Genomic DNA, 72,089 nt, shown 5'->3' with positions numbered 1-72,089 from the left:
TGAACAACTTTTTTTGAAAAAATCCCTAAGCCGCGCGGTCACAATTTCAGCAAAAATCTGACGTTCTGCAATTTAGTCAAAAATGGTGCCAAACTGTTGCAAACGATCCCCTGAAAGCTTTTTCGGTGGAAACAGATGTGTTTTTATCATGGGAAACAGAATTTGCCCTCGAGGTCTGAACACCTTTTTTTGAAAAAATCCCTAAGGCGCGCGGTCACAATTTCAGCAAAAATCTGACGTTCTGCAATTCACTCAAAAATGCTGCCAAAATGTTGCAAACGATCCCCTGAAAGCTTTTACGGTGGAAACAGATGGGTTTTAATGCAGGGAAACAGAATCAGCCCTCGACGTCTGGACAACTTTTTTTGAAAAAATCCCTAAGCCGCGCGGTCACAATTTCAGCAAAAATCTGACGTTCTGCAATTCACTCAAAAATGGTGCCAAACTGTTGCAAACCATCCCCTGAAAGCTTTTTCGGTGGAAACAGATGGGTTTTAATCCTGGGAAAAAGAATTAGCCCTCGACGTCTGAACAACTTTTTTGGAAAAAATCCCTAAGCCGCGCGGTCACAATTTCAGCAAAAATCTGACGTTCTGCAATTCACTCAAAAATGGTGCCAAACTGTTGCAAACGATCCCCTGAAAGCTTTTTCGGTGGAAACAGATGTGTTTTTATCATGGGAAACAGAATTAGCCCTCGACGTCCGAACAACTTTTTTTGAAAAAATCCCTAAGCCGCGCGGTCACAATTTCAGCAAAAATCTGACGTTCTGCAATTCACTCAAAAATGGTGCCACACTGTTGCAAACCATCCCCTGAAAGCTTTTTCGGTGGAAACAGATGGGTTTTAATCCTGGGAAAAAGAATTAGCCCTCGACGTCTGAACAACTTTTTTTGAAAAAATCCCTAAGCCGCGCGGTCACAATTTCAGCAAAAATCTGACGTTCTGCAATTTAGTCAAAAATGGTGCCAAACTGTTGCAAACGATCCCCTGAAAGCTTTTTCGGTGGAAACAGATGTGTTTTTATCATGGGAAACAGAATTAGCCCTCGACGTCCGAACAACTTTTTTTGAAAAAATCCCTAAGCCGCGCGGTCACAATTTCAGCAAAAATCTGACGTTCTGCAATTTAGTCAAAAATGGTGCCAAACTGTTGCAAACGATCCCCTGAAAGCTTTTTCGGTGGAAACAGATCGGTTTTAATGCAGGGAAACAGAATCAGCCCTCGACGTCTGGAAAACTTTTTTTGAAAAAATCCCTAAGCCGCGCGGTCACAATTTCAGCAAAAATCTGACGTTCTGCAATTCACTCATAAATGCTGCCAAAATGTTGCAAACAATCCCCTGAAAGCTTTTTCGGTGGAAACAGATGGGTTTTAATCCTGGGAAAAAGAATTAGCCCTCGACGTCTGAACAACTTTTTTTGAAAAAATCCCTTAGCCGCGCGGTCACAATTTCAGCAAAAATCTGACGTTCTGCAATTCACTCAAAAATGGTGCCACACTGTTGCAAACGATCCCCTGAAAGCTTTTTCGGTGGAAACAGATGGGTTTTAATGCAGGGAAACAGAATCAGCCCTCGACGTCAGAACACCTTTTTTTGAAAAAATCCCTAAGCCGCGCGGTCACAATTTGAGCAAAAATCTGACGTTCTGCAATTTAGTCAAAAATGGTGCCAAACTGTTGCAAACGATCCCCTGAAAGCTTTTTCGGTGGAAACAGATGTGTTTTTATCATGGGAAACAGAATTTGCCCTCGAGGTCTGAACACCTTTTTTTGAAAAAATCCCTAAGGCGCGTGGTCACAATTTCAGCAAAAATCTGACGTTCTGCAATTCACTCAAAAATGCTGCCAAAATGTTGCAAACGATCCCCTGAAAGCTTTTACGGTGGAAACAGATGGGTTTTAATGCAGGGAAACAGAATCAGCCCTCGACGTCTGGACAACTTTTTTTGAAAAAATCCCTAAGCCGCGCGGTCACAATTTCAGCAAAAATCTGACGTTCTGCAATTCACTCAAAAATGGTTCCACACTGTTGCAAACCATCCCCTGAAAGCTTTTTCGGTGGAAACAGATGGGTTTTAATCCTGGGAAAAAGAATTAGCCCTCGACGTCTGAACAACTTTTTTTGAAAAAATCCCTAAGCCGCGCGGTCACAATTTCAGCAAAAATCTGACGTTCCGCAATTTAGTCAAAAATGGTGCCAAACTGTTGCAAACGATCCCCTGAAAGCTTTTTCGGTGGAAACTGATGTGTTTTTATCATGGGAAACAGAATTAGCCCTCGACGTCTGAACACCTTTTTTTGAAAAAATCCCTAAGCCGCGCGGTCACAATTTCAGCAAAAATCTGACGTTCTGCAATTTAGTCAAAAATGGTGCCAAACTGTTGAAAACGATCCCCTGAAAGCTTTTTCGGTGGAATCAGATGGGTTTTTATGATGGGAAACAGAATGAGCCCTCGACGTCCGAACAACTTTTTTTGAAAAAATCCCTAAGCCGCGCGGTCACAATTTCAAAAAAAATCTGACGTTCTGCAATTCACTCAAAAATGGTGCCACACTGTTGCAAACCATCCCCTGAAAGCTTTTTCGGTGGAAACAGATGGGTTTTAATCCTGGGAAAAAGAATTAGCCTTCGACGTCTGAACAACTTTTTTTGAAAAAATCCCTAAGCCGCGCGGTCACAATTTCAGCAAAAATCTGACGTTCTGCAATTTAGTCAAAAATGGTGCCAAACTGTTGCAAACGATCCCCTGAAAGCTTTTTCGGTGGAAACAGATGTGTTTTTATCATGGGAAACAGAATTAGCCCTCGACGTCTGAACACCTTTTTTTGAAAAAATCCCTAAGCCGCGCGGTCACAATTTCAGCAAAAATCTGACGTTCTGCAATTTAGTCAAAAATGGTGCCAAACTGTTGCAAACGATCCCCTGAAAGCTTTTTCGGTGGAAACAGATCGGTTTTAATGCAGGGAAACAGAATCAGCCCTCGACGTCTGGAAAACTTTTTTTGAAAAAATCACTAAGCCGCGCGGTCACAATTTCTGCAAAAATCTGACGTTCTGCAATTCACTCATAAATGCTGCCAAAATGTTGCAAACAATCCCCTGAAAGCTTTTTCGGTGGAAACAGATGGGTTTTAATCCTGGGAAAAAGAATTAGCCCTCGACGTCTGAACAACTTTTTTTGAAAAAATCCCTTAGCCGCGCGGTCACAATTTCAGCAAAAATCTGACGTTCTGCAATTCACTCAAAAATGGTGCCACACTGTTGCAAACGATCCCCTGAAAGCTTTTTCGGTGGAAACAGATGGGTTTTAATGCAGGGAAACAGAATCAGCCCTCGACGTCAGAACACCTTTTTTTGAAAAAATCCCTAAGCCGCGCGGTCACAATTTGAGCAAAAATCTGACGTTCTGCAATTTAGTCAAAAATGGTGCCAAAGTGTTGCAAACGATCCCCTGAAAGCTTTTTCGGTGGAAACAGATGGGTTTTTATCATGGGAAACAGAATTAGCCATCGACGTCTGAACACCTTTTTTTGAAAAAATCCCAAAGCCGCGCGGTCACAATTTCAGCAAAAATCTGACGTTCTGCAATTTAGTCAAAAATGGTGCCAAACTGTTGCAAACGATCCCCTGAAAGCTTTTTCGGTGGAAACAGATGGGTTTTAATGCAGGGAAACAGAATCAGCCCTCGACGTCAGAACACCTTTTTTTGAAAAAATCCCTAAGCCGCGCGGTCACAATTTCAGCAAAAATCTGACGTTCTGCAATTTAGTCAAAAATGGTGCCAAACTGTTGCAAACGATCCCCTGAAAGCTTTTTCGGTGTAATCAGATGGGTTTTTATCATGGGAAACAGAATTAGCCCTCGACGTCCGAACAACTTTTTTTGAAAAAATCCCTAAGCCGCGCGGTCACAATTTCAGCAAAAATCTGACGTTCTGCAATTTAGTCAAAAATGGTGCCAAACTCTTGCAAACGATCCCCTGAAAGCTTTTACGGTGGAAACAGATGGGTTTTAATGCTGGGAAACAGAATCAGCCCTCGACGTGTGGACAACTTTTTTTGAAAAAATCCCAAAGTCGCGTGGTCACAATTTCAGCAAAAATCTGACGTTCTGCAATTCACTCAAAAATGCTGCCAAAATGTTGCAAACGATCCCCTGAAAGGTTTTCGGTGGAAACAGATGTGTTTTTATCATGGGAAACAGAATTAGCCATCGACGTCTGAACAACTTTTTTTGAAAAAATCCCTAAGCCGCACGGTCACAATTTCAGCAAAAATCTGACGTTCTGCAATTTAGTCAAAAATGGTGCCAAACTGTTGCAAACGATCCCCTGAAAGCTTTTTCGGTGGAAACAGATGTGTTTTTATCATGGGAAACAGAATTTGCCCTCGAGGTCTGAACACCTTTTTTTGAAAAAATCCCTAAGGCGCGCGGTCACAATTTCAGCAAAAATCTGACGTTCTGCAATTCACTCAAAAATGCTGCCAAAATGTTGCAAACGATCCCCTGAAAGCTTTTACGGTGGAAACAGATGGGTTTTAATGCAGGGAAACAAAATCAGCCCTCGACGTCTGGACAACTTTTTTTGAAAAAATCCCTAAGCCGCGCGGTCACAATTTCAGCAAAAATCTGACGTTCTGCAATTCACTCAAAAATGCTGCCAAAATGTTGCAAACAATCCCCTGAAAGCTTTTTCGGTGGAAACAGATGGGTTTTAATCCTGGGAAAAAGAATTAGCCCTCGACGTCTGAACAACTTTTTTGGAAAAAATCCCTAAGCCGCGCAGTAACAATTTCAGCAAAAATCTGACGTTCTTCAATTCACTCAAAAATGGTGCCACACTGTTGCAAACGATCCCCTGAAAGCTTTTTCGGTGGAAACAGATGTGTTTTTATCATGGGAAACAGAATTTGCCCTCGAGGTCTGAACACCTTTTTTTGAAAAAATCCCTAAGGCGCGCGGTCACAATTTCAGCAAAAATCTGACGTTCTGCAATTCACTCAAAAATGCTGCCAAAATGTTGCAAACGATCCCCTGAAAGCTTTTACGGTGGAAACAGATGGGTTTTAATGCAGGGAAACAGAATCAGCCCTCGACGTCTGGACAACTTTTTTTGAAAAAATCCCTAAGCCGCGCGGTCACAATTTCAGCAAAAATCTGACGTTCTGCAATTCACTCAAAAATGCTGCCAAAATGTTGCAAACAATCCCCTGAAAGCTTTTTCGGTGGAAACAGATAGGTTTTAATCCTGGGAAAAAGAATTAGCCCTCGACGTCTGAACAACTTTTTTGGAAAAAATCCCTAAGCCGCGCAGTCACAATTTCAGCAAAAATCTGACGTTCTGCAATTCACTCAAAAATGGTGCCACACTGTTGCAAACCATCCCCTGAAAGCTTTTTCGGTGGAAACAGATGGGTTTTTATCATGGGAAACAGAATTAGCCCTCGACGTCTGAACACCTTTTTTTGAAAAAATCCCTAAGCCGCGCGGTCACAATTTCAGCAAAAATCTGACGTTCTGCAATTTAGTCAAAAATGGTGCCAAACTGTTCCAAACGATCCCCTGAAAGCTTTTACGGTGGAAACAGATGGGTTTTAATGCAGGGAAACAGAATCAGCCCTCGACGTCTGAACACCTTTTTTTGAAAAAATCCCTAAGCCGCGCGGTCACAATTTCAGCAAAAATCTGACGTTCTGCAATTTAGTCAAAAATGGTGCCAAACTGTTGCAAACGATCCCCTGAAAGCTTTTTCGGTGGAATCAGATGGGTTTTTATCATGGGAAACAGAATTAGCCCTCGACGTCCGAACAACTTTTTTTAAAAAAATCCCTAAGCCGCGCGGTCACAATTTCAGCAAAAATCTGACGTTCTGCAATTCACTCAAAAATGGTTCCACACTGTTGCAAACCATCCCCTGAAAGCTTTTTCGGTGGAAACAGATGGGTTTTAATCCTGGGAAACAGAATTAGCCCTTGACGTCTGGACAACTTTTTTTGAAAAAATCCCTAAGGCGCGCGGTCACAATTTCAGCAAAAATCTGACGTTCTGCAATTCACTCAAAAATGCTGCCAAAATGTTGCAAACGATCCCCTGAAAGCTTTTACGGTGGAAACAGATGGGTTTTAATGCAGGGAAACAGAATCAGCCCTCGACGTCTGAACAACTTTTTTAAAAAAAATCCCTAAGCCGCGCGGTCACAATTTCAGCAAAAATCTGACGTTCTGCAATTCACTCAAAAATGGTGCCACACTGTTGCAAACCATCCCCTGAAACTTTTTCGGTGGAAACAGATGTGTTTTAATCCTGGGAAACAGAATCAGCCCTCGACGTCTGGACAACTTTTTTTGAAAAAATCCCTAAGCCGCGCGGTCACAATTTCAGCAAAAATCTGACGTTCTGCAATTCACTCAAAAATGCTACCAAAGTGTTGTAAACCATCCCCTGAAAGCTTTTTCGGTGGAAACAGATGGGTTTTTATCATGGGAAACAGAATTAGCCATCGACGTCTGAACACCTTTTTTTGAAAAAATCCCAAAGCCGCGCGGTCACAATTTCAGCAAAAATCTGACGTTCTGCAATTTAGTCAAAAATGGTGCCAAACTGTTGCAAACGATCCCCTGAAAGCTTTTTCGGTGGAAACAGATGGGTTTTAATGCAGGGAAACAGAATCAGCCCTCGACGTCAGAACACCTTTTTTTGAAAAAATCCCTAAGCCGCGCGGTCACAATTTCAGCAAAAATCTGACGTTCTGCAATTTAGTCAAAAATGGTGCCAAACTGTTGCAAACGATCCCCTGAAAGCTTTTTTGGTGTAATCAGATGGGTTTTTATCATGGGAAACATAATTAGCCCTCGACGTCCGAACAACTTTTTTTGAAAAAATCCCTAAGCCGCGCGGTCACAATTTCAGCAAAAATCTGACGTTCTGCAATTTAGTCAAAAATGGTGCCAAACTCTTGCAAACGATCCCCTGAGAGCTTTTACGGTGGAAACAGATGGGTTTTAATGCTGGGAAACAGAATCAGCCCTCGACGTCTGGACAACTTTTTTTGAAAAAATCCCTAAGCCGCGCGGTCACAATTTCAGCAAAAATCTGACGTTCTGCAATTCACTCAAAAATGGTGCCACACTGTTGCAAACCATCCCCTGAAAGCTTTTTCGGTGGAAACAAATGGGTTTTAATCCTGGGAAAAAGAATTAGCCCTCGACGTCTGAACAACTTTTTTTGAAAAAATCCCTAAGCCGCGCGGTCACAATTTCAGCAAAAATCTGACGTTCTGCAATTTAGTCAAAAATGGTGCCAAACTGTTGCAAACGATCCCCTGAAAGCTTTTTCGGTGGAAACAGATGTGTTTTTATCATGGGAAACAGAATTAGCCCTCGACGTCTGAACACCTTTTTTTGAAAAAATCCCTAAGCCGCGCGGTCACAATTTCAGCAAAAATCTGACGTTCTGCAATTTAGTCAAAAATGGTGCCAAACTGTTGCAAACGATCCCCTGAAAGCTTTTACGGTGGAAACAGATGGGTTTTAATGCAGGGAAACAGAATCAGCCCTCGACGTCTGGACAACTTTTTTTGAAAAAATCCCTAAGCCGCGCGGTCACAATTTCAGCAAAAATTTGACGTTCTGCAATTCACTCATAAATGCTGCCAAAATGTTGCAAACAATCCCCTGAAAGCTTTTTCGGTGGAAACAGATGGGTTTTAATCCTGGGAAAAAGAATTAGCCCTCGACGTCTGAACAACTTTTTTTGAAAAAATCCCTAAGCCGCGCGGTCACAATTTCAGCAAAAATCTGACGTTCTGCAATTCACTCAAAAATGGTGCCACACTGTTGCAAACGATCCCCTGAAATCTTTTACGGTGGAAACAGATGGGTTTTAATGCAGGGAAACAGAATCAGCCCTCGACGTCAGAACACCTTTTTTTGAAAAAATCCCTAAGCCGCGCGGTCACAATTTCAGCAAAAATCTGACGTTCTGCAATTTAGTCAAAAATGGTGCCAAACTGTTGCAAACGATCCCCTGAGAGCTTTTACGGTGGAAACAGATGGGTTTTAATGCTGGGAAACAGAATCAGCCCTCGACGTCTGGACAACTTTTTTTGAAAAAATCCCTAAGCCGCGCGGTCACAATTTCAGCAAAAATCTGACGTTCTGCAATTCACTCAAAAATGGTGCCACACTGTTGCAAACCATCCCCTGAAAGCTTTTTCGGTGGAAACAAATGGGTTTTAATCCTGGGAAAAAGAATTAGCCCTCGACGTCTGAACAACTTTTTTTGAAAAAATCCCTAAGCCGCGCGGTCACAATTTCAGCAAAAATCTGACGTTCTGCAATTTAGTCAAAAATGGTGCCAAACTGTTGCAAACGATCCCCTGAAAGCTTTTTCGGTGGAAACAGATGTGTTTTTATCATGGGAAACAGAATTAGCCCTCGACGTCTGAACACCTTTTTTTGAAAAAATCCCTAAGCCGCGCGGTCACAATTTCAGCAAAAATCTGACGTTCTGCAATTTAGTCAAAAATGGTGCCAAACTGTTGCAAACGATCCCCTGAAAGCTTTTACGGTGGAAACAGATGGGTTTTAATGCAGGGAAACAGAATCAGCCCTCGACGTCTGGACAACTTTTTTTGAAAAAATCCCTAAGCCGCGCGGTCACAATTTCAGCAAAAATTTGACGTTCTGCAATTCACTCATAAATGCTGCCAAAATGTTGCAAACAATCCCCTGAAAGCTTTTTCGGTGGAAACAGATGGGTTTTAATCCTGGGAAAAAGAATTAGCCCTCGACGTCTGAACAACTTTTTTTGAAAAAATCCCTAAGCCGCGCGGTCACAATTTCAGCAAAAATCTGACGTTCTGCAATTCACTCAAAAATGGTGCCACACTGTTGCAAACGATCCCCTGAAATCTTTTACGGTGGAAACAGATGGGTTTTAATGCAGGGAAACAGAATCAGCCCTCGACGTCAGAACACCTTTTTTTGAAAAAATCCCTAAGCCGCGCGGTCACAATTTCAGCAAAAATCTGACGTTCTGCAATTTAGTCAAAAATGGTGCCAAACTGTTGCAAACGATCCCCTGAAAGCTTTTTCGGTGGAATCAGATGGGTTTTTATCATGGGAAACAGAATTAGCCCTCGACGTCTGAACAACTTTTTTTGAAAAAATCCCTAAGCCGCGCGGTCACAATTTCAGCAAAAATCTGACGTTCTGCAATTCACTCAAAAATGGTGCCACACTGTTGCAAACCATCCCCTGAAAGCTTTTTTGGTGGAAACAGATGGGTTTTAATCCTGGGAAACAGAATTAGCCCTTGACGTCTGGACAACTTTTTTTGAAAAAATCCCTAAGCCGCGCGGTCACAATTTCAGCAAAGATCTGACGTTCTGCAATTTAGTCAAAAATGGTGCCAAACTCTTGCAAACGATCCCCTGAAAGCTTTTACGGTGGAAACAGATGGGTTTTAATGCTGGGAAACAGAATCAGCCCTCGACGTCTGGACACCTTTTTTTGAAAAAATCCCAAAGCCGCGCGGTCACAATTTCAGCAAAAATCTGACGTTCTGCAATTCACTCAAAAATGCTGCCAAAATGTTGCAAACGATCCCCTGAAAGCTTTTTCGGTGGAAACAGATGTGTTTTTATCATGGGAAACAGAATTTGCCCTCGAGGTCTGAACACCTTTTTTTGAAAAAATCCCTAAGGCGCGCGGTCACAATTTCAGCAAAAATCTGACGTTCTGCAATTCACTAAAAAATGCTGCCAAAATGTTGCAAACGATCCCCTGAAAGCTTTTACGGTGGAAACAGATGGGTTTTAATGCAGGGAAACAGAATCAGCCCTCGACGTTTGGACAACTTTTTTTGAAAAAATCCCTAAGCCGCGCGGTCACAATTTCAGCAAAAATCTGACGTTCTGCAATTCACTCAAAAATGCTGCCAAAATGTTGCAAACAATCCCCTGAAAGCTTTTTCGGTGGAAACAGATGGGTTTTAGTCCTGGGAAAAAGAATTAGCCCTCGACGTCTGAACAACTTTTTTTGAAAAAATCCCTAAGCCGCGCGGTCACAATTTCAGCAAAAATCTGACGTTCTGCAATTCACTCAAAAATGGTGCCACACTGTTGCAAACGATCCCCTGAAATCTTTTACGGTGGAAACAGATGGGTTTTAATGCAGGGAAACAGAATCAGCCCTCGACGTCAGAACACCTTTTTTTGAAAAAATCCCTAAGCCGCGCGGTCACAATTTCAGCAAAAATCTGACGTTCTGCAATTTAGTCAAAAATGGTGCCAAACTGTTGCAAACGATCCCCTGAGAGCTTTTACGGTGGAAACAGATGGGTTTTAATGCTGGGAAACAGAATCAGCCCTCGACGTCTGGACAACTTTTTTTGAAAAAATCCCTAAGCCGCGCGGTCACAATTTCAGCAAAAATCTGACGTTCTGCAATTCACTCAAAAATGGTGCCACACTGTTGCAAACCATCCCCTGAAAGCTTTTTCGGTGGAAACAAATGGGTTTTAATCCTGGGAAAAAGAATTAGCCCTCGACGTCTGAACAACTTTTTTTGAAAAAATCCCTAAGCCGCGCGGTCACAATTTCAGCAAAAATCTGACGTTCTGCAATTTAGTCAAAAATGGTGCCAAACTGTTGCAAACGATCCCCTGAAAGCTTTTTCGGTGGAAACAGATGTGTTTTTATCATGGGAAACAGAATTAGCCCTCGACGTCTGAACACCTTTTTTTGAAAAAATCCCTAAGCCGCGCGGTCACAATTTCAGCAAAAATCTGACGTTCTGCAATTTAGTCAAAAATGGTGCCAAACTGTTGCAAACGATCCCCTGAAAGCTTTTACGGTGGAAACAGATGGGTTTTAATGCAGGGAAACAGAATCAGCCCTCGACGTCTGGACAACTTTTTTTGAAAAAATCCCTAAGCCGCGCGGTCACAATTTCAGCAAAAATTTGACGTTCTGCAATTCACTCATAAATGCTGCCAAAATGTTGCAAACAATCCCCTGAAAGCTTTTTCGGTGGAAACAGATGGGTTTTAATCCTGGGAAAAAGAATTAGCCCTCGACGTCTGAACAACTTTTTTTGAAAAAATCCCTAAGCCGCGCGGTCACAATTTCAGCAAAAATCTGACGTTCTGCAATTCACTCAAAAATGGTGCCACACTGTTGCAAACGATCCCCTGAAATCTTTTACGGTGGAAACAGATGGGTTTTAATGCAGGGAAACAGAATCAGCCCTCGACGTCAGAACACCTTTTTTTGAAAAAATCCCTAAGCCGCGCGGTCACAATTTCAGCAAAAATCTGACGTTCTGCAATTTAGTCAAAAATGGTGCCAAACTGTTGCAAACGATCCCCTGAAAGCTTTTTCGGTGGAATCAGATGGGTTTTTATCATGGGAAACAGAATTAGCCCTCGACGTCTGAACAACTTTTTTTGAAAAAATCCCTAAGCCGCGCGGTCACAATTTCAGCAAAAATCTGACGTTCTGCAATTCACTCAAAAATGGTGCCACACTGTTGCAAACCATCCCCTGAAAGCTTTTTTGGTGGAAACAGATGGGTTTTAATCCTGGGAAACAGAATTAGCCCTTGACGTCTGGACAACTTTTTTTGAAAAAATCCCTAAGCCGCGCGGTCACAATTTCAGCAAAGATCTGACGTTCTGCAATTTAGTCAAAAATGGTGCCAAACTCTTGCAAACGATCCCCTGAAAGCTTTTACGGTGGAAACAGATGGGTTTTAATGCTGGGAAACAGAATCAGCCCTCGACGTCTGGACACCTTTTTTTGAAAAAATCCCAAAGCCGCGCGGTCACAATTTCAGCAAAAATCTGACGTTCTGCAATTCACTCAAAAATGCTGCCAAAATGTTGCAAACGATCCCCTGAAAGCTTTTTCGGTGGAAACAGATGTGTTTTTATCATGGGAAACAGAATTTGCCCTCGAGGTCTGAACACCTTTTTTTGAAAAAATCCCTAAGGCGCGCGGTCACAATTTCAGCAAAAATCTGACGTTCTGCAATTCACTAAAAAATGCTGCCAAAATGTTGCAAACGATCCCCTGAAAGCTTTTACGGTGGAAACAGATGGGTTTTAATGCAGGGAAACAGAATCAGCCCTCGACGTTTGGACAACTTTTTTTGAAAAAATCCCTAAGCCGCGCGGTCACAATTTCAGCAAAAATCTGACGTTCTGCAATTCACTCAAAAATGCTGCCAAAATGTTGCAAACAATCCCCTGAAAGCTTTTTCGGTGGAAACAGATGGGTTTTAGTCCTGGGAAAAAGAATTAGCCCTCGACGTCTGAACAACTTTTTTGGAAAAAATCCCTAAGCCGCGCAGTCACAATTTCAGCAAAAATCTGACGTTCTGCAATTCACTCAAAAATGGTGCCACACTGTTGCAAACCATCCCCTGAAAGCTTTTTCGGTGGAAACAGATGGGTTTTTATCATGGGAAACAGAATTAGCCCTCGAGGTCTGAACACCTTTTTTTGAAAAAATCCCTAAGCCGCGCGGTCACAATTTCAGCAAAAATCTGACGTTCTGCAATTTAGTCAAAAATGGTGCCAAACTGTTGCAAACGATCCCCTGAAAGCTTTTACGGTGGAAACAGATGGGTTTTAATGCAGGGAAACAGAATCAGCCCGCAACGTCTGAACACCTTTTTTTGAAAAAATCCCTAAGCCGCGCGGTCACAATTTCAGCAAAAATCTGACCTTTTGCAATTTAGTCAAAAATGGTGCCAAACTGTTGCAAACGATCCCATGAAAGCTTTTTCGGTGGAATCAGATGGGTTTTTATCATGGGAAACAGAATTAGCCCTCGACGTCTGAACAACTTTTTTTTGAAAAAATCCCTAAGCCGCGCGGTCACAATTTCAGCAAAAATCTGACGTTCTGCAATTCACTCAAAAATGGTGCCACACTGTTGCAAACCATCCCCTGAAAGCTTTTTCGGTGGAAACAGATGGGTTTTAATCCTGGGAAACAGAATTAGCCCTTGACGTCTGGACAACTTTTTTTGAAAAAATCCCTAAGCCGCGCGGTCACAATTTCAGCAAAAATCTGACGTTCTGCAATTTAGTCAAAAATGGTGCCAAACTCTTGCAAACGATCCCCTGAAAGCTTTTACGGTGGAAACAGATGGGTTTTAATGCTGGGAAACAGAATCAGCCCTCGACGTCTGGACAACTTTTTTTGAAAAAATCCCAAAGCCGCGCGGTCACAATTTCAGCAAAAATCTGACGTTCTGCAATTCACTCATAAATGCTGCCAAAATGTTGCAAACGATCCCCTGAAAGCTTTTTCGGTGGAAACAGATGTGTTTTTATCATGGGAAACAGAATTAGCCATCGACGTCTGAACAACTTTTTTTGAAAAAATCCCTAAGCTGCGCGGTCACAATTTCAGCAAAAATCTGACGTTCTGCAATTTAGTCAAAAATGGTCCCAAACTGTTGCAAACGATCCCCTGAAAGCTTTTTCGGTGGAAACAGATGTGTTTTTATCATGGGAAACAGAATTTGCCCTCGAGGTCTGAACACCTTTTTTTGAAAAAATCCCTAAGGCGCGCGGTCACAATTTCAGCAAAAATCTGACGTTCTGCAATTCACTAAAAAATGCTGCCAAAATGTTGCAAACGATCCCCTGAAAGCTTTTACGGTGGAAACAGATGGGTTTTAATGCAGGGAAACAGAATCAGCCCTCGACGTTTGGACAACTTTTTTTGAAAAAATCCCTAAGCCGCGCGGTCACAATTTCAGCAAAAATCTGACGTTCTGCAATTTAGTCAAAAATGGTGCCAAACTCTTGCAAACGATCCCCTGAGAGCTTTTACGGTGGAAACAGATGGGTTTTAATGCTGGGAAACAGAATCAGCCCTCGACGTCTGGACAACTTTTTTTGAAAAAATCCCTAAGCCGCGCGGTCACAATTTCAGCAAAAATCTGACGTTCTGCAATTCACTCAAAAATGGTGCCACACTGTTGCAAACCATCCCCTGAAAGCTTTTTCGGTGGAAACAAATGGGTTTTAATCCTGGGAAAAAGAATTAGCCCTCGACGTCTGAACAACTTTTTTTGAAAAAATCCCTAAGCCGCGCGGTCACAATTTCAGCAAAAATCTGACGTTCTGCAATTTAGTCAAAAATGGTGCCAAACTGTTGCAAACGATCCCCTGAAAGCTTTTTCGGTGGAAACAGATGTGTTTTTATCATGGGAAACAGAATTAGCCCTCGACGTCTGAACACCTTTTTTTGAAAAAATCCCTAAGCCGCGCGGTCACAATTTCAGCAAAAATCTGACGTTCTGCAATTCACTCAAAAATGCTGCCAAAATGTTGCAAACGATCCCCTGAAAGCTTTTACGGTGGAAACAGATGGGTTTTAATGCAGGGAAACAGAATCAGCCCTCGACGTCTGGACAACTTTTTTTGAAAAAATCCCTAAGCCGCGCGGTCACAATTTCAGCAAAAATTTGACGTTCTGTAATTCACTCATAAATGCTGCCAAAATGTTGCAAACAATCCCCTGAAAGCTTTTTCGGTGGAAACAGATGGGTTTTAATCCTGGGAAAAAGAATTAGCCCTCGACGTCTGAACAACTTTTTTTGAAAAAATCCCTAAGCCGCGCGGTCACAATTTCAGCAAAAATCTGACGTTCTGCAATTCACTCAAAAATGGTGCCACACTGTTGCAAACGATCCCCTGAAATCTTTTACGGTGGAAACAGATGGGTTTTAATGCAGGGAAACAGAATCAGCCCTCGACGTCAGAACACCTTTTTTTGAAAAAATCCCTAAGCCGCGCGGTCACAATTTCAGCAAAAATCTGACGTTCTGCAATTTAGTCAAAAATGGTGCCAAACTGTTGCAAACGATCCCCTGAAAGCTTTTTCGGTGGAATCAGATGGGTTTTTATCATGGGAAACAGAATTAGCCCTCGACGTCTGAACAACTTTTTTTGAAAAAATCCCTAAGCCGCGCGGTCACAATTTCAGCAAAAATCTGACGTTCTGCAATTCACTCAAAAATGGTGCCACACTGTTGCAAACCATCCCCTGAAAGCTTTTTTGGTGGAAACAGATGGGTTTTAATCCTGGGAAACAGAATTAGCCCTTGACGTCTGGACAACTTTTTTTGAAAAAATCCCTAAGCCGCGCGGTCACAATTTCAGCAAAGATCTGACGTTCTGCAATTTAGTCAAAAATGGTGCCAAACTCTTGCAAACGATCCCCTGAAAGCTTTTACGGTGGAAACAGATGGGTTTTAATGCTGGGAAACAGAATCAGCCCTCGACGTCTGGACACCTTTTTTTGAAAAAATCCCAAAGCCGCGCGGTCACAATTTCAGCAAAAATCTGACGTTCTGCAATTCACTCAAAAATGCTGCCAAAATGTTGCAAACGATCCCCTGAAAGCTTTTTCGGTGGAAACAGATGTGTTTTTATCATGGGAAACAGAATTTGCCCTCGAGGTCTGAACACCTTTTTTTGAAAAAATCCCTAAGGCGCGCGGTCACAATTTCAGCAAAAATCTGACGTTCTGCAATTCACTAAAAAATGCTGCCAAAATGTTGCAAACGATCCCCTGAAAGCTTTTACGGTGGAAACAGATGGGTTTTAATGCAGGGAAACAGAATCAGCCCTCGACGTTTGGACAACTTTTTTTGAAAAAATCCCTAAGCCGCGCGGTCACAATTTCAGCAAAAATCTGACGTTCTGCAATTCACTCAAAAATGCTGCCAAAATGTTGCAAACAATCCCCTGAAAGCTTTTTCGGTGGAAACAGATGGGTTTTAATCCTGGGAAAAAGAATTAGCCCTCGACGTCTGAACAACTTTTTTGGAAAAAATCCCTAAGCCGCGCAGTCACAATTTCAGCAAAAATCTGACGTTCTGCAATTCACTCAAAAATGGTGCCACACTGTTGCAAACCATCCCCTGAAAGCTTTTTCGGTGGAAACAGATGGGTTTTTATCATGGGAAACAGAATTAGCCCTCGAGGTCTGAACACCTTTTTTTGAAAAAATCCCTAAGCCGCGCGGTCACAATTTCAGCAAAAATCTGACGTTCTGCAATTTAGTCAAAAATGGTGCCAAACTGTTGCAAACGATCCCCTGAAAGCTTTTACGGTGGAAACAGATGGGTTTTAATGCAGGGAAACAGAATCAGCCCGCGACGTCTGAACACCTTTTTTTGAAAAAATCCCTAAGCCGCGCGGTCACAATTTCAGCAAAAATCTGACGTTCTGCAATTTAGTCAAAAATGGTGCCAAACTGTTGCAAACGATCCCATGAAAGCTTTTTCGGTGGAATCAGATGGGTTTTTATCATGGGAAACAGAATTAGCCCTCGACGTCTGAACAACTTTTTTTTGAAAAAATCCCTAAGCCGCGCGGTCACAATTTCAGCAAAAATCTGACGTTCTGCAATTCACTCAAAAATGGTGCCACACTGTTGCAAACCATCCCCTGAAAGCTTTTTCGGTGGAAACAGATGGGTTTTAATCCTGGGAAACAGAATTAGCCCTTGACGTCTGGACAACTTTTTTTGAAAAAATCCCTAAGCCGCGCGGTCACAATTTCAGCAAAAATCTGACGTTCTGCAATTTAGTCAAAAATGGTGCCAAACTCTTGCAAACGATCCCCTGAAAGCTTTTACGGTGGAAACAGATGGGTTTTAATGCTGGGAAACAGAATCAGCCCTCGACGTCTGGACAACTTTTTTTGAAAAAATCCCAAAGCCGCGCGGTCACAATTTCAGCAAAAATCTGACGTTCTGCAATTCACTCAAAAATGCTGCCAAAATGTTGCAAACGATCCCCTGAAAGCTTTTTCGGTGGAAACAGATGTGTTTTTATCATGGGAAACAGAATTAGCCATCGACGTCTGAACAACTTTTTTTGAAAAAATCCCTAAGCTGCGCGGTCACAATTTCAGCAAAAATCTGACGTTCTGCAATTTAGTCAAAAATGGTCCCAAACTGTTGCAAACGATCCCCTGAAAGCTTTTTCGGTGGAAACAGATGTGTTTTTATCATGGGAAACAGAATTTGCCCTCGAGGTCTGAACACCTTTTTTTGAAAAAATCCCTAAGGCGCGCGGTCACAATTTCAGCAAAAATCTGACGTTCTGCAATTCACTAAAAAATGCTGCCAAAATGTTGCAAACGATCCCCTGAAAGCTTTTACGGTGGAAACAGATGGGTTTTAATGCAGGGAAACAGAATCAGCCCTCGACGTTTGGACAACTTTTTTTGAAAAAATCCCTAAGCCGCGCGGTCACAATTTCAGCAAAAATCTGTCGTTCTGCAATTCACTCAAAAATGCTGCCAAAATGTTGCAAACAATGCCCTGAAAGCTTTTTCTGTGGAAACAGATGGGTTTTAATCCTTGGGAAAAGAATTACCCCTCGACGTCTGAACAACTTTTTTGGAAAAAATCCCTAAGCCGCGCAGTCACAATTTCAGCAAAAATCTGACGTTCTGCAATTCACTCAAAAATGGTGCCACACTGTTGCAAACCATCCCCTGAAAGCTTTTTCGGTGGAAACAGATGGGTTTTTATCATGGGAAACAGAATTAGCCCTCGAGGTCTGAACACCTTTTTTTGAAAAAATCCCTAAGCCGCGCGGTCACAATTTCAGCAAAAATCTGACGTTCTGCAATTTAGTCAAAAATGGTGCCAAACTGTTGAAAACGATCCCATGAAAGCTTTTTCGGTGGAATCAGATGGGTTTTTATCATGGGAAACAGAATTAGCCCTCGACGTCTGAACAACTTTTTTTTGAAAAAATCCCTAAGCCGCGCGGTAACAATTTCAGCAAAAATCTGACGTTCTGCAATTCACTCAAAAATGGTGCCACACTGTTGCAAACCATCCCCTGAAAGCTTTTTCGGTGGAAACAGATGGGTTTTAATCCTGGGAAACAGAATTAGCCCTTGACGTCTGGACAACTTTTTTTGAAAAAATCCCTAAGCCGCGCGGTCACAATTTCAGCAAAAATCTGACGTTCTGCAATTTAGTCAAAAATGGTGCCAAACTCTTGCAAACGATCCCCTGAAAGCTTTTACGGTGGAAACAGATGGGTTTTAATGCTGGGAAACAGAATCAGCCCTCGACGTCTGGACAACTTTTTTTGAAAAAATCCCAAAGCCGCGCGGTCACAATTTCAGCAAAAATCTGACGTTCTGCAATTCACTCAAAAATGCTGCCAAAATGTTGCAAACGATCCCCTGAAAGCTTTTTCGGTGGAAACAGATGTGTTTTTATCATGGGAAACAGAATTAGCCATCGACGTCTGAACAACTTTTTTTGAAAAAATCCCTAAGCCGCGCGGTCACAATTTCAGCAAAAATCTGACGTTCTGCAATTTAGTCAAAAATGGTGCCAAACTGTTGCAAACGATCCCCTGAAAGCTTTTTCGGTGGAAACAGATGTGTTTTTATCATGGGAAACAGAATTTGCCCTCGAGGTCTGAACACCTTTTTTTGAAAAAATCCCTAAGGCGCGCGGTCACAATTTCAGCAAAAATCTGACGTTCTGCAATTCACTCAAAAATGCTGCCAAAATGTTGCAAACGATCCCCTGAAAGCTTTTACGGTGGAAACAGATGGGTTTTAATGCAGGGAAACAGAATCAGCCCTCGACGTCTGGACAACTTTTTTTGAAAAAATCCCTAAGCCGCGCGGTCACAATTTCAGCAAAAATCTGACGTTCTGCAATTCACTCAAAAATGGTTCCACACTGTTGCAAACCATCCCCTGAAAGCTTTTTCGGTGGAAACAGATGGGTTTTAATCCTGGGAAAAAGAATTAGCCCTCGACGTCTGAACAACTTTTTTTGAAAAAATCCCTAAGCCGCGCGGTCACAATTTCAGCAAAAATCTGACGTTCCGCAATTTAGTCAAAAATGGTGCCAAACTGTTGCAAACGATCCCCTGAAAGCTTTTTCGGTGGAAACTGATGTGTTTTTATCATGGGAAACAGAATTAGCCCTCGACGTCTGAACACCTTTTTTTGAAAAAATCCCTAAGCCGCGCGGTCACAATTTCAGCAAAAATCTGACGTTCTGCAATTTAGTCAAAAATGGTGCCAAACTGTTGCAAACGATCCCCTGAAAGTTTTTTCGGTGGAAACAGATCGGTTTTAATGCAGGGAAACAGAATCAGCCCTCGACGTCTGGAAAACTTTTTTTGAAAAAATCCCTAAGGCGCGCGGTCACAATTTCAGCAAAAATCTGACGTTCTGCAATTCACTCAAAAATGGTGCCACACTGTTGCAAACCATCCCCTGAAAGCTTTTTCGGTGGAAACAGATGGGTTTTAATCCTGGGAAACAGAATTAGCCCTTGACGTCTGGACAACTTTTTTTGAAAAAATCCCTAAGGCGCGCGGTCACAATTTCAGCAAAAATCTGACGTTCTGCAATTCACTCAAAAATGCTGCCAAAATGTTGCAAACGATCCCCTGAAAGCTTTTACGGTGGAAACAGATGGGTTTTAATGCAGGGAAACAGAATCAGCCCTCGACGTCTGAACAACTTTTTTTAAAAAAATCCCTAAGCCGCGCGGTCACAATTTCAGCAAAAATCTGACGTTCTGCAATTCACTCAAAAATGGTGCCACACTGTTGCAAACCATCCCCTGAAACTTTTTCGGTGGAAACAGATGTGTTTTAATCCTGGGAAACAGAATCAGCCCTCGACGTCTGGACAACTTTTTTTGAAAAAATCCCTAAGCCGCGCGGTCACAATTTCAGCAAAAATCTGACGTTCTGCAATTCACTCAAAAATGCTACCAAAGTGTTGTAAACAATCCCCTGAAAGCTTTTTCGGTGGAAACAGATGGGTTTTTATCATGGGAAACAGAATTAGCCATCGACGTCTGAACACCTTTTTTTGAAAAAATCCCAAAGCCGCGCGGTCACAATTTCAGCAAAAATCTGACGTTCTGCAATTTAGTCAAAAATGGTGCCAAACTGTTGCAAACGATCCCCTGAAAGCTTTTTCGGTGGAAACAGATGGGTTTTAATGCAGGGAAACAGAATCAGCCCTCGACGTCAGAACACCTTTTTTTGAAAAAATCCCTAAGCCGCGCGGTCACAATTTCAGCAAAAATCTGACGTTCTGCAATTTAGTCAAAAATGGTGCCAAACTGTTGCAAACGATCCCCTGAAAGCTTTTTCGGTGTAATCAGATGGGTTTTTATCATGGGAAACAGAATTAGCCCTCGACGTCCGAACAACTTTTTTTGAAAAAATCCCTAAGCCGCGCGGTCACAATTTCAGCAAAAATCTGACGTTCTGCAATTTAGTCAAAAATGGTGCCAAACTCTTGCAAACGATCCCCTGAAAGCTTTTACGGTGGAAACAGATGGGTTTTAATGCTGGGAAACAGAATCAGCCCTCGACGTCTGGACAACTTTTTTTGAAAAAATCCCAAAGTCGCGCGGTCACAATTTCAGCAAAAATCTGACGTTCTGCAATTCACTCAAAAATGCTGCCAAAATGTTGCAAACGATCCCCTGAAAGCTTTTTCGGTGGAAACAGATGTGTTTTTATCATGGGAAACAGAATTAGCCATCGACGTCTGAACAACTTTTTTTGAAAAAATCCCTAAGCCGCGCGGTCACAATTTCAGCAAAAATCTGACGTTGTGCAATTTAGTCAAAAATGGTGCCAAACTGTTGCAAACGATCCCCTGAAAGCTTTTTCGGTGGAAACAGATGTGTTTTTATCATGGGAAACAGAATTTGCCCTCGAGGTCTGAACACCTTTTTTTGAAAAAATCCCTAAGGCGCGCGGTCACAATTTCAGCAAAAATCTGACGTTCTGCAATTCACTCAAAAATGCTGCCAAAATGTTGCAAACGATCCCCTGAAAGCTTTTACGGTGGAAACAGATGGGTTTTAATGCAGGGAAACAGAATCAGCCCTCGACGTCTGGACAACTTTTTTTGAAAAAATCCCTAAGCCGCGCGGTCACAATTTCAGCAAAAATCTGACGTTCTGCAATTCACTCAAAAATGCTGCCAAAATGTTGCAAACAATCCCCTGAAAGCTTTTTCGGTGGAAACAGATGGGTTTTAATCCTGGGGAAAAGAATTAGCCCTCGACGTCTGGACAACTTTTTTGGAAAAAATCCCTAAGCCGCGCAGTAACAATTTCAGCAAAAATCTGACGTTCTTCAATTCACTCAAAAATGGTGCCACACTGTTGCAAACGATCCCCTGAAAGCTTTTTCGGTGGAAACAGATGTGTTTTTATCATGGGAAACAGAATTTGCCCTCGAGGTCTGAACACCTTTTTTTGAAAAAATCCCTAAGGCGCGCGGTCACAATTTCAGCAAAAATCTGACGTTCTGCAATTCACTCAAAAATGCTGCCAAAATGTTGCAAACGATCCCCTGAAAGCTTTTACGGTGGAAACAGATGGGTTTTAATGCAGGGAAACAGAATCAGCCCTCGACGTCTGGACAACTTTTTTTGAAAAAATCCCTAAGCCGCGCGGTCACAATTTCAGCAAAAATCTGACGTTCTGCAATTCACTCAAAAATGCTGCCAAAATGTTGCAAACAATCCCCTGAAAGCTTTTTCGGTGGAAACAGATGGGTTTTAATCCTGGGAAAAAGAATTAGCCCTCGACGTCTGAACAACTTTTTTGGAAAAAATCCCTAAGCCGCGCAGTCACAATTTCAGCAAAAATCTGACGTTCTGCAATTCACTCAAAAATGGTGCCACACTGTTGCAAACCATCCCCTGAAAGCTTTTTCGGTGGAAACAGATGGGTTTTTATCATGGGAAACAGAATTAGCCCTCGACGTCTGAACACCTTTTTTTGAAAAAATCCCTAAGCCGCGCGGTCACAATTTCAGCAAAAATCTGACGTTCTGCAATTTAGTCAAAAATGGTGCCAAACTGTTGCAAACGATCCCCTGAAAGCTTTTACGGTGGAAACAGATGGGTTTTAATGCAGGGAAACAGAATCAGCCCTCGACGTCTGAACACCTTTTTTTGAAAAAATCCCTAAGCCGCGCGGTCACAATTTCAGCAAAAATCTGACGTTCTGCAATTCACTCAAAAATGCTACCAAAGTGTTGTAAACAATCCCCTGAAAGCTTTTTCGGTGGAAACAGATGGGTTTTTATCATGGGAAACAGAATTAGCCATCGACGTCTGAACACCTTTTTTTGAAAAAATCCCAAAGCCGCGCGGTCACAATTTCAGCAAAAATCTGACGTTCTGCAATTTAGTCAAAAATGGTGCCAAACTGTTGCAAACGATCCCCTGAAAGCTTTTTCGGTGGAAACAGATGGGTTTTAATGCAGGGAAACAGAATCAGCCCTCGACGTCAGAACACCTTTTTTTGAAAAAATCCCTAAGCCGCGCGGTCACAATTTCAGCAAAAATCTGACGTTCTGCAATTTAGTCAAAAATGGTGCCAAACTGTTGCAAACGATCCCCTGAAAGCTTTTTCGGTGTAATCAGATGGGTTTTTATCATGGGAAACAGAATTAGCCCTCGACGTCCGAACAACTTTTTTTGAAAAAATCCCTAAGCCGCGCGGTCACAATTTCAGCAAAAATCTGACGTTCTGCAATTTAGTCAAAAATGGTGCCAAACTCTTGCAAACGATCCCCTGAAAGCTTTTACGGTGGAAACAGATGGGTTTTAATGCTGGGAAACAGAATCAGCCCTCGACGTCTGGACAACTTTTTTTGAAAAAATCCCAAAGTCGCGCGGTCACAATTTCAGCAAAAATCTGACGTTCTGCAATTCACTCAAAAATGCTGCCAAAATGTTGCAAACGATCCCCTGAAAGCTTTTTCGGTGGAAACAGATGTGTTTTTATCATGGGAAACAGAATTAGCCATCGACGTCTGAACAACTTTTTTTGAAAAAATCCCTAAGCCGCGCGGTCACAATTTCAGCAAAAATCTGACGCTCTGCAATTTAGTCAAAAATGGTGCCAAACTGTTGCAAACGATCCCCTGAAAGCTTTTTCGGTGGAAACAGATGTGTTTTTATCATGGGAAACAGAATTTGCCCTCGAGGTCTGAACACCTTTTTTTGAAAAAATCCCTAAGGCGCGCGGTCACAATTTCAGCAAAAATCTGACGTTCTGCAATTCACTCAAAAATGCTGCCAAAATGTTGCAAACGATCCCCTGAAAGCTTTTACGGTGGAAACAGATGGGTTTTAATGCAGGGAAACAGAATCAGCCCTCGACGTCTGGACAACTATTTTTGAAAAAATCCCTAAGCCGCGCGGTCACAATTTCAGCAAAAATCTGACGTTCTGCAATTCACTCAAAAATGCTGCCAAAATGTTGCAAACAATCCCCTGAAAGCTTTTTCGGTGGAAACAGATGGGTTTTAATCCTGGGAAAAAGAATTAGCCCTCGACGTCTGAACAACTTTTTTGGAAAAAATCCCTAAGCCGCGCAGTAACAATTTCAGCAAAAATCTGACGTTCTTCAATTCACTCAAAAATGGTGCCACACTGTTGCAAACGATCCCCTGAAAGCTTTTTCGGTGGAAACAGATGTGTTTTTATCATGGGAAACAGAATTTGCCCTCGAGGTCTGAACACCTTTTTTTGAAAAAATCCCTAAGGCGCGCGGTCACAATTTCAGCAAAAATCTGACGTTCTGCAATTCACTCAAAAATGCTGCCAAAATGTTGCAAACGATCCCCTGAAAGCTTTTACGGTGGAAACAGATGGGTTTTAATGCAGGGAAACAGAATCAGCCCTCGACGTCTGGACAACTTTTTTTGAAAAAATCCCTAAGCCGCGCGGTCACAATTTCAGCAAAAATCTGACGTTCTGCAATTCACTCAAAAATGCTGCCAAAATGTTGCAAACAATCCCCTGAAAGCTTTTTCGGTGGAAACAGATGGGTTTTAATCCTGGGAAAAAGAATTAGCCCTCGACGTCTGAACAACTTTTTTGGAAAAAATCCCTAAGCCGCGCAGTCACAATTTCAGCAAAAATCTGACGTTCTGCAATTCACTCAAAAATGGTGCCACACTGTTGCAAACCATCCCCTGAAAGCTTTTTCGGTGGAAACAGATGGGTTTTTATCATGGGAAACAGAATTAGCCCTCGACGTCTGAACACCTTTTTTTGAAAAAATCCCTAAGCCGCGCGGTCACAATTTCAGCAAAAATCTGACGTTCTGCAATTTAGTCAAAAATGGTGCCAAACTGTTGCAAACGATCCCCTGAAAGCTTTTACGGTGGAAACAGATGGGTTTTAATGCAGGGAAACAGAATCAGCCCTCGACGTCTGAACACCTTTTTTTGAAAAAATCCCTAAGCCGCGCGGTCACAATTTCAGCAAAAATCTGACGTTCTGCAATTTAGTCAAAAATGGTGCCAAACTGTTGCAAACGATCCCCTGAAAGCTTTTTCGGTGGAATCAGATGGGTTTTTATCATGGGAAACAGAATTAGCCCTCGACGTCCGAACAACTTTTTTTAAAAAAATCCCTAAGCCGCGCGGTCACAATTTCAGCAAAAATCTGACGTTCTGCAATTCACTCAAAAATGGTTCCACACTGTTGCAAACCATCCCCTGAAAGCTTTCTCGGTGGAAACAGATGGGTTTTAATCCTGGGAAAAAGAATTAGCCCTCGACGTCTGAACAACTTTTTTTGAAAAAATCCCTAAGCCGCGCGGTCACAATTTCAGCAAAAATCTGACGTTCCGCAATTTAGTCAAAAATGGTGCCAAACTGTTGAAAACGATCCCCTGAAAGCTTTTTCGGTGGAATCAGATGGGTTTTTATCATGGGAAACAGAATTAGCCCTCGACGTCCGAACAACTTTTTTTGAAAAAATCCCTAAGCCGCGCGGTCACAATTTCAGCAAAAATCTGACGTTCTGCAATTCACTCAAAAATGGTGCCACACTGTTGCAAACCATCCCCTGAAAGCTTTTTCGGTGGAAACAGATGGGTTTTAATCCTGGGAAAAAGAATTAGCCTTCGACGTCTGAACAACTTTTTTTGAAAAAATCCCTAAGCCGCGCGGTCACAATTTCAGCAAAAATCTGACGTTCTGCAATTTAGTCAAAAATGGTGCCAAACTGTTGCAAACGATCCCCTGAAAGCTTTTTCGGTGGAAACAGATGTGTTTTTATCATGGGAAACAGAATTAGCCCTCGACGTCTGAACACCTTTTTTTGAAAAAATCCCTAAGCCGCGCGGTCACAATTTCAGCAAAAATCTGACGTTCTGCAATTTTGTCAAAAATGGTGCCAAACTGTTGCAAACGATCCCCTGAAAGCTTTTTCGGTGGAAACAGATCGGTTTTAATGCAGGGAAACAGAATCAGCCCTCGACTTCTGGAAAACTTTTTTTGAAAAAATCCCTAAGCCGCGCGGTCACAATTTCTGCAAAAATCTGACGTTCTGCAATTCACTCATAAATGCTGCCAAAATGTTGCAAACAATCCCCTGAAAGCTTTTTCGGTGGAAACAGATGGGTTTTAATCCTGGGAAAAAGAATTAGCCCTCGACGTCTGAACAACTTTTTTTGAAAAAATCCCTTAGCCGCGCGGTCACAATTTCAGCAAAAATCTGACGTTCTGCAATTCACTCAAAAATGGTGCCACACTGTTGCAAACGATCCCCTGAAAGCTTTTACGGTGGAAACAGATGGGTTTTAATGCAGGGAAACAGAATCAGCCCTCGACGTCAGAACACCTTTTTTTTGAAAAAATCCCTAAGCCGCGCGGTCACAATTTCAGCAAAAATCTGACGTTCTGCAATTTAGTCAAAAATGGTGCCAAAGTGTTGCAAACGATCCCCTGAAAGCTTTTTCGGTGGAATCAGATGGGTTTTTATCATGGGAAACAGAATTAGCCCTCGACGTCTGAACAACTTTTTTTGAAAAAATCCCTAAGGCGCGCGGTCACAATTTCAGCAAAAATCTGACGTTCTGCAATTCACTCAAAAATGGTGCCACACTGTTGCAAACCATCCCCTGAAAGCTTTTTCGGTGGAAACAGATGGGTTTTAATCCTGGGAAACAGAATTAGCCCTTGACGTCTGGACAACTTTTTTTGAAAAAATCCCTAAGGCGCGCGGTCACAATTTCAGCAAAAATCTGACGTTCTGCAATTCACTCAAAAATGCTGCCAAAATGTTGCAAACGATCCCCTGAAAGCTTTTACGGTGGAAACAGATGGGTTTTAATGCAGGGAAACAGAATCAGCCCTCGACGTCTGAACAACTTTTTTTTAAAAAATCCCTAAGCCGCGCGGTCACAATTTCAGCAAAAATCTGACGTTCTGCAATTCACTCAAAAATGGTGCCACACTGTTGCAAACCATCCCCTGAAACTTTTTTGGTGGAAACAGATGGGTTTTTATCATGGGAAACAGAATCAGCCCTCGACGTCTGGACAACTTTTTTTGAAAAAATCCCTAAGCCGCGCGGTCACAATTTCAGCAAAAATCTGACGTTCTGCAATTCACTCAAAAATGCTACCAAAGTGTTGTAAACAATCCCCTGAAAGCTTTTTCGGTGGAAACAGATGGGTTTTTATCATGGGAAACAGAATTAGCCATCGACGTCTGAACACCTTTTTTTGAAAAAATCCCAAAGCCGCGCGGTCACAATTTCAGCAAAAATCTGACGTTCTGCAATTTAGTCAAAAATGGTGCCAAACTGTTGCAAACGATCCCCTGAAAGCTTTTTCGGTGGAAACAGATGGGTTTTAATCATGGGAAAGAGAATTAGCCCTCGACGTCTGAACACCTTTTTTTGAAAAAATCCCTAAGCCGCGTGGTCACAATTTCAGCAAAAATCTGACGTTCTGCAATTCACTCAAAAATGGTGCCACAGTGTTGCAAACCATCCCCTGAAAGCTTTTTCGGTGGAAACAGATGGGTTTTAATCCTGGGAAACAGAATTAGCCCTCGTCGTCTGAACACCTTTTTTTGAAAAAATCCCTAAGCCGCCCGGTCACATTTTCAGCAAAAATCTGACGTTCTGCAATTCAATCAAAAATGGTGCCACACTGTTGCAAACCATCCCCTGAAACTTTTTCGGTGGAAACAGATGGGTTTTAATCCTGGGAAACAGAATTAGCCCTCGACGTCTGGACAACTTTTTTTGAAAAAATCCCTAAGCCGCGCGGTCACAATTTCAGCAAAAATCTGACGTTCTGCAATTTAGTCAAAAATGGTGCCAAACTCTTGCAAACGATCCCCTGAAAGCTTTTTCGGTGGAAACAGATGGGTTTTTATCATGGGAAACAGAATTAGCCCTCGACGTCTGAACACCTTTTTTTGAAAAAATCCCTAAGCCGCGCGGTCACAATTTCAGCAAAAATCTGACGTTCTGCAATTTAGTCAAAAATGGTGCCAAACTGTTGCAAACGATCCCCTGAAAGCTTTTACGGTGGAAACAGATGGGTTTTTATCATGGGAAACAGAATTAGCCCTCGACGTCTGAACACCTTTTTTTGAAAAAATCCCTAAGCCGCGTGGTCACAATTTCAGCAAAAATCTGACGTTCTGCAATTCACTCAAAAATGGTGCCACAGTGTTGCAAACCATCCCCTGAAAGCTTTTTCGGTGGAAACAGATGGGTTTTAATCCTGGGAAACAGAATTAGCCCTCGTCGTCTGAACACCTTTTTTTGAAAAAATCCCTAAGCCGCCCGGTCACATTTTCAGCAAAAATCTGACGTTCTGCAATTCAATCAAAAATGGTGCCACACTGTTGCAAACCATCCCCTGAAACTTTTTCGGTGGAAACAGATGGGTTTTAATCCTGGGAAACAGAATTAGCCCTCGACGTCTGGACAACTTTTTTTGAAAAAATCCCTAAGCCGCGCGGTCACAATTTCAGCAAAAATCTGACGTTCTGCAATTTAGTCAAAAATGGTGCCAAACTCTTGCAAACGATCCCCTGAAAGCTTTTTCGGTGGAAACAGATGGGTTTTTATCATGGGAAACAGAATTAGCCCTCGACGTCTGAACACCTTTTTTTGAAAAAATCCCTAAGCCGCGCGGTCACAATTTCAGCAAAAATCTGACGTTCTGCAATTTAGTCAAAAATGGTGCCAAACTGTTGCAAACGATCCCCTGAAAGCTTTTACGGTGGAAACAGATGGGTTTTAATGCAGGGAAACAGAATCAGCCCTCGACGTCTGAACACCTTTTTTTGAAAAAATCCCTAAGCCGCGCGGTCACAATTTCAGCAAAAATCTGACGTTCTGCAATTTAGTCAAAAATGGTGCCAAACTGTTGCAAACGATCCCCTGAAAGCTTTTTCGGTGGAATCAGATGGGTTTTTATCATGGGAAACAGAATTAGCCCTCGACGACCGAACAACTTTTTTTAAAAAAATCCCTAAGCCGCGCGGTCACAATTTCAGCAAAAATCTGACGTTCTGCAATTCACTCAAAAATGGTTCCACACTGTTGCAAACCATCCCCTGAAAGCTTTTTCGGTGGAAACAGATGGGTTTTAATCATGGGAAAGAGAATTAGCCCTCGACGTCTGAACACCTTTTTTTGAAAAAATCCCTAAGCCGCGTGGTCACAATTTCAGCAAAAATCTGACGTTCTGCAATTCACTCAAAAATGGTGCCACAGTGTTGCAAACCATCCCCTGAAAGCTTTTTCGGTGGAAACAGATGGGTTTTAATCCTGGGAAACAGAATTAGCCCTCGTCGTCTGAACACCTTTTTTTGAAAAAATCCCTAAGCCGCCCGGTCACATTTTCAGCAAAAATCTGACGTTCTGCAATTCAATCAAAAATGGTACCACACTGTTGCAAACCATCCCCTGAAACTTTTTCGGTGGAAACAGATGGGTTTTAATCCTGGGAAACAGAATTAGCCCTCGACGTCTGGACAACTTTTTTTGAAAAAATCCCTAAGCCGCGCGGTCACAATTTCAGCAAAAATCTGACGTTCTGCAATTTAGTCAAAAATGGTGCCAAACTCTTGCAAACGATCCCCTGAAAGCTTTTTCGGTGGAAACAGATGGGTTTTTATCATGGGAAACAGAATTAGCCCTCGACGTCTGAACAACTTTTTTTGAAAAAATCCCTAAGCCGCGCGGTCACAATTTCAGCAAAAATCTGACGTTCTGCAATTTAGTCAAAAATGGTGCCAAACTGTTGCAAACGATCCCCTGAAAGCTTTTACGGTGGAAACAGATGGGTTTTAATGCAGGGAAACAGAATCAGCCCTCGACGTCTGAACACCTTTTTTTGAAAAAATCCCTAAGCCGCGCGGTCACAATTTCAGCAAAAATCTGACGTTCTGCAATTTAGTCAAAAATGGTGCCAAACTGTTGCAAACGATCCCCTGAAAGCTTTTTCGGTGGAATCAGATGGGTTTTTATCATGGGAAACAGAATTAGCCCTCGACGTCCGAACAACTTTTTTTAAAAAAATCCCTAAGCCGCGCGGTCACAATTTCAGCAAAAATCTGACGTTCTGCAATTCACTCAAAAATGGTTCCACACTGTTGCAAACCATCCCCTGAAAGCTTTTTCGGTGGAAAGAGATGGGTTTTAATCCTGGGAAAAAGAATTAGCCCTCGAGGTCTGAACACCTTTTTTTGAAAAAATCCCTAAGCCGCGCGGTCACAATTTCAGCAAAAATCTGACGTTCCGCAATTTAGTCAAAAATGGTGCCAAACTGTTGAAAACGATCCCCTGAAAGCTTTTTCGGTGGAATCAGATGGGTTTTTATCATGGGAAACAGAATTAGCCCTCGACGTCCGAACAACTTTTTTTGAAAAAATCCCTAAGCCGCGCGGTCACAATTTCAGCAAAAATCTGACGTTCTGCAATTCACTCAAAAATGGTGCCACACTGTTGCAAACCATCCCCTGAAAGCTTTTTCGGTGGAAACAGATGGGTTTTAATCCTGGGAAAAAGAATTAGCCTTCGAAGTCTGAACAACTTTTTTTGAAAAAATCCCTAAGCCGCGCGGTCACAATTTCAGCAAAAATCTGACGTTCTGCAATTTAGTCAAAAATGGTGCCAAACTGTTGCAAACGATCCCCTGAAAGCTTTTTCGGTGGAAACAGATGTGTTTTTATCATGGGAAACAGAATTAGCCCTCGACGTCTGAACACCTTTTTTTGAAAAAATCCCTAAGCCGCGCGGTCACAATTTCAGCAAAAATCTGACGTTCTGCAATTTAGTCAAAAATGGTGCCAAACTGTTCGAAACGATCCCCTGAAAGCTTTTACGGTGGAAACAGATGGGTTTTAATGCAGGGAAACAGAATCAGCCCTCGACGTCTGGACAACTTTTTTTGAAAAAATCCCTAAGCCGCGCGGTCACAATTTCAGCAAAAATCTGATGTTCTGCAATTCACTCATAAATGCTGCCAAAATGTTGCAAACAATCCCCTGAAAGCTTTTTCGGTGGAAACAGATGGGTTTTAATCCTGGGAAAAAGAATTAGCCCTCGACGTCTGAACAACTTTTTTTGAAAAAATCCCTTAGCCGCGCGGTCACAATTTCAGCAAAAATCTGACGTTCTGCAATTCACTCAAAAATGGTGCCACACTGTTGCAAACGATCCCCTGAAAGCTTTTACGGTGGAAACAGATGGGTTTTAATGCAGGGAAACAGAATCAGCCCTCGACGTCAGAACACCTTTTTTTTGAAAAAATCCCTAAGCCGCGCGGTCACAATTTCAGCAAAAATCTGACGTTCTGCAATTTAGTCAAAAATGGTGCCAAAGTGTTGCAAACGATCCCCTGAAAGCTTTTTCGGTGGAATCAGATGGGTTTTTATCATGGGAAACAGAATTAGCCCTCGACGTCTGAACAACTTTTTTTGAAAAAATCCCTAAGGCGCGCGGTCACAATTTCAGCAAAAATCTGACGTTCTGCAATTCACTCAAAAATGGTGCCACACTGTTGCAAACCATCCCCTGAAAGCTTTTTCGGTGGAAACAGATGGGTTTTAATCCTGGGAAACAGAATTAGCCCTTGACGTCTGGACAACTTTTTTTGAAAAAATCCCTAAGGCGCGCGGTCACAATTTCAGCAAAAATCTGACGTTCTGCAATTCACTCAAAAATGCTGCCAAAATGTTGCAAACGATCCCCTGAAAGCTTTTACGGTGGAAACAGATGGGTTTTAATGCAGGGAAACAGAATCAGCCCTCGACGTCTGAACAACTTTTTTTTAAAAAATCCCTAAGCCGCGCGGTCACAATTTCAGCAAAAATCTAACGTTCTGCAATTCACTCAAAAATGGTGCCACACTGTTGCAAACCATCCCCTGAAACTTTTTCGGTGGAAACAGATGGGTTTTAATCATGGGAAAGAGAATTAGCCCTCGACGTCTGAACACCTTTTTTTGAAAAAATCCCTAAGCCGCGTGGTCACAATTTCAGCAAAAATCTGACGTTCTGCAATTCACTCAAAAATGGTGCCACAGTGTTGCAAACCATCCCCTGAAAGCTTTTTCGGTGGAAACAGATGGGTTTTAATCCTGGGAAACAGAATTAGCCCTCGTCGTCTGAACACCTTTTTTTGAAAAAATCCCTAAGCCGCCCGGTCACATTTTCAGCAAAAATCTGACGTTCTGCAATTCAATCAAAAATGGTGCCACACTGTTGCAAACCATCCCCTGAAACTTTTTCGGTGGAAACAGATGGGTTTTAATCCTGGGAAACAGAATTAGCCCTCGACGTCTGGACAACATTTTTGAAAAAATCCCTAAGCCGCGCGGTCACAATTTCAGCAAAAATCTGACGTTCTGCAATTTAGTCAAAAATGGTGCCAAACTCTTGCAAACGATCCCCTGAAAGCTTTTTCGGTGGAAACAGATGGGTTTTTATCATGGGAAACAGAATTAGCCCTCGACGTCTGAACAACTTTTTTTGAAAAAATCCCTAAGCCGCGCGGTCACAATTTCAGCAAAAATCTGACGTTGTGCAATTCAATCAAAAATGGTGCCACACTGTTGCAAACCATCCCCTGAAAGCTTTTTCGGTGGAAACAGATGGGTTTTAATCCTGGGAAACAGAATTAGCCCTTGACGTCTAGACAACTTTTTTTGAAAAAATCCCTAAGCCGCGCGGTCACAATTTCAGCAAAAATCTGACGTTCTGCAATTTAATCAAAAATGGTGCCAAACTCTTGCAAACGATCCCCTGAAAGCTTTTTCGGTGGAAACAGATGTGTTTTTATCATGGGAAACAGAATTAGCCCTCGACGTCTGAACACCTTTTTCTGAAAAAATCCCTAAGCCGCGCGGTCACAATTTCAGCAAAAATCTGACGTTCTGCAATTTAGTCAAAAATGGTGCCAAACTGTTGCAAACGATCCCCTGAAAGCTTTTACGGTGGAAACAGATGGGTGTTAATGCAGGGAAACAGAATCAGCCCTCGACGTCTGAACACCTTTTTTTGAAAAAATCCCTAAGCCGCGCGGTCACAATTTCAGCAAAAATCTGACGTTCTGCAATTTAGTCAAAAATGGTGCCAAACTGTTGCAAACGATCCCCTGAAAGCTTTTTCGGTGGAATCAGATGGGTTTTTATCATGGGAAACAGAATTAGCCCTCGACGTCCGAACAACTTTTTTTTAAAAAATCCCTAAGCCGCGCGGTCACAATTTCAGCAAAAATCTGACGTTCTGCAATTCACTCAAAAATGGTTCCACACTGTTGCAAACCATCCCCTGAAAGCTTTTTCGGTGGAAACAGATGGGTTTTAATCCTGGGAAAAAGAATTAGCCCTCGACGTCTGAACAACTTTTTTTGAAAAAATCCCTAAGCCGCGCGGTCACAATTTCAGCAAAAATCTGACGTTCCGCAATTTAGTCAAAAATGGTGCCAAACTGTTGAAAACGATCCCCTGAAAGCTTTTTCGGTGGAATCAGATGGGTTTTTATCATGGGAAACAGAATTAGCCCTCGACGTCCGAACAACTTTTTTTGAAAAAATCCCTAAGCCGCGCGGTCACAATTTCAGCAAAAATCTGACGTTCTGCAATTCACTCAAAAATGGTGCCACACTGTTGCAAACCATCCCCTGAAAGCTTTTTCGGTGGAAACAGATGGGTTTTAATCCTGGGAAAAAGAATTAGCCTTCGACGTCTGAACAACTTTTTTTGAAAAAATCCCTAAGCCGCGCGGTCACAATTTCAGCAAAAATCTGACGTTCTGCAATTTAGTCAAAAATGGTGCCAAACTGTTGCAAACGATCCCCTGAAAGCTTTTTCGGTGGAAACAGATGTGTTTTTATCATGGGAAACAGAATTAGCCCTCGACGTCTGAACACCTTTTTTTGAAAAAATCCCTAAGCCGCGCGGTCACAATTTCAGCAAAAATCTGACGTTCTGCAATTTAGTCAAAAATGGTGCCAAACTGTTGCAAACGATCCCCTGAAAGCTTTTTCGGTGGAAGCAGATCGGTTTTAATGCAGGGAAACAGAATCAGCCCTCGACGTCCTGAAAACTTTTTTTGAAAAAATCCCTAAGCCGCGCGGTCACAATTTCTGCAAAAATCTGACGTTCTGCAATTCACTCATAAATGCTGCCAAAATGTTGCAAACAATCCCCTGAAAGCTTTTTCGGTGGAAACAGATGGGTTTTAATCCTGGGAAAAAGAATTAGCCCTCGACGTCTGAACAACTTTTTTTGAAAAAATCCCTTAGCCGCGCGGTCACAATTTCAGCAAAAATCTGACGTTCTGCAATTCACTCAAAAATGGTGCCACACTGTTGCAAACGATCCCCTGAAAGCTTTTACGGTGGAAACAGATGGGTTTTAATGCAGGGAAACAGAATCAGCCCTCGACGTCAGAACACCTTTTTTTGAAAAAATCCCTAAGCCGCGCGGTCACAATTTCAGCAAAAATCTGACGTTCTGCAATTTAGTCAAAAATGGTGCCAAAGTGTTGCAAATGATCCCCTGAAAGCTTTTTCGGTGGAATCAGATGGGTTTTTATCATGGGAAACAGAATTAGCCCTCGACGTCTGAACAACTTTTTTTGAAAAAATCCCTAAGGCGCGCGGTCACAATTTCAGCAAAAATCTGACGTTCTGCAATTCACTCAAAAATGGTGCCACACTGTTGCAAACCATCCCCTGAAAGCTTTTTCGGTGGAAACAGATGGGTTTTAATCCTGGGAAACAGAATTAGCCCTTGACGTCTGGACAACTTTTTTTGAAAAAATCCCTAAGGCGCGCGGTCACAATTTCAGCAAAAATCTGACGTTCTGCAATTCACTCAAAAATGCTGCCAAAATGTTGCAAACGATCCCCTGAAAGCTTTTACGGTGGAAACAGATGGGTTTTAATGCAGGGAAACAGAATCAGCCCTCGACGTCTGAACAACTTTTTTTTAAAAAATCCCTAAGCCGCGCGGTCACAATTTCAGCAAAAATCTGACGTTCTGCAATTCACTCAAAAATGGTGCCACACTGTTGCAAACCATCCCCTGAAACTTTTTCGGTGGAAACAGATGGGTTTTAATCCTGGGAAACGGAATCAGCCCTCGACGTCTGGACAACTTTTTTTGAAAAAATCCCTAAGCCGCGCGGTCACAATTTCAGCAAAAATCTGACGTTCTGCAAATCACTCAAAAATGCTACCAAAGTGTTGTAAACAATCCCCTGAAAGCTTTTTCGGTGGAAACAGATGGGTTTTTATCATGGGAAACAGAATTAGCCATCGACGTCTGAACACCTTTTTTTGAAAAAATCCCAAAGCCGCGCGGTCACAATTTCAGCAAAAATCTGACGTTCTGCAATTTAGTCAAAAATGGTGCCAAACTGTTGCAAACGATCCCCTGAAAGCTTTTTCGGTGGAAACAGATGGGTTTTAATCATGGGAAAGAGAATTAGCCCTCGACGTCTGAACACCTTTTTTTGAAAAAATCCCTAAGCCGCGTGGTCACAATTTCAGCAAAAATCTGACGTTCTGCAATTCACTCAAAAATGGTGTCACAGTGTTGCAAACCATCCCCTGAAAGCTTTTTCGGTGGAAACAGATGGGTTTTAATCCTGGGAAACAGAATTAGCCCTCGTCGTCTGAACACCTTTTTTTGAAAAAATCCCTAAGCCGCCCGGTCACATTTTCAGCAAAAATCTGACGTTCTGCAATTCAATCAAAAATGGTGCCACACTGTTGCAAACCATCCCCTGAAACTTTTTCGGTGGAAACAGATGGGTTTTAATCCTGGGAAACAGAATTAGCCCTCGACGTCTGGACAACATTTTTGAAAAAATCCCTAAGCCGCGCGGTCACAATTTCAGCAAAAATCTGACGTTCTGCAATTTAGTCAAAAATGGTGCCAAACTCTTGCAAACGATCCCCTGAAAGCTTTTTCGGTGGAAACAGATGGGTTTTTATCATGGGAAACAGAATTAGCCCTCGACGTCTGAACAACTTTTTTTGAAAAAATCCCTAAGCCGCGCGGTCACAATTTCAGCAAAAATCTGACGTTGTGCAATTCAATCAAAAATGGTGCCACACTGTTGCAAACCATCCCCTGAAAGCTTTTTCGGTGGAAACAGATGGGTTTTAATCCTGGGAAACAGAATTAGCCCTTGACGTCTGGACAACTTTTTTTGAAAAAATCCCTAAGCCGCGCGGTCACAATTTCAGCAAAAATCTGACGTTCTGCAATTTAGTCAAAAATGGTGCCAAACTCTTGCAAACGATCCCCTGAAAGCTTTTTCGGTGGAAACAGATGTGTTTTTATCATGGGAAACAGAATTAGCCCTCGACGTCTGAACACCTTTTTCTGAAAAAATCCCTAAGCCGCGCGGTCACAATTTCAGCAAAAATCTGACGTTCTGCAATTTAGTCAAAAATGGTGCCAAACTGTTGCAAACGATCCCCTGAAAGCTTTTACGGTGGAAACAGATGGGTTTTAATGCAGGGAAACAGAATCAGCCCTCGACGTCTGAACACCTTTTTTTGAAAAAATCCCTAAGCCGCGCGGTCACAATTTCAGCAAAAATCTGACGTTCTGCAATTTAGTCAAAAATGGTGCCAAACTGTTGCAAACGATCCCCTGAAAGCTTTTTCGGTGGAATCAGATGGGTTTTTATCATGGGAAACAGAATTAGCCCTCGACGTCCGAACAACTTTTTTTTAAAAAATCCCTAAGCCGCGCGGTCACAATTTCAGCAAAAATCTGACGTTCTGCAATTCACTCAAAAATGGTTCCACACTGTTGCAAACCATCCCCTGAAAGCTTTTTCGGTGGAAACAGATGGGTTTTAATCCTGGGAAAAAGAATTAGCCCTCGACGTCTGAACAACTTTTTTTGAAAAAATCCCTAAGCCGCGCGGTCACAATTTCAGCAAAAATCTGACGTTCCGCAATTTAGTCAAAAATGGTGCCAAACTGTTGAAAACGATCCCCTGAAAGCTTTTTCGGTGGAATCAGATGGGTTTTTATCATGGGAAACAGAATTAGCCCTCGACGTCCGAACAACTTTTTTTGAAAAAATCCCTAAGCCGCGCGGTCACAATTTCAGCAAAAATCTGACGTTCTGCAATTCACTCAAAAATGGTGCCACACTGTTGCAAACCATCCCCTGAAAGCTTTTTCGGTGGAAACAGATGGGTTTTAATCCTGGGAAAAAGAATTAGCCTTCGACGTCTGAACAACTTTTTTTGAAAAAATCCCTAAGCCGCGCGGTCACAATTTCAGCAAAAATCTGACGTTCTGCAATTTAGTCAAAAATGGTGCCAAACTGTTGCAAACGATCCCCTGAAAGCTTTTTCGGTGGAAACAGATGTGTTTTTATCATGGGAAACAGAATTAGCCCTCGACGTCTGAACACCTTTTTTTGAAAAAATCCCTAAGCCGCGCGGTCACAATTTCAGCAAAAATCTGACGTTCTGCAATTTAGTCAAAAATGGTGCCAAACTGTTGCAAACGATCCCCTGAAAGCTTTTTCGGTGGAAGCAGATCGGTTTTAATGCAGGGAAACAGAATCAGCCCTCGACGTCTGGAAAACTTTTTTTGAAAAAATCCCTAAGCCGCGCGGTCACAATTTCTGCAAAAATCTGACGTTCTGCAATTCACTCATAAATGCTGCCAAAATGTTGCAAACCATCCCCTGAAAGCTTTTTCGGTGGAAACAGATGGGTTTTAATCCTGGGAAAAAGAATTAGCCCTCGACGTCTGAACAACTTTTTTTGAAAAAATCCCTAAGCCGCGCGGTCACAATTTCAGCAAAAATCTGACGTTCCGCAATTTAGTCAAAAATGGTGCCAAACTGTTGAAAACGATCCCCTGAAAGCTTTTTCGGTGGAATCAGATGGGTTTTTATCATGGGAAACAGAATTAGCCCTCGACGTCCGAACAACTTTTTTTGAAAAAATCCCTAAGCCGCGCGGTCACAATTTCAGCAAAAATCTGACGTTCTGCAATTCACTCAAAAATGGTGCCACACTGTTGCAAACCATCCCCTGAAAGCTTTTTCGGTGGAAACAGATGGGTTTTAATCCTGGGAAAAAGAATTAGCCTTCGACGTCTGAACAACTTTTTTTGAAAAAATCCCTAAGCCGCGCGGTCACAATTTCAGCAAAAATCTGACGTTCTGCAATTTAGTCAAAAATGGTGCCAAACTGTTGCAAACGATCCCCTGAAAGCTTTTTCGGTGGAAACAGATGTGTTTTTATCATGGGAAACAGAATTAGCCCTCGACGTCTGAACACCTTTTTTTGAAAAAATCCCTAAGCCGCGCGGTCACAATTTCAGCAAAAATCTGACGTTCTGCAATTTAGTCAAAAATGGTGCCAAACTGTTGCAAACGATCCCCTGAAAGCTTTTTCGGTGGAAGCAGATCGGTTTTAATGCAGGGAAACAGAATCAGCCCTCGACGTCTGGAAAACTTTTTTTGAAAAAATCCCTAAGCCGCGCGGTCACAATTTCTGCAAAAATCTGACGTTCTGCAATTCACTCATAAATGCTGCCAAAATGTTGCAAACAATCCCCTGAAAGCTTTTTCGGTGGAAACAGATGGGTTTTAATCCTGGGAAAAAGAATTAGCCCTCGACGTCTGAACAACTTTTTTTGAAAAAATCCCTTAGCCGCGCGGTCACAATTTCAGCAAAAATCTGACGTTCTGCAATTCACTCAAAAATGGTGCCACACTGTTGCAAACGATCCCCTGAAAGCTTTTACGGTGGAAACAGATGGGTTTTAATGCAGGGAAACAGAATCAGCCCTCGACGTCAGAACACCTTTTTTTGAAAAAATCCCTAAGCCGCGCGGTCACAATTTCAGCAAAAATCTGACGTTCTGCAATTTAGTCAAAAATGGTGCCAAAGTGTTGCAAATGATCCCCTGAAAGCTTTTTCGGTGGAATCAGATGGGTTTTTATCATGGGAAACAGAATTAGCCCTCGACGTCTGAACAACTTTTTTTGAAAAAATCCCTAAGGCGCGCGGGTCACAATTTCAGCAAAAATCTGACGTTCTGCAATTCACTCAAAAATGCTGCCAAAATGTTGCAAACGATCCCCTGAAAGCTTTTACGGTGGAAACAGATGGGTTTTAATGCAGGGAAACAGAATCAGCCCTCGACGTCTGAACAACTTTTTTTTAAAAAATCCCTAAGCCGCGCGGTCACAATTTCAGCAAAAATCTGACGTTCTGCAATTCACTCAAAAATGGTGCCACACTGTTGCAAACCATCCCCTGAAACTTTTTCGGTGGAAACAGATGGGTTTTAATCCTGGGAAACAGAATCAGCCCTCGACGTCTGGACAACTTTTTTTGAAAAAATCCCTAAGCCGCGCGGTCACAATTTCAGCAAAAATCTGACGTTCTGCAATTCACTCAAAAATGCTACCAAAGTGTTGTAAACAATCCCCTGAAAGCTTTTTCGGTGGAAACAGATGGGTTTTTATCATGGGAAACAGAATTAGCCATCGACGTCTGAACACCTTTTTTTGAAAAAATCCCAAAGCCGCGCGGTCACAATTTCAGCAAAAATCTGACGTTCTGCAATTTAGTCAAAAATGGTGCCAAACTGTTGCAAACGATCCCCTGAAAGCTTTTTCGGTGGAAACAGATGGGTTTTAATCATGGGAAAGAGAATTAGCCCTCGACGTCTGAACACCTTTTTTTGAAAAAATCCCTAAGCCGCGTGGTCACAATTTCAGCAAAAATCTGACGTTCTGCAATTCACTCAAAAATGGTGCCACAGTGTTGCAAACCATCCCCTGAAAGCTTTTTCGGTGGAAACAGATGGGTTTTAATCCTGGGAAACAGAATTAGCCCTCGTCGTCTGAACACCTTTTTTTGAAAAAATCCCTAAGCCGCCCGGTCACATTTTCAGCAAAAATCTGACGTTCTGCAATTCAATCAAAAATGGTGCCACACTGTTGCAAACCATCCCCTGAAACTTTTTCGGTGGAAACAGATGGGTTTTAATCCTGGGAAACAGAATTAGCCCTCGACGTCTGGACAACTTTTTTTGAAAAAATCCCTAAGCCGCGCGGTCACAATTTCAGCAAAAAATCTGACGTTCTGCAATTCAGTCAAAAATGGTGCCAAACTCTTGCAAACGATCCCCTGAAAGCTTTTACGGTGGAAACAGATGGGTTTTAATCCTGGGAAACAGAATTAGCCCTCGACGTCTGGACAACTTTTTTTGAAAAAATCCCTAAGCCGCGCGGTCACAATTTCAGCAAAAATCTGACGTTCTGCAATTTAGTCAAAAATGGTGCCAAACTCTTGCAAACGATCCCCTGAAAGCTTTTTCGGTGGAAACAGATGGGTTTTTATCATGGGAAACAGAATTAGCCCTCGACGTCTGAACACCTTTTTTTGAAAAAATCCCTAAGCCGCGCGGTCACAATTTCAGCAAAAATCTGACGTTGTGCAATTCAATCAAAAATGGTGCCACACTGTTGCAAACCATCCCCTGAAAGCTTTTTCGGTGGAAACAGATGGGTTTTAATCCTGGGAAACAGAATTAGCCCTTGACGTCTGGACAACTTTTTTTGAAAAAATCCCTAAGCCGCGCGGTCACAATTTCAGCAAAAATCTGACGTTCTGCAATTTAGTCAAAAATGGTGCCAAACTCTTGCAAACGATCCCCTGAAAGCTTTTTCGGTGGAAACAGATGTGTTTTTATCATGGGAAACAGAATTAGCCCTCGACGTCTGAACACCTTTTTCTGAAAAAATCCCTAAGCCGCGCGGTCACAATTTCAGCAAAAATCTGACGTTCTGCAATTTAGTCAAAAATGGTGCCAAACTGTTGCAAACGATCCCCTGAAAGCTTTTACGGTGGAAACAGATGGGTTTTAATGCAGGGAAACAGAATCAGCCCTCGACGTCTGGACAACTTTTTTTGAAAAAATCCCTAAGCCGCGCGGTCACAATTTCAGCAAAAATCTGACGTTCTGCAATTCACTCAAAAATGCTTCCAAAATGTTGCAAACAATCCCCTGAAAGCTTTTTCGGTGGAAACAGATGGGTTTTAATCCTGGGAAAAAGAATTAGCCCTCGACGTCTGAACAACTTTTTTGGAAAAAATCCCTAAGCCGCGAAGTCACAATTTCAGCAAAAATCTGACGTTCTGCAATTCACTCAAAAATGGTGCCACACTGTTGCAAATCATCCCCTGAAAGCTTTTTCGGTGGAAACAGATGGGTTTTTATCATGGGAAACAGAATTAGCCCTCGAGGTCTGAACACCTTTTTTTGAAAAAATCCCTAAGCCGCGCGGTCACAATTTCAGCAAAAATCTGACGTTCTGCAATTTAGTCAAAAATGGTGCCAAACTGTTGCAAACGATCCCCTGAAAGCTTTTACGGTGGAAACAGATGGGTTTTAATGCAGGGAAACAGAATCAGCCCTCGACGTCTGGACAACTTTTTTTGAAAAAATCCCTAAGCCGCGCGGTCACAATTTCAGCAAAAATCTGACGTTCTGCAATTCACTCAAAAATGCTGCCAAAATGTTGCAAACGATCCCCTGAAAGCTTTTTCGGTGGAAACAGATGTGTTTTTATCATGGGAAACAGAATAAGCCATCGACGTCTGAACAACTTTTTTTGAAAAAATCCCTAAGCCGCGCGGTCACATTTTCAGCAAAAATCTGACGTTCTGCAATTTAGTCAAAAATGGTGCCAAACTGTTGCAAACGATCCCCTGAAAGCTTTTTCGGTGGAAACAGATGTGTTTTTATCATGGGAAACAGAATTTGCCCTCGAGGTCTGAACAACTTTTATTGAAAAAATCCCTAAGCCGCGCGGTCACAATTTCAGCAAAAATCTGACGTTCTGCAATTCACTCAAAAATGGTGCCACACTGTTGCAAACCATCCCCTGAAAGCTTTTTCGGTGGAAACAGATGGGTTTTAATCCTGGGAAAAAGAATTAGCCCTCGACGTCTGAACAACTTTTTTTGAAAAAATCCCTAAGCCGCGCGGTCACAATTTCAGCAAAAATCTGACGTTCCGCAATTTAGTCAAAAATGGTGCCAAACTGTTGCAAACGATCCCCTGAAAGCTTTTTCGGTGGAAACAGATGTGTTTTTATCATGGGAAACAGAATTAGCCCTCGACGTCTGAACACCTTTTTTTGAAAAAATCCCTAAGCCGCGCGGTCACAATTTCAGCAAAAATCTGACGTTCTGCAATTTAGTCAAAAATGGTGCCAAACTGTTGAAAACGATCCCCTGAAAGCTTTTTTGGTGGAATCAGATGGGTTTTTATCATGGGAAACAGAATTAGCCCTCGACGTCCGAACAACTTTTTTTGAAAAAATCCCTAAGCCGCACGGTCACAATTTCAGCAAAAATCTGACGTTCTGCAATTCACTCAAAAATGGTGCCACACTGTTGCAAACCATCCCCTGAAAGCTTTTTCGGTGGAAACAGATGGGTTTTAATCCTGGGAAAAAGAATTAGCCTTCGACGTCTGAACAACTTTTTTTGAAAAAATCCCTAAGCCGCGCGGTCACAATTTCAGCAAAAATCTGACGTTCTGCAATTTAGTCATAAATGCTGCCAAACTGTTGCAAACGATCCCCTGAAAGCTTTTTCGGTGGAAACAGATGTGTTTTTATCATGGGAAACAGAATTAGCCCTCGACGTCTGTACACCTTTTTTTGAAAAAATCCCTAAACCGCGCGGTCACAATTTCAGCAAAAATCTGACGTTCTGCAATTTAGTCAAAAATGGTGCCAAACTGTTGCAAACGATCCCCTGAAAGCTTTTTCGGTGAAACAGATGGGTTTTAATGCAGGGAAACAGAATCAGCCCTCGACGTCTGGAAAACTTTTTTTGAAAAAATCCCTAAGCCGCGCGGTCACAATTTCAGCAAAAATCTGACGTTCTGCAATTTAGTCAAAAATGGTGCCAAACTGTTGCAAACGATCCCCTGAAAGCTTTTTCGGTGGAATCAGATGGGTTTTTATCATGGGAAACAGAATTAGCCCTCGACGTCTGAACAACTTTTTTTGAAAAAATCCCTAAGGCGCGCGGTCACAATTTCAGCAAAAATCTGACGTTCTGCAATTCACTCAAAAATGGTGCCACACTGTTGGAAACCATCCCCTGAAAGCTTTTTCGGTGGAAACAGATGGGTTTTAATCCTGGGAAACAGAATTAGCCCTTGACGTCTGGACAACTTTTTTTGAAAAAATCCCTAAGCCGCGCGGTCACAATTTCAGCAAAAATCTGACGTTCTGCAATTCACTCAAAAATGCTGCCAAAATGTTGCAAACGATCCCCTGAAAGCTTTTTCGGTGGAAACAGATGTGTTTTTATCATGGGAAACAGAATTAGCCATCGACGTCTGAACAACTTTTTTTGAAAAAATCCCTAAGCCGCGCGGTCACAATTTCAGCAAAAATCTGACGTTCTGCAATTTAGTCAAAAATGGTGCCAAACTGTTGCAAACGATCCCCTGAAAGCTTTTTCGGTGGAAACAGATGTGTTTTTATCATGGGAAACAGAATTTGCCCTCGAGGTCTGAACACCTTTTTTTGAAAAAATCCCTAAGGCGCGCGGTCACAATTTCAGCAAAAATCTGACGTTCTGCAATTCACTCAAAAATGCTGCCAAAATGTTGCAAACGATCCCCTGAAAGCTTTTACGGTGGAAACAGATGGGTTTTAATGCAGGGAAACAGAATCAGCCCTCGACGTCTGGACAACTTTTTTTGAAAAAATCCCTAAGCCGCGCGGTCACAATTTCAGCAAAAATCTGACGTTCTGCAATTCACTCAAAAATGCTGCCAAAATGTTGCAAACAATCCCCTGAAAGCTTTTTCGGTGGAAACAGATGGGTTTTAATCCTGGGAAAAAGAATTAGCCCTCGACGTCTGAACAACTTTTTTGGAAAAAATCCCTAAGCCGCACAGTCACAATTTCAGCAAAAATCTGACGTTCTGCAATTTAGTCAAAAATGGTGCCACACTGTTGCAAACCATCCCCTGAAAGCTTTTTCGGTGGAAACAGATGGGTTTTAATCCTGGGAAAAAGAATTAGCCCTCGACGTCTGAACAACTTTTTTTGAAAAAATCCCTAAGCCGCGCGGTCACAATTTCAGCAAAAATCTGACGTTCCGCAATTTAGTCAAAAATGGTGCCAAACTGTTGCAAACGATCCCCTGAAAGCTTTTTCGGTGGAAACAGATGTGTTTTTATCATGGGAAACAGAATTAGCCCTCGACGTCTGAACACCTTTTTTTGAAAAAATCCCTAAGCCGCGCGGTCACAATTTCAGCAAAAATCTGACGTTCTGCAATTTAGTCAAAAATGGTGCCAAACTGTTGAAAACGATCCCCTGAAAGCTTTTTCGGTGGAATCAGATTTGTTTTTATCATGGGAAACAGAATTAGCCCTCGACGTCCGAACAACTTTTTTTGAAAAAATCCCTAAGCCGCACGGTCACAATTTCAGCAAAAATCTGACGTTCTGCAATTCACTCAAAAATGGTGCCACACTGTTGCAAACCATCCCCTGAAAGCTTTTTCGGTGGAAACAGATGGGTTTTAATCCTGGGAAACAGAATTAGCCATTGACGTCTGAACATTTTTTTTTGAAAAAATCCCTAAGCCGCGCGGTCACAATTTCAGCAAAAATCTGACGTTCTGCAATTCACTCAAAAATGGTGCCACACTGTTGCAAACCATCCCCTGAAACTTTTTCGGTGGAAACAGATGGGTTTTAATCCTGGGAAACAGAATCAGCCCTCGACGTCTGGACAACTTTTTTTGAAAAAATCCCTAAGCCGCGCGGTCACAATTTCAGCAAAAATCTGACGTTCTGCAATTCACTCAAAAATGCTACCAAAGTGTTGTAAACAATCCCCTGAAAGCTTTTTCGGTGGAAACAGATGGGTTTTTATCATGGGAAACAGAATTAGCCATCGACGTCTGAACACCTTTTTTTGAAAAAATCCCAAAGCCGCGCGGTCACAATTTCAGCAAAAATCTGACGTTCTGCAATTTAGTCAAAAATGGTGCCAAACTGTTGCAAACGATCCCCTGAAAGCTTTTTCGGTGGAAACAGATGGGTTTTAATCATGGGAAAGAGAATTAGCCCTCGACGTCTGAACACCTTTTTTTGAAAAAATCCCTAAGCCGCGTGGTCACAATTTCAGCAAAAATCTGACGTTCTGCAATTCACTCAAAAATGGTGCCACAGTGTTGCAAACCATCCCCTGAAAGCTTTTTCGGTGGAAACAGATGGGTTTTAATCCTGGGAAACAGAATTAGCCCTCGTCGTCTGAACACCTTTTTTTGAAAAAATCCCTAAGCCGCCCGGTCACATTTTCAGCAAAAATCTGACGTTCTGCAATTCAATCAAAAATGGTACCACACTGTTGCAAACCATCCCCTGAAACTTTTTCGGTGGAAACAGATGGGTTTTAATCCTGGGAAACAGAATTAGCCCTCGACGTCTGGACAACTTTTTTTGAAAAAATCCCTAAGCCGCGCGGTCACAATTTCAGCAAAAATCTGACGTTCTGCAATTTAGTCAAAAATGGTGCCAAACTCTTGCAAACGATCCCCTGAAAGCTTTTACGGTGGAAACAGATGGGTTTTAATCCTGGGAAATAGAATTAGCCCTCGACGTCTGGACAACTTTTTTTGAAAAAATCCCTAAGCCGCGCGGTCACAATTTCAGCAAAAATCTGACGTTCTGCAATTTAGTCAAAAATGGTGCCAAACTCTTGCAAACGATCCCCTGAAAGCTTTTTCGGTGGAAACAGATGGGTTTTTATCATGGGAAACAGAATTAGCCCTCGACGTCTGAACAACTTTTTTTGAAAAAATCCCTAAGCCGCGCGGTCACAATTTCAGCAAAAATCTGACGTTGTGCAATTCAATCAAAAATGGTGCCACACTGTTGCAAACCATCCCCTGAAAGCTTTTTCGGTGGAAACAGATGGGTTTTAATCCTGGGAAACAGAATTAGCCCTTGACGTCTGGACAACTTTTTTTGAAAAAATCCCTAAGCCGCGCGGTCACAATTTCAGCAAAAATCTGACGTTCTGCAATTTAGTCAAAAATGGTGCCACACTGTTGCAAACCATCCCCTGAAAGCTTTTTCGGTGGAAACAGATGGGTTTTAATCCTGGGAAAAAGAATTAGCCCTCGACGTCTGAACAACTTTTTTTGAAAAAATCCCTAAGCCGCGCGGTCACAATTTCAGCAAAAATCTGACGTTCCGCAATTTAGTCAAAAATGGTGCCAAACTGTTGCAAACGATCCCCTGAAAGCTTTTTCGGTGGAAACAGATGTGTTTTTATCATGGGAAACAGAATTAGCCCTCGACGTCTGAACACCTTTTTTTGAAAAAATCCCTAAGCCGCGCGGTCACAATTTCAGCAAAAATCTGACGTTCTGCAATTTAGTCAAAAATGGTGCCAAACTGTTGAAAACGATCCCCTGAAAGCTTTTTCGGTGGAATCAGATTTGTTTTTATCATGGGAAACAGAATTAGCCCTCGACGTCCGAACAACTTTTTTTGAAAAAATCCCTAAGCCGCACGGTCACAATTTCAGCAAAAATCTGACGTTCTGCAATTCACTCAAAAATGGTGCCACACTGTTGCAAACCATCCCCTGAAAGCTTTTTCGGTGGAAACAGATGGGTTTTAATCCTGGGAAACAGAATTAGCCATTGACGTCTGAACAACTTTTTTTGAAAAAATCCCTAAGCCGCGCGGTCACAATTTCAGCAAAAATCTGACGTTCTGCAATTCACTCAAAAATGGTGCCACACTGTTGCAAACCATCCCCTGAAACTTTTTCGGTGGAAACAGATGGGTTTTAATCCTGGGAAACAGAATCAGCCCTCGACGTCTGGACAACTTTTTTTGAAAAAATCCCTAAGCCGCGCGGTCACAATTTCAGCAAAAATCTGACGTTCTGCAATTCACTCAAAAATGCTACCAAAGTGTTGTAAACAATCCCCTGAAAGCTTTTTCGGTGGAAACAGATGGGTTTTTATCATGGGAAACAGAATTAGCCATCGACGTCTGAACACCTTTTTTTGAAAAAATCCCAAAGCCGCGCGGTCACAATTTCAGCAAAAATCTGACGTTCTGCAATTTAGTCAAAAATGGTGCCAAACTGTTGCAAACGATCCCCTGAAAGCTTTTTCGGTGGAAACAGATGGGTTTTAATCATGGGAAAGAGAATTAGCCCTCGACGTCTGAACACCTTTTTTTGAAAAAATCCCTAAGCCGCGTGGTCACAATTTCAGCAAAAATCTGACGTTCTGCAATTCACTCAAAAATGGTGCCACAGTGTTGCAAACCATCCCCTGAAAGCTTTTTCGGTGGAAACAGATGGGTTTTAATCCTGGGAAACAGAATTAGCCCTCGTCGTCTGAACACCTTTTTTTGAAAAAATCCCTAAGCCGCCCGGTCACATTTTCAGCAAAAATCTGACGTTCTGCAATTCAATCAAAAATGGTACCACACTGTTGCAAACCATCCCCTGAAACTTTTTCGGTGGAAACAGATGGGTTTTAATCCTGGGAAACAGAATTAGCCCTCGACGTCTGGACAACTTTTTTTGAAAAAATCCCTAAGCCGCGCGGTCACAATTTCAGCAAAAATCTGACGTTCTGCAATTTAGTCAAAAATGGTGCCAAACTCTTGCAAACGATCCCCTGAAAGCTTTTACGGTGGAAACAGATGGGTTTTAATCCTGGGAAATAGAATTAGCCCTCGACGTCTGGACAACTTTTTTTGAAAAAATCCCTAAGCCGCGCGGTCACAATTTCAGCAAAAATCTGACGTTCTGCAATTTAGTCAAAAATGGTGCCAAACTCTTGCAAACGATCCCCTGAAAGCTTTTTCGGTGGAAACAGATGGGTTTTTATCATGGGAAACAGAATTAGCCCTCGACGTCTGAACAACTTTTTTTGAAAAAATCCCTAAGCCGCGCGGTCACAATTTCAGCAAAAATCTGACGTTGTGCAATTCAATCAAAAATGGTGCCACACTGTTGCAAACCATCCCCTGAAAGCTTTTTCGGTGGAAACAGATGGGTTTTAATCCTGGGAAACAGAATTAGCCCTTGACGTCTGGACAACTTTTTTTGAAAAAATCCCTAAGCCGCGCGGTCACAATTTCAGCAAAAATCTGACGTTCTGCAATTTAGTCAAAAATGGTGCCAAACTCTTGCAAACGATCCCCTGAAAGCTTTTTCGGTGGAAACAGATGTGTTTTTATCATGGGAAACAGAATTAGCCCTCGACGTCTGAACACCTTTTTCTGAAAAAATCCCTAAGCCGCGCGGTCACAATTTCAGCAAAAATCTGACGTTCTGCAATTTAGTCAAAAATGGTGCCAAACTGTTGCAAACGATCCCCTGAAAGCTTTTACGGTGGAAACAGATGGGTTTTAATGCAGGGAAACAGAATCAGCCCTCGACGTCTGGACAACTTTTTTTGAAAAAATCCCTAAGCCGCGCGGTCACAATTTCAGCAAAAATCTGACGTTCTGCAATTCACTCAAAAATGCTGCCAAAATGTTGCAAAAAATCCCCTGAAAGCTTTTTCGGTGGAAACAGATGGGTTTTAATCCTGGGAAAAAGAATTAGCCCTCGACGTCTGAACAACTTTTTTGGAAAAAATCCCTAAGCCGCGAAGTCACAATTTCAGCAAAAATCTGACGTTCTGCAATTCACTCAAAAATGGTGCCACACTGTTGCAAACCATCCCCTGAAAGCTTTTTCGGTGGAAACAGATGGGTTTTTATCATGGGAAACAGAATTAGCCCTCGAGGTCTGAACACCTTTTTTTGAAAAAATCCCTAAGCCGCGCGGTCACAATTTCAGCAAAAATCTGACGTTCTGCAATTTAGTCAAAAATGGTGCCAAACTGTTGCAAACGATCCCCTGAAAGCTTTTACGGTGGAAACAGATGGGTTTTAATGCAGGGAAACAGAATCAGCCCTTGACGTCTGGACAACTTTTTTTGAAAAAATCCCTAAGCCGCGCCGTCACAATTTCAGCAAAAATCTGACGTTCTGCAATTCACTCAAAAATGCTGCCAAACTGTTGCAAACGATCCCCTGAAAGCTTTTTCGGTGGAAACAGATGTGTTTTTATCATGGGAAACAGAATTAGCCCTCGACGTCTGAACACCTTTTTTTGAAAAAATCCCTAAACCGCGCGGTCACAATTTCAGCAAAAATCTGACGTTCTGCAATTCACTCAAAAATGGTGCCACACTGTTGCAAACCATCCCCTGAAAGCTTTTTCGGTGGAAACAGATGGGTTTTAATCCTGGGAAAAAGAATTAGCCCTCGACGTCTGAACAACTTTTTTTGAAAAAATCCCTAAACCGCGCGGTCACAATTTCAGCAAAAATCTGACGTTCTGCAATTTAGTCAAAAATGGTGCCAAACTGTTGCAAACGATCCCCTGAAAGCTTTTTCGGTGGAAACAGATGGGTTTTAATGCAGGGAAACAGAATCAGCCCTCGACGTCTGGAAAACTTTTTTTGAAAAAATCCCTAAGCCGCGCGGTCACAATTTCAGCAAAAATCTGACGTTCTGCAATTTAGTCAAAAATGGTGCCAAACTGTTGCAAACGATCCCCTGAAAGCTTTTTCGGTGGAATCAGATGGGTTTTTATCATGGGAAACAGAATTAGCCCTCGACGTCTGAACAATTTTTTTGAAAAAATCCCTAAGGCGCGCGGTCACAATTTCAGCAAAAATCTGACGTTCTGCAATTCACTCAAAAATGGTGCCACACTGTTGCAAACCATCCCCTGAAAGCTTTTTCGGTGGAAACAGATGGGTTTTAATCCTGGGAAACAGAATTAGCCCTTGACGTCTGGACAACTTTTTTTGAAAAAATCCCTAAGCCGCGCGGTCACAATTTCAGCAAAAATCTGACGTTCTGCAATTCACTCAAAAATGCTGCCAAAATGTTGCAAACGATCCCCTGAAAGCTTTTTCGGTGGAAACAGATGTGTTTTTATCATGGGAAACAGAATTAGCCATCGACGTCTGAACAACTTTTTTTGAAAAAATCCCTAAGCCGCGCGGTCACAATTTCAGCAAAAATCTGACGTTCTGCAATTTAGTCAAAAATGGTGCCAAACTGTTGCAAACGATCCCCTGAAAGCTTTTTCGGTGGAAACAGATGTGTTTTTATCATGGGAAACAGAATTTGCCCTCGAGGTCTGAACACCTTTTTTTGAAAAAATCCCTAAGGCGCGCGGTCACAATTTCAGCAAAAATCTGACGTTCTGCAATTCACTCAAAAATGCTGCCAAAATGTTGCAAACGATCCCCTGAAAGCTTTTACGGTGGAAACAGATGGGTTTTAATGCAGGGAAACAGAATTAGCCATTGACGTCTGAACAACTTTTTTTGAAAAAATCCCTAAGCCGCGCGGTCACAATTTCAGCAAAAATCTGACGTTCTGCAATTCACTCAAAAATGGTGCCACACTGTTGCAAACCATCCCCTGAAACTTTTTCGGTGGAAACAGATGGGTTTTAATCCTGGGAAACAGAATCAGCCCTCGACGTCTGGACAACTTTTTTTGAAAAAATCCCTAAGCCGCGCGGTCACAATTTCAGCAAAAATCTGACGTTCTGCAATTCACTCAAAAATGCTACCAAAGTGTTGTAAACAATCCCCTGAAAGCTTTTTCGGTGGAAACAGATGGGTTTTTATCATGGGAAACAGAATTAGCCATCGACGTCTGAACACCTTTTTTTGAAAAAATCCCAAAGCCGCGCGGTCACAATTTCAGCAAAAATCTGACGTTCTGCAATTTAGTCAAAAATGGTGCCAAACTGTTGCAAACGATCCCCTGAAAGCTTTTTCGGTGGAAACAGATGGGTTTTAATCATGGGAAAGAGAATTAGCCCTCGACGTCTGAACACCTTTTTTTGAAAAAATCCCTAAGCCGCGTGGTCACAATTTCAGCAAAAATCTGACGTTCTGCAATTCACTCAAAAATGGTGCCACAGTGTTGCAAACCATCCCCTGAAAGCTTTTTCGGTGGAAACAGATGGGTTTTAATCCTGGGAAACAGAATTAGCCCTCGTCGTCTGAACACCTTTTTTTGAAAAAATCCCTAAGCCGCCCGGTCACATTTTCAGCAAAAATCTGACGTTCTGCAATTCAATCAAAAATGGTACCACACTGTTGCAAACCATCCCCTGAAACTTTTTCGGTGGAAACAGATGGGTTTTAATCCTGGGAAACAGAATTAGCCCTCGACGTCTGGACAACTTTTTTTGAAAAAATCCCTAAGCCGCGCGGTCACAATTTCAGCAAAAATCTGACGTTCTGCAATTTAGTCAAAAATGGTGCCAAACTCTTGCAAACGATCCCCTGAAAGCTTTTACGGTGGAAACAGATGGGTTTTAATCCTGGGAAATAGAATTAGCCCTCGACGTCTGGACAACTTTTTTTGAAAAAATCCCTAAGCCGCGCGGTCACAATTTCAGCAAAAATCTGACGTTCTGCAATTTAGTCAAAAATGGTGCCAAACTCTTGCAAACGATCCCCTGAAAGCTTTTTCGGTGGAAACAGATGGGTTTTTATCATGGGAAACAGAATTAGCCCTCGACGTCTGAACAACTTTTTTTGAAAAAATCCCTAAGCCGCGCGGTCACAATTTCAGCAAAAATCTGACGTTGTGCAATTCAATCAAAAATGGTGCCACACTGTTGCAAACCATCCCCTGAAAGCTTTTTCGGTGGAAACAGATGGGTTTTAATCCTGGGAAACAGAATTAGCCCTTGACGTCTGGACAACTTTTTTTGAAAAAATCCCTAAGCCGCGCGGTCACAATTTCAGCAAAAATCTGACGTTCTGCAATTTAGTCAAAAATGGTGCCAAACTCTTGCAAACGATCCCCTGAAAGCTTTTTCGGTGGAAACAGATGTGTTTTTATCATGGGAAACAGAATTAGCCCTCGACGTCTGAACACCTTTTTCTGAAAAAATCCCTAAGCCGCGCGGTCACAATTTCAGCAAAAATCTGACGTTCTGCAATTTAGTCAAAAATGGTGCCAAACTGTTGCAAACGATCCCCTGAAAGCTTTTACGGTGGAAACAGATGGGTTTTAATGCAGGGAAACAGAATCAGCCCTCGACGTCTGGACAACTTTTTTTGAAAAAATCCCTAAGCCGCGCGGTCACAATTTCAGCAAAAATCTGACGTTCTGCAATTCACTCAAAAATGCTGCCAAAATGTTGCAAAAAATCCCCTGAAAGCTTTTTCGGTGGAAACAGATGGGTTTTAATCCTGGGAAAAAGAATTAGCCCTCGACGTCTGAACAACTTTTTTGGAAAAAATCCCTAAGCCGCGAAGTCACAATTTCAGCAAAAATCTGACGTTCTGCAATTCACTCAAAAATGGTGCCACACTGTTGCAAACCATCCCCTGAAAGCTTTTTCGGTGGAAACAGATGGGTTTTTATCATGGGAAACAGAATTAGCCCTCGAGGTCTGAACACCTTTTTTTGAAAAAATCCCTAAGCCGCGCGGTCACAATTTCAGCAAAAATCTGACGTTCTGCAATTTAGTCAAAAATGGTGCCAAACTGTTGCAAACGATCCCCTGAAAGCTTTTACGGTGGAAACAGATGGGTTTTAATGCAGGGAAACAGAATCAGCCCTTGACGTCTGGACAACTTTTTTTGAAAAAATCCCTAAGCCGCGCCGTCACAATTTCAGCAAAAATCTGACGTTCTGCAATTCACTCAAAAATGCTGCCAAACTGTTGCAAACGATCCCCTGAAAGCTTTTTCGGTGGAAACAGATGTGTTTTTATCATGGGAAACAGAATTAGCCCTCGACGTCTGAACACCTTTTTTTGAAAAAATCCCTAAACCGCGCGGTCACAATTTCAGCAAAAATCTGACGTTCTGCAATTCACTCAAAAATGGTGCCACACTGTTGCAAACCATCCCCTGAAAGCTTTTTCGGTGGAAACAGATGGGTTTTAATCCTGGGAAAAAGAATTAGCCCTCGACGTCTGAACAACTTTTTTTGAAAAAATCCCTAAACCGCGCGGTCACAATTTCAGCAAAAATCTGACGTTCTGCAATTTAGTCAAAAATGGTGCCAAACTGTTGCAAACGATCCCCTGAAAGCTTTTTCGGTGGAAACAGATGGGTTTTAATGCAGGGAAACAGAATCAGCCCTCGACGTCTGGAAAACTTTTTTTGAAAAAATCCCTAAGCCGCGCGGTCACAATTTCAGCAAAAATCTGACGTTCTGCAATTTAGTCAAAAATGGTGCCAAACTGTTGCAAACGATCCCCTGAAAGCTTTTTCGGTGGAATCAGATGGGTTTTTATCATGGGAAACAGAATTAGCCCTCGACGTCTGAACAATTTTTTTGAAAAAATCCCTAAGGCGCGCGGTCACAATTTCAGCAAAAATCTGACGTTCTGCAATTCACTCAAAAATGGTGCCACACTGTTGCAAACCATCCCCTGAAAGCTTTTTCGGTGGAAACAGATGGGTTTTAATCCTGGGAAACAGAATTAGCCCTTGACGTCTGGACAACTTTTTTTGAAAAAATCCCTAAGCCGCGCGGTCACAATTTCAGCAAAAATCTGACGTTCTGCAATTCACTCAAAAATGCTGCCAAAATGTTGCAAACGATCCCCTGAAAGCTTTTTCGGTGGAAACAGATGTGTTTTTATCATGGGAAACAGAATTAGCCATCGACGTCTGAACAACTTTTTTTGAAAAAATCCCTAAGCCGCGCGGTCACAATTTCAGCAAAAATCTGACGTTCTGCAATTTAGTCAAAAATGGTGCCAAACTGTTGCAAACGATCCCCTGAAAGCTTTTTCGGTGGAAACAGATGTGTTTTTATCATGGGAAACAGAATTTGCCCTCGAGGTCTGAACACCTTTTTTTGAAAAAATCCCTAAGGCGCGCGGTCACAATTTCAGCAAAAATCTGACGTTCTGCAATTCACTCAAAAATGCTGCCAAAATGTTGCAAACGATCCCCTGAAAGCTTTTACGGTGGAAACAGATGGGTTTTAATGCAGGGAAACAGAATCAGCCCTCGACGTCTGGACAACTTTTTTTGAAAAAATCCCTAAGCCGCGCGGTCACAATTTCAGCAAAAATCTGACGTTCTGCAATTCACTCAAAAATGCTGCCAAAATGTTGCAAACAATCCCCTGAAAGCTTTTTCGGTGGAAACAGATGGGTTTTAATCCTGGGAAAAAGAATTAGCCCTCGACGTCTGAACAACTTTTTTGGAAAAAATCCCTAAGCCGCGCAGTCACAATTTCAGCAAAAATCTGACGTTCTGCAATTTAGTCAAAAATGGTGCCACACTGTTGCAAACCATCCCCTGAAAGCTTTTTCGGTGGAAACAGATGGGTTTTAATCCTGGGAAAAAGAATTAGCCCTCGACGTCTGAACAACTTTTTTTGAAAAAATCCCTAAGCCGCGCGGTCACAATTTCAGCAAAAATCTGACGTTCCGCAATTTAGTCAAAAATGGTGCCAAACTGTTGCAAACGATCCCCTGAAAGCTTTTTCGGTGGAAACAGATGTGTTTTTATCATGGGAAACAGAATTAGCCCTCGACGTCTGAACACCTTTTTTTGAAAAAATCCCTAAGCCGCGCGGTCACAATTTCAGCAAAAATCTGACGTTCTGCAATTTAGTCAAAAATGGTGCCAAACTGTTGAAAACGATCCCCTGAAAGCTTTTTCGGTGGAATCAGATTTGTTTTTATCATGGGAAACAGAATTAGCCCTCGACGTCCGAACAACTTTTTTTGAAAAAATCCCTAAGCCGCACGGTCACAATTTCAGCAAAAATCTGACGTTCTGCAATTCACTCAAAAATGGTGCCACACTGTTGCAAACCATCCCCTGAAAGCTTTTTCGGTGGAAACAGATGGGTTTTAATCCTGGGAAACAGAATTAGCCATCGACGTCTGAACAACTTTTTTTGAAAAAATCCCTAAGCCGCGCGGTCACAATTTCAGCAAAAATCTGACGTTCCGCAATTTAGTCAAAAATGGTGCCAAACTGTTGCAAACGATCCCCTGAAAGCTTTTTCGGTGGAAACAGATGTGTTTTTATCATGGGAAACAGAATTAGCCCTCGACGTCTGAACACCTTTTTTTGAAAAAATCCCTAAGCCGCGCGGTCACAATTTCAGCAAAAATCTGACGTTCTGCAATTTAGTCAAAAATGGTGCCAAACTGTTGAAAACGATCCCCTGAAAGCTTTTTCGGTGGAATCAGATTTGTTTTTATCATGGGAAACAGAATTAGCCCTCGACGTCCGAACAACTTTTTTTGAAAAAATCCCTAAGCCGCACGGTCACAATTTCAGCAAAAATCTGACGTTCTGCAATTCACTCAAAAATGGTGCCACACTGTTGCAAACCATCCCCTGAAAGCTTTTTCGGTGGAAACAGATGGGTTTTAATCCTGGGAAACAGAATTAGCCATCGACGTCTGAACAACTTTTTTTGAAAAAATCCCTAAGCCGCGCGGTCACAATTTCAGCAAAAATCTGACGTTCTGCAATTCACTCAAAAATGGTGCCACACTGTTGCAAACCATCCCCTGTAACTTTTTCGGTGGAAACAGATGGGTTTTAATCCTGGGAAACAGAATCAGCCCTCGACGTCTGGACAACTTTTTTTGAAAAAATCCCTAAGCCGCGCGGTCACAATTTCAGCAAAAATCTGACGTTCTGCAATTCACTCAAAAATGCTACCAAAGTGTTGTAAACAATCCCCTGAAAGCTTTTTCGGTGGAAACAGATGGGTTTTTATCATGGGAAACAGAATTAGCCATCGACGTCTGAACACCTTTTTTTGAAAAAATCCCAAAGCCGCGCGGTCACAATTTCAGCAAAAATCTGACGTTCTGCAATTTAGTCAAAAATGGTGCCAAACTGTTGCAAACGATCCCCTGAAAGCTTTTTCGGTGGAAACAGATGGGTTTTAATCATGGGAAAGAGAATTAGCCCTCGACGTCTGAACACCTTTTTTTGAAAAAATCCCTAAGCCGCGTGGTCACAATTTCAGCAAAAATCTGACGTTCTGCAATTCACTCAAAAATGGTGCCACAGTGTTGCAAACCATCCCCTGAAAGCTTTTTCGGTGGAAACAGATGGGTTTTAATCCTGGGAAACAGAATTAGCCCTCGTCGTCTGAACACCTTTTTTTGAAAAAATCCCTAAGCCGCCCGGTCACATTTTCAGCAAAAATCTGACGTTCTGCAATTCAATCAAAAATGGTACCACACTGTTGCAAACCATCCCCTGAAACTTTTTCGGTGGAAACAGATGGGTTTTAATCCTGGGAAACAGAATTAGCCCTCGACGTCTGGACAACTTTTTTTGAAAAAATCCCTAAGCCGCGCGGTCACAATTTCAGCAAAAATCTGACGTTCTGCAATTTAGTCAAAAATGGTGCCAAACTCTTGCAAACGATCCCCTGAAAGCTTTTACGGTGGAAACAGATGGGTTTTAATCCTGGGAAATAGAATTAGCCCTCGACGTCTGGACAACTTTTTTTGAAAAAATCCCTAAGCCGCGCGGTCACAATTTCAGCAAAAATCTGACGTTCTGCAATTTAGTCAAAAATGGTGCCAAACTCTTGCAAACGATCCCCTGAAAGCTTTTTCGGTGGAAACAGATGGGTTTTTATCATGGGAAACAGAATTAGCCCTCGACGTCTGAACAACTTTTTTTGAAAAAATCCCTAAGCCGCGCGGTCACAATTTCAGCAAAAATCTGACGTTGTGCAATTCAATCAAAAATGGTGCCACACTGTTGCAAACCATCCCCTGAAAGCTTTTTCGGTGGAAACAGATGGGTTTTAATCCTGGGAAACAGAATCAGCCCTCGACGTCTGAACAACTTTTTTTGAAAAAATCCCTAAGCCGCGCGGTCACAATTTCAGCAAAAATCTGACGTTCTGCAATTCACTCAAAAATGCTGCCAAAATGTTGCAAACAATCCCCTGAAAGCTTTTTCGGTGGAAACAGATGGGTTTTAATCCTGGGAAAAAGAATTAGCCCTCGACGTCTGAACAACTTTTTTGGAAAAAATCCCTAAGCCGCGCAGTCACAATTTCAGCAAAAATCTGACGTTCTGCAATTTAGTCAAAAATGGTGCCACACTGTTGCAAACCATCCCCTGAAAGCTTTTTCGGTGGAAACAGATGGGTTTTAATCCTGGGAAAAAGAATTAGCCCTCGACGTCTGAACAACTTTTTTTGAAAAAATCCCTAAGCCGCGCGGTCACAATTTCAGCAAAAATCTGACGTTCCGCAATTTAGTCAAAAATGGTGCCAAACTGTTGCAAACGATCCCCTGAAAGCTTTTTCGGTGGAAACAGATGTGTTTTTATCATGGGAAACAGAATTAGCCCTCGACGTCTGAACACCTTTTTTTGAAAAAATCCCTAAGCCGCGCGGTCACAATTTCAGCAAAAATCTGACGTTCTGCAATTTAGTCAAAAATGGTGCCAAACTGTTGAAAACGATCCCCTGAAAGCTTTTTCGGTGGAATCAGATTTGTTTTTATCATGGGAAACAGAATTAGCCCTCGACGTCCGAACAACTTTTTTTGAAAAAATCCCTAAGCCGCACGGTCACAATTTCAGCAAAAATCTGACGTTCTGCAATTCACTCAAAAATGGTGCCACACTGTTGCAAACCATCCCCTGAAAGCTTTTTCGGTGGAAACAGATGGGTTTTAATCCTGGGAAACAGAATTAGCCATCGACGTCTGAACAACTTTTTTTGAAAAAATCCCTAAGCCGCGCGGTCACAATTTCAGCAAAAATCTGACGTTCTGCAATTCACTCAAAAATGGTGCCACACTGTTGCAAACCATCCCCTGTAACTTTTTCGGTGGAAACAGATGGGTTTTAATCCTGGGAAACAGAATCAGCCCTCGACGTCTGGACAACTTTTTTTGAAAAAATCCCTAAGCCGCGCGGTCACAATTTCAGCAAAAATCTGACGTTCTGCAATTCACTCAAAAATGCTACCAAAGTGTTGTAAACAATCCCCTGAAAGCTTTTTCGGTGGAAACAGATGGGTTTTTATCATGGGAAACAGAATTAGCCATCGACGTCTGAACACCTTTTTTTGAAAAAATCCCAAAGCCGCGCGGTCACAATTTCAGCAAAAATCTGACGTTCTGCAATTTAGTCAAAAATGGTGCCAAACTGTTGCAAACGATCCCCTGAAAGCTTTTTCGGTGGAAACAGATGGGTTTTAATCATGGGAAAGAGAATTAGCCCTCGACGTCTGAACACCTTTTTTTGAAAAAATCCCTAAGCCGCGTGGTCACAATTTCAGCAAAAATCTGACGTTCTGCAATTCACTCAAAAATGGTGCCACAGTGTTGCAAACCATCCCCTGAAAGCTTTTTCGGTGGAAACAGATGGGTTTTAATCCTGGGAAACAGAATTAGCCCTCGTCGTCTGAACACCTGTTTTGAAAAAATCCCTAAGCCGCCCGGTCACATTTTCAGCAAAAATCTGACGTTCTGCAATTCAATCAAAAATGGTACCACACTGTTGCAAACCATCCCCTGAAACTTTTTCGGTGGAAACAGATGGGTTTTAATCCTGGGAAACAGAATTAGCCCTCGACGTCTGGACAACTTTTTTTGAAAAAATCCCTAAGCCGCGCGGTCACAATTTCAGCAAAAATCTGACGTTCTGCAATTTAGTCAAAAATGGTGCCAAACTCTTGCAAACGATCCCCTGAAAGCTTTTACGGTGGAAACAGATGGGTTTTAATCCTGGGAAATAGAATTAGCCCTCGACGTCTGGACAACTTTTTTTGAAAAAATCCCTAAGCCGCGCGGTCACAATTTCAGCAAAAATCTGACGTTCTGCAATTTAGTCAAAAATGGTGCCAAACTCTTGCAAACGATCCCCTGAAAGCTTTTTCGGTGGAAACAGATGGGTTTTTATCATGGGAAACAGAATTAGCCCTCGACGTCTGAACAACTTTTTTTGAAAAAATCCCTAAGCCGCGCGGTCACAATTTCAGCAAAAATCTGACGTTGTGCAATTCAATCAAAAATGGTGCCACACTGTTGCAAACCATCCCCTGAAAGCTTTTTCGGTGGAAACAGATGGGTTTTAATCCTGGGAAACAGAATTAGCCCTTGACGTCTGGACAACTTTTTTTGAAAAAATCCCTAAGCCGCGCGGTCACAATTTCAGCAAAAATCTGACGTTCTGCAATTTAGTCAAAAATGGTGCCAAACTCTTGCAAACGATCCCCTGAAAGCTTTTTCGGTGGAAACAGATGTGTTTTTATCATGGGAAACAGAATTAGCCCTCGACGTCTGAACACCTTTTTCTGAAAAAATCCCTAAGCCGCGCGGTCACAATTTCAGCAAAAATCTGACGTTCTGCAATTTAGTCAAAAATGGTGCCAAACTGTTGCAAACGATCCCCTGAAAGCTTTTACGGTGGAAACAGATGGGTTTTAATGCAGGGAAACAGAATCAGCCCTCGACGTCTGGACAACTTTTTTTGAAAAAATCCCTAAGCCGCGCGGTCACAATTTCAGCAAAAATCTGACGTTCTGCAATTCACTCAAAAATGCTGCCAAAATGTTGCAAACAATCCCCTGAAAGCTTTTTCGGTGGAAACAGATGGGTTTTAATCCTGGGAAAAAGAATTAGCCCTCGACGTCTGAACAACTTTTTTGGAAAAAATCCCTAAGCCGCGAAGTCACAATTTCAGCAAAAATCTGACGTTCTGCAATTCACTCAAAAATGGTGCCACACTGTTGCAAACCATCCCCTGAAAGCTTTTTCGGTGGAAACAGATGGGTTTTTATCATGGGAAACAGAATTAGCCCTCGAGGTCTGAACACCTTTTTTTGAAAAAATCCCTAAGCCGCGCGGTCACAATTTCAGCAAAAATCTGACGTTCTGCAATTTAGTCAAAAATGGTGCCAAACTGTTGCAAACGATCCCCTGAAAGCTTTTACGGTGGAAACAGATGGGTTTTAATGCAGGGAAACAGAATCAGCCCTCGACGTCTGGACAACTTTTTTTGAAAAAATCCCTAAGCCGCGCGGTCACAATTTCAGCAAAAATCTGACGTTCTGCAATTCACTCAAAAATGCTGCCAAACTGTTGCAAACGATCCCCTGAAAGCTTTTTCGGTGGAAACAGATGTGTTTTTATCATGGGAAACAGAATTAGCCCTCGACGTCTGAACAACTTTTTTTGAAAAAATCCCTAAACCGCGCGGTCACAATTTCAGCAAAAATCTGACGTTCTGCAATTTAGTCAAAAATGGTGCCAAACTGTTGCAAACGATCCCCTGAAAGCTTTTTCGGTGGAATCAGATGGGTTTTTATCATGGGAAACAGAATTAGCCCTCGACGTCCGAACAACTTTTTTTGAAAAAATCCCTAAGCCGCGCGGTCACAATTTCAGCAAAAATCTGACGTTCTGCAATTCACTCAAAAATGGTGCCACACTGTTGCAAACCATCCCCTGAAAGCTTTTTCGGTGGAAACAGATGGGTTTTAATCCTGGGAAAAAGAATTAGCCCTCGACGTCTGAACAACTTTTTTTGAAAAAATCCCTAAGCCGCGCGGTCACAATTTCAGCAAAAATCTGACGTTCCGCAATTTAGTCAAAAATGGTGCCAAACTGTTGCAAACGATCCCCTGAAAGCTTTTTCGGTGGAAACAGATGTGTTTTTATCATGGGAAACAGAATTAGCCCTCGACGTCTGAACACCTTTTTTTGAAAAAATCCCTAAGCCGCGCGGTCACAATTTCAGCAAAAATCTGACGTTCTGCAATTTAGTCAAAAATGGTGCCAAACTGTTGAAAACGATCCCCTGAAAGCTTTTTTGGTGGAATCAGATGGGTTTTTATCATGGGAAACAGAATTAGCCCTCGACTTCCGAACAACTTTTTTTGAAAAAATCCCTAAGCCGCACGGTCACAATTTCAGCAAAAATCTGACGTTCTGCAATTCACTCAAAAATGGTGCCACACTGTTGCAAACCATCCCCTGAAAGCTTTTTCGGTGGAAACAGATGGGTTTTAATCCTGGGAAAAAGAATTAGCCTTCGACGTCTGAACAACTTTTTTTGAAAAAATCCCTAAGCCGCGCGGTCACAATTTCAGCAAAAATCTGACGTTCTGCAATTTAGTCATAAATACTGCCAAACTGTTGCAAACGATCCCCTGAAAGCTTTTTCGGTGGAAACAGATGTGTTTTTATCATGGGAAACAGAATTAGCCCTCGACGTCTGAACACCTTTTTTTGAAAAAATCCCTAAACCGCGCGGTCACAATTTCAGCAAAAATCTGACGTTCTGCAATTTAGTCAAAAATGGTGCCAAACTGTTGCAAACGATCCCCTGAAAGCTTTTTCGGTGGAAACAGATGGGTTTTAATGCAGGGAAACAGAATCAGCCCTCGACGTCTGGAAAACTTTTTTTGAAAAAATCCCTAAGCCGCGCGGTCACAATTTCAGCAAAAATCTGACGTTCTGCAATTTAGTCAAAAATGGTGCCAAACTGTTGCAAACGATCCCCTGAAAGCTTTTTCGGTGGAAACAGATGGGTTTTTATCATGGGAAACAGAATTAGCCCTCGACGTCTGAACAACTTTTTTTGAAAAAATCCCTAAGGCGCGCGGTCACAATTTCAGCAAAAATCTGACGTTCTGCAATTCACTCAAAAATGGTGCCACACTGTTGCAAACCATCCCCTGAAAGCTTTTTCGGTGGAAACAGATGGGTTTTAATCCTGGGAAACAGAATTAGCCCTTGACGTCTGGACAACTTTTTTTGAAAAAATCCCTAAGCCGCGCGGTCACAATTTCAGCAAAAATCTGACGTTCTGCAATTCACTCAAAAATGCTGCCAAAATGTTGCAAACGATCCCCTGAAAGCTTTTTCGGTGGAAACAGATGTGTTTTTATCATGGGAAACAGAATTAGCCATCGACGTCTGAACAACTTTTTTTGAAAAAATCCCTAAGCCGCGCGGTCACAATTTCAGCAAAAATCTGACGTTCTGCAATTTAGTCAAAAATGGTGCCAAACTGTTGCAAACGATCCCCTGAAAGCTTTTTCGGTGGAAACAGATGTGTTTTTATCATGGGAAACAGAATTTGCCCTCGAGGTCTGAACACCTTTTTTTGAAAAAATCCCTAAGGCGCGCGGTCACAATTTCAGCAAAAATCTGACGTTCTGCAATTCACTCAAAAATGCTGCCAAAATGTTGCAAACGATCCCCTGAAAGCTTTTACGGTGGAAACAGATGGGTTTTAATGCAGGGAAACAGAATCAGCCCTCGACGTCTGGACAACTTTTTTTGAAAAAATCCCTAAGCCGCGCGGTCACAATTTCAGCAAAAATCTGACGTTCTGCAATTCACTCAAAAATGCTGCCAAAATGTTGCAAACAATCCCCTGAAAGCTTTTTCGGTGGAAACAGATGGGTTTTAATCCTGGGAAAAAGAATCAGCCCTCGACGTCTGGACAACTTTTTTTGAAAAAATCCCTAAGCCGCGCGGTCACAATTTCAGCAAAAATCTGACGTTCTGCAATTCACTCAAAAATGCTGCCAAAATGTTGCAAACAATCCCCTGAAAGCTTTTTCGGTGGAAACAGATGGGTTTTAATCCTGGGAAAAAGAATTAGCCCTCGACGTCTGAACAACTTTTTTGGAAAAAATCCCTAAGCCGCGCAGTCACAATTTCAGCAAAAATCTGACGTTCTGCAATTTAGTCAAAAATGGTGCCACACTGTTGCAAACCATCCCCTGAAAGCTTTTTCGGTGGAAACAGATGGGTTTTAATCCTGGGAAAAAGAATTAGCCCTCGACGTCTGAACAACTTTTTTTGAAAAAATCCCTAAGCCGCGCGGTCACAATTTCAGCAAAAATCTGACGTTCCGCAATTTAGTCAAAAATGGTGCCAAACTGTTGCAAACGATCCCCTGAAAGCTTTTTCGGTGGAAACAGATGTGTTTTTATCATGGGAAACAGAATTAGCCCTCGACGTCTGAACACCTTTTTTTGAAAAAATCCCTAAGCCGCGCGGTCACAATTTCAGCAAAAATCTGACGTTCTGCAATTTAGTCAAAAATGGTGCCAAACTGTTGAAAACGATCCCCTGAAAGCTTTTTCGGTGGAATCAGATTTGTTTTTATCATGGGAAACAGAATTAGCCCTCGACGTCCGAACAACTTTTTTTGAAAAAATCCCTAAGCCGCACGGTCACAATTTCAGCAAAAATCTGACGTTCTGCAATTCACTCAAAAATGGTGCCACACTGTTGCAAACCATCCCCTGAAAGCTTTTTCGGTGGAAACAGATGGGTTTTAATCCTGGGAAACAGAATTAGCCATCGACGTCTGAACAACTTTTTTTGAAAAAATCCCTAAGCCGCGCGGTCACAATTTCAGCAAAAATCTGACGTTCTGCAATTCACTCAAAAATGGTGCCACACTGTTGCAAACCATCCCCTGAAACTTTTTCGGTGGAAACAGATGGGTTTTAATCCTGGGAAACAGAATCAGCCCTCGACGTCTGGACAACTTTTTTTGAAAAAATCCCTAAGCCGCGCGGTCACAATTTCAGCAAAAATCTGACGTTCTGCAATTCACTCAAAAATGCTACCAAAGTGTTGTAAACAATCCCCTGAAAGCTTTTTCGGTGGAAACAGATGGGTTTTTATCATGGGAAACAGAATTAGCCATCGACGTCTGAACACCTTTTTTTGAAAAAATCCCAAAGCCGCGCGGTCACAATTTCAGCAAAAATCTGACGTTCTGCAATTTAGTCAAAAATGGTGCCAAACTGTTGCAAACGATCCCCTGAAAGCTTTTTCGGTGGAAACAGATGGGTTTTAATCATGGGAAAGAGAATTAGCCCTCGACGTCTGAACACATTTTTTTGAAAAAATCCCTAAGCCGCGTGGTCACAATTTCAGCAAAAATCTGACGTTCTGCAATTCACTCAAAAATGGTGCCACAGTGTTGCAAACCATCCCCTGAAAGCTTTTTCGGTGGAAACAGATGGGTTTTAATCCTGGGAAACAGAATTAGCCCTCGTCGTCTGAACACCTTTTTTTGAAAAAATCCCTAAGCCGCCCGGTCACATTTTCAGCAAAAATCTGACGTTCTGCAATTCAATCAAAAATGGTGCCACACTGTTGCAAACCATCCCCTGAAACTTTTTCGGTGGAAACAGATGGGTTTTAATCCTGGGAAACAGAATTAGCCCTCGACGTCTGGACAACTTTTTTTGAAAAAATCCCTAAGCCGCGCGGTCACAATTTCAGCAAAAATCTGACGTTCTGCAATTTAGTCAAAAATGGTGCCAAACTCTTGCAAACGATCCCCTGAAAGCTTTTACGGTGGAAACAGATGGGTTTTAATCCTGGGAAATAGAATTAGCCCTCGACGTCTGGACAACTTTTTTTGAAAAAATCCCTAAGCCGCGCGGTCACAATTTCAGCAAAAATCTGACGTTCTGCAATTTAGTCAAAAATGGTGCCAAACTCTTGCAAACGATCCCCTGAAAGCTTTTTCGGTGGAAACAGATGGGTTTTTATCATGGGAAACAGAATTAGCCCTCGACGTCTGAACACCTTTTTTTGAAAAAATCCCTAAGCCGCGTGGTCACAATTTCAGCAAAAATCTGACGTTCTGCAATTCACTCAAAAATGGTGCCACAGTGTTGCAAACCATCCCCTGAAAGCTTTTTCGGTGGAAACAGATGGGTTTTAATCCTGGGAAACAGAATTAGCCCTCGTCGTCTGAACACCTTTTTTTGAAAAAATCCCTAAGCCGCCCGGTCACATTTTCAGCAAAAATCTGACGTTCTGCAATTCAATCAAAAATGGTACCACACTGTTGCAAACCATCCCCTGAAACTTTTTCGGTGGAAACAGATGGGTTTTAATCCTGGGAAACAGAATTAGCCCTCGACGTCTGGACAACTTTTTTTGAAAAAATCCCTAAGCCGCGCGGTCACAATTTCAGCAAAAATCTGACGTTCTGCAATTTAGTCAAAAATGGTGCCAAACTCTTGCAAACGATCCCCTGAAAGCTTTTACGGTGGAAACAGATGGGTTTTAATCCTGGGAAATAGAATTAGCCCTCGACGTCTGGACAACTTTTTTTGAAAAAATCCCTAAGCCGCGCGGTCACAATTTCAGCAAAAATCTGACGTTCTGCAATTTAGTCAAAAATGGTGCCAAACTCTTGCAAACGATCCCCTGAAAGCTTTTTCGGTGGAAACAGATGGGTTTTTATCATGGGAAACAGAATTAGCCCTCGACGTCTGAACAACTTTTTTTGAAAAAATCCCTAAGCCGCGCGGTCACAATTTCAGCAAAAATCTGACGTTGTGCAATTCAATCAAAAATGGTGCCACACTGTTGCAAACCATCCCCTGAAAGCTTTTTCGGTGGAAACAGATGGGTTTTAATCCTGGGAAACAGAATTAGCCCTTGACGTCTGGACAACTTTTTTTGAAAAAATCCCTAAGCCGCGCGGTCACAATTTCAGCAAAAATCTGACGTTCTGCAATTTAGTCAAAAATGGTGCCAAACTCTTGCAAACGATCCCCTGAAAGCTTTTTCGGTGGAAACAGATGTGTTTTTATCATGGGAAACAGAATTAGCCCTCGACGTCTGAACACCTTTTTCTGAAAAAATCCCTAAGCCGCGCGGTCACAATTTCAGCAAAAATCTGACGTTCTGCAATTTAGTCAAAAATGGTGCCAAACTGTTGCAAACGATCCCCTGAAAGCTTTTACGGTGGAAACAGATGGGTTTTAATGCAGGGAAACAGAATCAGCCCTCGACGTCTGGACAACTTTTTTTGAAAAAATCCCTAAGCCGCGCGGTCACAATTTCAGCAAAAATCTGACGTTCTGCAATTCACTCAAAAATGCTGCCAAAATGTTGCAAACAATCCCCTGAAAGCTTTTTCGGTGGAAACAGATGGGTTTTAATCCTGGGAAAAAGAATTAGCCCTCGACGTCTGAACAACTTTTTTGGAAAAAATCCCTAAGCCGCGAAGTCACAATTTCAGCAAAAATCTGACGTTCTGCAATTCACTCAAAAATGGTGCCACACTGTTGCAAACCATCCCCTGAAAGCTTTTTCGGTGGAAACAGATGGGTTTTTATCATGGGAAACAGAATTAGCCCTCGAGGTCTGAACACCTTTTTTTGAAAAAATCCCTAAGCCGCGCGGTCACAATTTCAGCAAAAATCTGACGTTCTGCAATTTAGTCAAAAATGGTGCCAAACTGTTGCAAACGATCCCCTGAAAGCTTTTACGGTGGAAACAGATGGGTTTTAATGCAGGGAAACAGAATCAGCCCTTGACGTCTGGACAACTTTTTTTGAAAAAATCCCTAAGCCGCACGGTCACAATTTCAGCAAAAATCTGACGTTCTGCAATTCACTCAAAAATGCTGCCAAACTGTTGCAAACGATCCCCTGAAAGCTTTTTCGGTGGAAACAGATGTGTTTTTATCATGGGAAACAGAATTAGCCCTCGACGTCTGAACACCTTTTTTTGAAAAAATCCCTAAACCGCGCGGTCACAATTTCAGCAAAAATCTGACGTTCTGCAATTCACTCAAAAATGGTGCCACACTGTTGCAAACCATCCCCTGAAAGCTTTTTCGGTGGAAACAGATGGGTTTTAATCTTGGGAAAAAGAATTAGCCCTCGACGTCTGAACAACTTTTTTTGAAAAAATCCCTAAACCGCGCGGTCACAATTTCAGCAAAAATCTGACGTTCTGCAATTTAGTCAAAAATGGTGCCAAACTGTTGCAAACGATCCCCTGAAAGCTTTTTCGGTGGAAACAGATGGGTTTTAATGCAGGGAAACAGAATCAGCCCTCGACGTCTGGAAAACTTTTTTTGAAAAAATCCCTAAGCCGCGCGGTCACAATTTCAGCAAAAATCTGACGTTCTGCAATTTAGTCAAAAATGGTGCCAAACTGTTGCAAACGATCCCCTGAAAGCTTTTTCGGTGGAATCAGATGGGTTTTTATCATGGGAAACAGAATTAGCCCTCGACGTCTGAACAACTTTTTTTGAAAAAATCCCTAAGGCGCGCGGTCACAATTTCAGCAAAAATCTGACGTTCTGCAATTCACTCAAAAATGGTGCCACACTGTTGCAAACCATCCCCTGAAAGCTTTTTCGGTGGAAACAGATGGGTTTTAATCCTGGGAAACAGAATTAGCCCTTGACGTCTGGACAACTTTTTTTGAAAAAATCCCTAAGCCGCGCGGTCACAATTTCAGCAAAAATCTGACGTTCTGCAATTCACTCAAAAATGCTGCCAAAATGTTGCAAACGATCCCCTGAAAGCTTTTTCGGTGGAAACAGATGTGTTTTTATCATGGGAAACAGAATTAGCCATCGACGTCTGAACAACTTTTTTTGAAAAAATCCCTAAGCCGCGCGGTCACAATTTCAGCAAAAATCTGACGTTCTGCAATTTAGTCAAAAATGGTGCCAAACTGTTGCAAACGATCCCCTGAAAGCTTTTTCGGTGGAAACAGATGTGTTTTTATCATGGGAAACAGAATTTGCCCTCGAGGTCTGAACACCTTTTTTTGAAAAAATCCCTAAGGCGCGCGGTCACAATTTCAGCAAAAATCTGACGTTCTGCAATTCACTCAAAAATGCTGCCAAAATGTTGCAAACGATCCCCTGAAAGCTTTTACGGTGGAAACAGATGGGTTTTAATGCAGGGAAACAGAATCAGCCCTCGACGTCTGGACAACTTTTTTTGAAAAAATCCCTAAGCCGCGCGGTCACAATTTCAGCAAAAATCTGACGTTCTGCAATTCACTCAAAAATGCTGCCAAAATGTTGCAAACAATCCCCTGAAAGCTTTTTCGGTGGAAACAGATGGGTTTTAATCCTGGGAAAAAGAATTAGCCCTCGACGTCTGAACAACTTTTTTGGAAAAAATCCCTAAGCCGCGCAGTCACAATTTCAGCAAAAATCTGACGTTCTGCAATTCACTCAAAAATGGTGCCACACTGTTGCAAACCATCCCCTGAAAGCTTTTTCGGTGGAAACAGATGGGTTTTAATCTTGGGAAAAAGAATTAGCCCTCGACGTCTGAACAACTTTTTTTGAAAAAATCCCTAAACCGCGCGGTCACAATTTCAGCAAAAATCTGACGTTCTGCAATTTAGTCAAAAATGGTGCCAAACTGTTGCAAACGATCCCCTGAAAGCTTTTTCGGTGGAAACAGATGGGTTTTAATGCAGGGAAACAGAATCAGCCCTCGACGTCTGGAAAACTTTTTTTGAAAAAATCCCTAAGCCGCGCGGTCACAATTTCAGCAAAAATCTGACGTTCTGCAATTTAGTCAAAAATGGTGCCAAACTGTTGCAAACGATCCCCTGAAAGCTTTTTCGGTGGAATCAGATGGGTTTTTATCATGGGAAACAGAATTAGCCCTCGACGTCTGAACAACTTTTTTTGAAAAAATCCCCAAGGCGCGCGTTCACAATTTCAGCAAAAATCTGACGTTCTGCAATTCACTCAAAAATGGTGCCACACTGTTGCAAACCATCCCCTGAAAGCTTTTTCGGTGGAAACAGATGGGTTTTAATCCTGGGAAACAGAATTAGCCCTTGACGTCTGGACAACTTTTTTTGAAAAAATCCCTAAGCCGCGCGGTCACAATTTCAGCAAAAATCTGACGTTCTGCAATTCACTCAAAAATGCTGCCAAAATGTTGCAAACGATCCCCTGAAAGCTTTTTCGGTGGAAACAGATGTGTTTTTATCATGGGAAACAGAATTAGCCATCGACGTCTGAACAACTTTTTTTGAAAAAATCCCTAAGCCGCGCGGTCACAATTTCAGCAAAAATCTGACGTTCTGCAATTTAGTCAAAAATGGTGCCAAACTGTTGCAAACGATCCCCTGAAAGCTTTTTCGGTGGAAACAGATGTGTTTTTATCATGGGAAACAGAATTTGCCCTCGAGGTCTGAACACCTTTTTTTGAAAAAATCCCTAAGGCGCGCGGTCACAATTTCAGCAAAAATCTGACGTTCTGCAATTCACTCAAAAATGCTGCCAAAATGTTGCAAACGATCCCCTGAAAGCTTTTACGGTGGAAACAGATGGGTTTTAATGCAGGGAAACAGAATCAGCCCTCGACGTCTGGACAACTTTTTTTGAAAAAATCCCTAAGCCGCGCGGTCACAATTTCAGCAAAAATCTGACGTTCTGCAATTCACTCAAAAATGCTGCCAAAATGTTGCAAACAATCCCCTGAAAGCTTTTTCGGTGGAAACAGATGGGTTTTAATCCTGGGAAAAAGAATTAGCCCTCGACGTCTGAACAACTTTTTTGGAAAAAATCCCTAAGCCGCGCAGTCACAATTTCAGCAAAAATCTGACGTTCTGCAATTTAGTCAAAAATGGTGCCACACTGTTGCAAACCATCCCCTGAAAGCTTTTTCGGTGGAAACAGATGGGTTTTAATCCTGGGAAAAAGAATTAGCCCTCGACGTCTGAACAACTTTTTTTGAAAAAATCCCTAAGCCGCGCGGTCACAATTTCAGCAAAAATCTGACGTTCCGCAATTTAGTCAAAAATGGTGCCAAACTGTTGCAAACGATCCCCTGAAAGCTTTTTCGGTGGAAACAGATGTGTTTTTATCATGGGAAACAGAATTAGCCCTCGACGTCTGAACACCTTTTTTTGAAAAAATCCCTAAGCCGCGCGGTCACAATTTCAGCAAAAATCTGACGTTCTGCAATTTAGTCAAAAATGGTGCCAAACTGTTGAAAACGATCCCCTGAAAGCTTTTTCGGTGGAATCAGATTTGTTTTTATCATGGGAAACAGAATTAGCCCTCGACGTCCGAACAACTTTTTTTGAAAAAATCCCTAAGCCGCACGGTCACAATTTCAGCAAAAATCTGACGTTCTGCAATTCACTCAAAAATGGTGCCACACTGTTGCAAACCATCCCCTGAAAGCTTTTTCGGTGGAAACAGATGGGTTTTAATCCTGGGAAACAGAATTAGCCATCGACGTCTGAACAACTTTTTTTGAAAAAATCCCTAAGCCGCGCGGTCACAATTTCAGCAAAAATCTGACGTTCTGCAATTCACTCAAAAATGGTGCCACACTGTTGCAAACCATCCCCTGAAACTTTTTAGGTGGAAACAGATGGGTTTTAATCCTGGGAAACAGAATCAGCCCTCGACGTCTGGACAACTTTTTTTGAAAAAATCCCTAAGCCGCGCGGTCACAATTTCAGCAAAAATCTGACGTTCTGCAATTCACTCAAAAATGCTACCAAAGTGTTGTAAACAATCCCCTGAAAGCTTTTTCGGTGGAAACAGATGGGTTTTTATCATGGGAAACAGAATTAGCCATCGACGTCTGAACACCTTTTTTTGAAAAAATCCCAAAGCCGCGCGGTCACAATTTCAGCAAAAATCTGACGTTCTGCAATTTAGTCAAAAATGGTGCCAAACTGTTGCAAACGATCCCCTGAAAGCTTTTTCGGTGGAAACAGATGGGTTTTAATCATGGGAAAGAGAATTAGCCCTCGACGTCTGAACACATTTTTTTGAAAAAATCCCTAAGCCGCGTGGTCACAATTTCAGCAAAAATCTGACGTTCTGCAATTCACTCAAAAATGGTGCCACAGTGTTGCAAACCATCCCCTGAAAGCTTTTTCGGTGGAAACAGATGGGTTTTAATCCTGGGAAACAGAATTAGCCCTCGTCGTCTGAACACCTTTTTTTGAAAAAATCCCTAAGCCGCCCGGTCACATTTTCAGCAAAAATCTGACGTTCTGCAATTCAATCAAAAATGGTGCCACACTGTTGCAAACCATCCCCTGAAACTTTTTCGGTGGAAACAGATGGGTTTTAATCCTGGGAAACAGAATTAGCCCTCGACGTCTGGACAACTTTTTTTGAAAAAATCCCTAAGCCGCGCGGTCACAATTTCAGCAAAAATCTGACGTTCTGCAATTTAGTCAAAAATGGTGCCAAACTCTTGCAAACGATCCCCTGAAAGCTTTTACGGTGGAAACAGATGGGTTTTAATCCTGGGAAATAGAATTAGCCCTCGACGTCTGGACAACTTTTTTTGAAAAAATCCCTAAGCCGCGCGGTCACAATTTCAGCAAAAATCTGACGTTCTGCAATTTAGTCAAAAATGGTGCCAAACTCTTGCAAACGATCCCCTGAAAGCTTTTTCGGTGGAAACAGATGGGTTTTTATCATGGGAAACAGAATTAGCCCTCGACGTCTGAACAACTTTTTTTGAAAAAATCCCTAAGCCGCGCGGTCACAATTTCAGCAAAAATCTGACGTTGTGCAATTCAATCAAAAATGGTGCCACACTGTTGCAAACCATCCCCTGAAAGCTTTTTCGGTGGAAACAGATGGGTTTTAATCCTGGGAAACAGAATTAGCCCTTGACGTCTGGACAACTTTTTTTGAAAAAATCCCTAAGCCGCGCGGTCACAATTTCAGCAAAAATCTGACGTTCTGCAATTTAGTCAAAAATGGTGCCAAACTCTTGCAAACGATCCCCTGAAAGCTTTTTCGGTGGAAACAGATGTGTTCTTATCATGGGAAACAGAATTAGCCCTCGACGTCTGAACACCTTTTTCTGAAAAAATCCCTAAGCCGCGCGGTCACAATTTCAGCAAAAATCTGACGTTCTGCAATTTAGTCAAAAATGGTGCCAAACTGTTGCAAACGATCCCCTGAAAGCTTTTACGGTGGAAACAGATGGGTTTTAATGCAGGGAAACAGAATCAGCCCTCGACGTCTGGACAACTTTTTTTGAAAAAATCCCTAAGCCGCGCGGTCACAATTTCAGCAAAAATCTGACGTTCTGCAATTCACTCAAAAATGCTGCCAAAATGTTGCAAACAATCCCCTGAAAGCTTTTTCGGTGGAAACAGATGGGTTTTAATCCTGGGAAAAAGAATTAGCCCTCGACGTCTGAACAACTTTTTTGGAAAAAATCCCTAAGCCGCGAAGTCACAATTTCAGCAAAAATCTGACGTTCTGCAATTCACTCAAAAATGGTGCCACACTGTTGCAAACCATCCCCTGAAAGCTTTTTCAGTGGAAACAGATGTGTTTTTATCATGGGAAACAGAATTAGCCCTCGTCGTCTGAACACCTTTTTTTGAAAAAATCCCTAAGCCGCCCGGTCACATTTTCAGCAAAAATCTGACGTTCTGCAATTCAATCAAAAATGGTGCCACACTGTTGCAAACCATCCCCTGAAACTTTTTCGGTGGAAACAGATGGGTTTTAATCCTGGGAAACAGAATTAGCCCTCGACGTCTGGACAACTTTTTTTGAAAAAATCCCTAAGCCGCGCGGTCACAATTTCAGCAAAAATCTGACGTTCTGCAATTTAGTCAAAAATGGTGCCAAACTCTTGCAAACGATCCCCTGAAAGCTTTTACGGTGGAAACAGATGGGTTTTAATCCTGGGAAATAGAATTAGCCCTCGACGTCTGGACAACTTTTTTTGAAAAAATCCCTAAGCCGCGCGGTCACAATTTCAGCAAAAATCTGACGTTCTGCAATTTAGTCAAAAATGGTGCCAAACTCTTGCAAACGATCCCCTGAAAGCTTTTTCGGTGGAAAC

Source organism: Podarcis tiliguerta (assembly GCF_965153285.1).
Source record: "Podarcis tiliguerta genome assembly, chromosome: 4".
NCBI classification, from domain to species: Eukaryota; Metazoa; Chordata; class Lepidosauria; order Squamata; family Lacertidae; genus Podarcis; species Podarcis tiliguerta.
The sequence above is the reverse complement of the archived record's forward strand: the minus strand, read 5'-3'. Positions refer to the sequence as shown.